Source organism: Helianthus annuus, chromosome 8, assembly GCF_002127325.2.
Source record: "Helianthus annuus cultivar XRQ/B chromosome 8, HanXRQr2.0-SUNRISE, whole genome shotgun sequence".
Lineage (NCBI taxonomy): Eukaryota > Viridiplantae > Streptophyta > Magnoliopsida > Asterales > Asteraceae > Helianthus > Helianthus annuus.
In genome coordinates this window covers 2375137-2445964 of record NC_035440.2, presented here as the reverse complement: position 1 = coordinate 2445964, position 70828 = coordinate 2375137, and the positions used below count along the sequence as shown (strand labels likewise).

The 70828-nt window shown below is 35.4% G+C and overlaps 5 protein-coding genes and 1 long non-coding RNA gene across 27 annotated transcripts in view; 4 read left to right on the top strand and 2 right to left on the bottom strand.

The window, feature by feature from the left end:
* LOC110871609 (endoplasmic reticulum metallopeptidase 1) overlaps positions 1-14020 on the top strand; it is a 14847-nt gene extending 827 nt beyond the window's left edge. The window contains exons 2-21 of one of the 3 annotated variants that reach the window (XM_022120308.2): positions 891-976; positions 1065-1166; positions 1250-1356; positions 1454-1554; positions 1660-1747; positions 2372-2460; positions 3157-3296; positions 3402-3555; positions 4623-4758; positions 4861-4957; positions 5912-6041; positions 6131-6190; positions 6275-6393; positions 7309-7433; positions 8521-8745; positions 10732-10892; positions 11658-11821; positions 12614-12696; positions 12870-12955; positions 13755-14020. In XM_022120308.2, the coding sequence (XP_021976000.1) occupies positions 891-976; positions 1065-1166; positions 1250-1356; positions 1454-1554; positions 1660-1747; positions 2372-2460; positions 3157-3296; positions 3402-3555; positions 4623-4758; positions 4861-4957; positions 5912-6041; positions 6131-6190; positions 6275-6393; positions 7309-7433; positions 8521-8745; positions 10732-10892; positions 11658-11821; positions 12614-12696; positions 12870-12955; positions 13755-13898 (2397 nt within the window). In that variant the 3' untranslated portion in view covers positions 13899-14020. Of the gene's footprint in view, positions 1-890; positions 977-1064; positions 1167-1249; positions 1357-1453; positions 1555-1659; positions 1748-2371; positions 2461-3156; positions 3297-3401; positions 3556-4622; positions 4759-4860; positions 4958-5911; positions 6042-6130; positions 6191-6274; positions 6394-7308; positions 7434-8520; positions 8746-10731; positions 10893-11657; positions 11822-12613; positions 12697-12869; positions 12956-13754 lie in introns of those variants that run through there. The other 2 variants (XM_022120309.2, XM_022120310.2) reach the window with 2 other exon arrangements.
* Positions 14021-17258: 3238 nt separating this feature from the next.
* LOC110871608 (60S ribosomal protein L17-2) lies at positions 17259-22994 on the top strand. Its single transcript, XM_022120307.2, has 7 exons — positions 17259-17367; positions 17443-17479; positions 18859-18899; positions 20316-20546; positions 21535-21637; positions 21713-21780; positions 22779-22994. Exons 1-7 carry the CDS (start codon positions 17365-17367, stop codon positions 22827-22829), a joined length of 534 nt encoding a protein of 177 aa, XP_021975999.1. The 5' UTR covers positions 17259-17364; the 3' UTR covers positions 22830-22994.
* A 2910-nt stretch (positions 22995-25904) lies between these two features.
* LOC110871607 (probable signal peptidase complex subunit 1) lies at positions 25905-32102 on the top strand. Of its 2 annotated transcripts, none has more exons than XM_022120306.2 (2): positions 25905-26043; positions 31692-32102. In XM_022120306.2, the coding sequence occupies exon 2, from the start codon at positions 31692-31694 to the stop codon at positions 31968-31970; it is 279 nt and encodes a 92-aa protein (XP_021975998.1). In that variant the 5' UTR covers positions 25905-26043; the 3' UTR covers positions 31971-32102. The 2 variants fall into 2 exon arrangements, with proteins under 2 accessions (XP_021975998.1, XP_035832237.1); XM_035976344.1 differs by lacking the exon at positions 25905-26043 and adding an exon at positions 29864-29939.
* A 1543-nt stretch (positions 32103-33645) lies between these two features.
* LOC110871606 (small ribosomal subunit biogenesis GTPase RsgA 1, mitochondrial) lies at positions 33646-39318 on the bottom strand. Its single transcript, XM_022120305.2, has 5 exons — positions 38494-39318; positions 36687-36908; positions 36415-36609; positions 35087-35280; positions 33646-34125 (listed from the first exon to the last, which is right to left on the bottom strand). Exons 1-5 carry the CDS (start codon positions 39160-39162, stop codon positions 33933-33935), a joined length of 1473 nt encoding a protein of 490 aa, XP_021975997.1. The 5' UTR covers positions 39163-39318; the 3' UTR covers positions 33646-33932.
* Positions 39319-51546: 12228 nt separating this feature from the next.
* Positions 51547-56619, bottom strand: LOC110871605 (myosin-9). 11 transcript variants are annotated; one of them, XM_035976335.1, is made up of 12 exons: positions 56478-56619; positions 55718-55942; positions 55505-55636; positions 55303-55412; positions 55176-55236; positions 54911-55088; positions 54572-54825; positions 53878-54373; positions 53597-53669; positions 53002-53421; positions 52822-52916; positions 51731-52696 (listed from the first exon to the last, which is right to left on the bottom strand). In XM_035976335.1, exons 1-7 carry the CDS (start codon positions 56487-56489, stop codon positions 54695-54697), a joined length of 849 nt encoding a protein of 282 aa, XP_035832228.1. In that variant the 5' UTR covers positions 56490-56619; the 3' UTR covers positions 51731-52696; positions 52822-52916; positions 53002-53421; positions 53597-53669; positions 53878-54373; positions 54572-54694. The 11 variants fall into 11 exon arrangements, with proteins under 11 accessions (XP_035832229.1, XP_035832228.1, XP_035832231.1 ...); XM_035976338.1 differs by having other exon boundaries at positions 53597-53664; XM_035976339.1 differs by having other exon boundaries at positions 51731-52508; positions 52578-52696; positions 53002-54373.
* A 1026-nt stretch (positions 56620-57645) lies between these two features.
* On the top strand, positions 57646-61481 carry LOC110871604. Of its 9 annotated transcripts, none has more exons than XR_004864567.1 (10): positions 57646-57999; positions 58135-58164; positions 58369-58491; positions 58582-58678; positions 58769-58855; positions 58942-58972; positions 59080-59663; positions 59858-60288; positions 60380-60495; positions 61309-61481. It is a non-coding gene; the product is annotated as an uncharacterized LOC110871604 (long non-coding RNA). The 9 variants fall into 9 exon arrangements; XR_004864569.1 differs by lacking the exon at positions 58369-58491 and adding an exon at positions 58255-58324; XR_004864566.1 differs by lacking the exons at positions 57646-57999; positions 58135-58164; positions 58369-58491 and having other exon boundaries at positions 58499-58678; positions 59080-59171; positions 59501-59663.
* Positions 61482-70828: the final 9347 nt, after the last annotated feature.

Sequence of the window (70828 nt, the reverse complement as noted above, 5' to 3'; positions counted from 1 at the left end):
TTGCTTACTTGAAGTTGTTGATCGTAAATTTGGAATTGTTTGATTTGAAAAGAGTTTTGGAATTTATATGAAATACGTACGCACGTTTGTTTTTTTAATATTTTGAAAGTGAATTGAATGTAGTTAGGCATAGAGCATTAGCCAAAGAGGCATGGTTACTGTATCCGGATGTAATTGATGGAGCTCTGAATTGACCTCCTATGGCGTTTAGGCGATTCACATGTGTTAACTTGCCATTCTTCATCCGGTTTTGGATCATTTTGTGTTTTTCAGTCCTTGAATTCGTGTTTTCCCTTCCTTTTCTTTGTTGATAATGGTTTTGATTTAGTCATAATTCATATACATATAATTTCACTTGTGAGTGAAATGTGATTGTCAGCAGCACATAGCCACATAGACAAAATTAATATTCACTATTTATGAGATTTATGTCACTGGCCCTATACATGGTCTAAGAATACTAGGTTGCATACTTAATGTGCAGCTGAACACTCACCAACCACTATGGTCGTCATTATGATGCTCATTTAGTATATCTGGTTGATGACCTCACTAACTCATTTCATTAAAAAAGAAAAATGAAATGCTGGTGTTAATGCTGAAAGTGAAGAAAATTTATGTTTTTGATATCCGTGTCGATTTTTTTTTTCTGGGATTCAAGCTTAATACGGAGAACTTATATTGTGAAATAACTTATAATAAACATTTAGTCACCACCGGTGCACGTTGTTCTTCTAGCTGTTATGAGTGATGGAACCAAATAACATTTCAAAATTCAAATCCTATGAATCTGAACCTTGGTGGGTGGCAACAACACCAACCGAAAATTATTATAATTGTACAAAAAATCACATGAGTTATTTTAGATCGTTTTATGTGATTGATGATAGGAAGGACGTCAAGGTTTACATGATGCTGCTAAATATATTAGGACACAATTGGAAATGTTGAAGGGTCGTGCTGGATCTAATGTAAGGTTGGTATACAGATACATGTTTCTGTTTATTTTTTAGAAGAAAACATACAAACTAACAAAGCATTCTGTTTTGTTTTTATTGTTCCAGGATTGAAATTGAGGAAAATATTGTTAATGGCTCTTTCAATATGATGTTTTTAGGTCACAGCTTATCTCTTGGATACAGGAATCACACAAACATAGTAATGAGGTACTTTAATGTAATGTATTTCACTCATTGCATTAAGTAATCTGATTAAAAAATTCATGGGTTTAACCTTAGCTAATTTGCAGGATTTCATCGATAGATTCAAAAGACACAGACCCTGCCGTTTTATTGAATGCACATTTTGATAGTCCAGTTGGTTCACCCGGCGCTAGTGACTGTGGTTCATGTGTTGGTACTTTTTAGTTTTTTCACTTTTCCTCATTTTATTTTATTTTATTTTCATCTTAAATATCTTTATTTGATTTCATCATTATTTTAATTTCTTGCAGCATCTATATTGGAGGTAGCGAGGATAACAATTGATTCAGGGTGGGAACCTCCTAAACCACTTATATTTCTGTTCAATGGCGCGGAAGAACTTTTTATGCTTGTAAGTAAATTATTATTTTACACGTTACTCACATCTGTCTTCTGTATTATTTTAATTATCATTTTTCTTTTTTTTTTTGTATCCATTAATTTGCTAATTTCTCAGGGTTCACATGGCTTTATAACAACACATAAATGGCGTAATACAATCGGTGCTTTCATAAATTTGGAAGCTTCTGGAGCAGGAGGGCTTGGTAAGTAGTTGAAGCCTGTTTAGCGTCTAATATGAATATATATACGTGGCTTATGTGTCTTCTACTAATGCCAAACGTTAAAACTAGTATTACTTTCTTTATATTTTCATGAGAAGTTTTCCCTGTTTTCAGTACATCTTGTACCAAGCAAAAGCTATCTGTTTCTTCTAAACTAAATAACTTCATATCTGAAAATTTAAAGTTAGAAAACATAGGGATCATAGTTATCAATAGCGAGCGTGGCGATCACTATAGCGTGCTACGTAGCGATAGATAGCGACAGTTTATTTGTTTTTTAAAGATAAATAGCAATTAAAAATAGCTATACAATAGCTGGATTTTAGGTTTTTGTTAAATATACATGTAAAATAGCATATATGCCAGGTATCTTGATATAATACATATACTTTTTTTTTAAAAAATATTTTTTCTAGTGTATCGCTATTTATCGCTATTCAGTATTCGCTATGTAGCACATAGGTACCTTATCGCTATCTGTCGCTATTCGCCATTAACAACCATGATAGGGATTAAATAGCTTTTTGGTGTTTATTAATATTTATCTAAAAATTGATTGATTAATTATATTAAGTGAGAAATTATAATTATTCTGTGGAATTACAGATTATGTCTGCCAATCTGGACCTGGGTCTTGGCCGTCACAAGTCTATGCTCAATCGGCTGTACGTCCTATGGGCAATAGTGCAGCACAGGTTTTTTCAGTTCTCTATTGCTTCAATAAGAGTTTAATATGTTTACGTAGATCAAATATTTGTTTTGGTTTATTATATATATTATTTTCTATAGTTTTGGCATATCAAAAAGACATGCTGAAGATCATTGTATTAGAATATCAACTATTATGTGTGTTTTGAACTGGTTATGTGAATCATTTTAATAAAATGTGTTACAAGAGATGGTATTTGGATGTGCTTCTTCTGCTTGAAGTTGTAATAGTTAGATTAAACTGTACGAGTGTTTGACAAATTCTGACAAAAAGGACATTCTTATATATCGTTAAATTTTCTAAATCTTGTAATACAACCTCTATTGTCTATGATGATAATAATAATAGTAATGATAACTAAATTGTCATATATGATTCCAGCAATTAATTGGTTTTCCTGATGTTATTCTTAAAAATGTGAAAGGTAGGTAAAAAAAAGTCTCTAAAATAAATTAAAAGTTAAGGGTACGTAAGTCATTCTACATTTCGCTTATATTATACGTTTTGTTGCAACCAGTTATCCTAAACTGATTATACAACTCATAAATAATCAGGTTAGAATCACTTTATCAAAACACACAAAAAATAAACGACTAATGCCGCTTTCAGTATCTATGAAGTATGAAGTTGTTTTTATTTATTAAGTAAACATATGTTTTACCATTTTTTGTCTTACATGCAGGATATTTTTGGCATTGTTCCTGGGGATACTGATTACAGAATGTTTGCAACTGATTTTGGGAGCATTCCTGGACTAGACATCATCTTTGTCCACGGGGGTTATTTTTACCATACGTCTACTGATTCGGTAGAAAGATTATTGTATGAATTACCACTGCTACTTTGGTACAGTTCACTAATTTACAATTTTATGACTACTTTATTCATGTAATTTTTCTAATTCATGCACTTTTCTATATTAACTAGACCCGGAAGCATTCAAGGCCGTGGGGATAACTTATTTAATGTAGTTAAAGCCTTCACTAATTCATCCAAGCTTCAAAATGCTTACGATCGTGGACTTACTAAAGAACGTGATGATGGACATCCTATGTTTTTTGATTATTTGTCATGGTTCTTGGTACGTTACGACTACGTTTTTCACCAATAATCTTTAGCCCACATGTAATGGGGCGCGACCAACAACATAGCGCCGGTATGGAGCCCCTACACCGCCCCCCCCAGCGCCATGAGCAAAAAAAAAAGAACCGGCGTGAAAAATTTCGCGGCGCGAGGAAGAAGGGATTTGTTCTCCATTTTCCACTTTGGTCCCTGCATTTTACAATTTGGTCCCTGCATTAAAACACTTTGGTCCCTGCATTTTACACTTTGGTCCCTGCATTTTACACTTTGGTTATGATGAGGTAGGGCTTTATGACTACGGCCTCAAGCCCCATAAAGCCCCGGGGTGACGTGGCATGCCACATGGCGCATAACGCCCCTTTGGGGGCTTTATGACTACACATGGCCTTATAGTTGGTACTTTGAGCTGTGTTTTATCTCTAAAATGTCAAATACTTTTTTTTTATTGCTTTAAGGAAACGTGTCATACGGGTTAAAAGTCGCATACAGTCTATTTCAGGGCATACATTTTTATATAGTTATCTTCAAAGATCTAGATTATTATTGTAACAAATGATTTTTTTTCTTTAAACAATTAATCATAATTAACACACTTGTTGAAATGTTAGTCATGATGCCCATCTTGCCACCTCTGCTTGTTACATTTTTTTTTTGCATCATATAGACCAAAGTTAGTAGTTGAATGAAAGATGGATGAATATGGTTTGTATATCAAACGAGTCAAATATTTTTTTTATACTTAGTCAAACGAGTCAAATATTTTTTTTTCTACTTGAAGCGTAATTGGTCCAACAGGTTTTAAAATCACCAAAGTCTGTTTTTATTGTGTGCCTATTAAATTATCAAAGTTGTATATTATTATTGTAAAAGTAGTGTTTGTCTAATCATAACCAGTACAATAATTATTTATTAAAAATGTAGAGAAAGCGGCCCTTCTGTTTCAATTTGTTACCCAACCTACAAATTTTGCCACCTGTACTTTGTAGTCTCTCATGCATTAATTAGACCGTAGATTGTAGTTGAAAAAATATTGTCTGTTTTCTAAAGCTTGTAATTGAAAATCAGGTTTACTATTCTAGAAGGCAAGGGATGATATTTCATAGTATACCAGTAGCCATGTATATACTTATTCCATTTTTTCTGCGGTTTTCAAAGTATGGTTTGCGATGCTCGTTTGCTGCTTTATTCGACTTCATGAAAGGTAGTTACTTCTGCCGAAGTTTAATCAGTTATTATTTTCATATTAACCCAAGCTTATAAGATTATCATTTGATCAGCTATTTTTGCGATTTTGGCGTTGCAGGAACTTTGTTTCATGTTATCGGCGTCATTCTTGCAGTTATATTCCCGGTTGTTTTTTCTGTCTTGAGACTGTTATTCGCTGGACAGTCAATGAACTGGTGAGACAGATAATTTCTTGAAGTTGCTATTTGGCACATGTTTTTTTTTTTTTTTTTTTTTTTTTTGCTAATTAGTAGTGGTGGCATATGAGGGGGTTCTTTTAATGGGTGAAAACAAGATTGTCTTGGGTACTCGGGATATATTGTTCTTTTTTGTCAAGATTTTTTAACTTAATAAATAATTAGTGTGTCAAACATGATTACAAAAATTAATTTTGTTAATAATAAAATAACGGGTAAAATGCCATTTTCATCCCTGAGGTTTGATCAATTTTAAATCTTGCCATTTTCATCTGGCTCGTTAACTCCATCCATTTTTCTTCGTTAACTCAGGGGTATTTCCATCTTTTTTGTTAACTTGAAGGGCAATTTGGTCTAATGGATTCGGTCAGGGGTATTTTAAATGCTTGTACATAAAGTGAAAAAGACCGAATTGCCCTTGAAGTTAACAAAAAAGACGAATATACCCCTGACTTAACGGAGAAAAACGGATGGAATTAACGAGCCGGATGAAAATGGCAAGATGTTAAACCTTTTAGACCGAGATGCAGAAAAACAAACCTTTGGACGAAAGTCGCAAAGCTGGTCAAACCTCAGGGACGAAAATGGCGTTTTACTCTAAAATAACTTTCTAATAAAATGATTTCGGAAAGTCTATGCACTGAAAATTAACTTTGGCCGGCCATTGACCCGTTTCATCCACTTGGCCCATTTCGTTGGAAGCTATTTTTGAGTTGGCCCTTTCAAAACCTGACCTGGATCAGCCTACTTTTAAGTAACTTGTTTGAAATTGCCACCTCTACTAATGGGATTTGAATTCAGAAGTTGCAAATTCTCATAAACTCTATCTACTTCGGTTTTCATATCTGATTTATTTTAGTAATTGTGTTATTGATCCATTATTTCAGTGGGGATTCATAACAAGTCATTGCAATAATTTGTTCTCAAATGTAGGTTTGCTCATCCTTATTTGGCGTATATGATGTTTATTCCATGCTCACTTGCTGGGATGTTATTTCCAAGATTTTGTTGGAATTTTTTTCCTCTCTCTCAAAGTGGTTACATTCTCAAATCATCAAAAGAGGTTTGTTTTTTTTTTTTTTTTTTTTTTTTTTGCAATTTGTTTACATATATGTCCTATCACTGGTTTACTGATTTGACATTGTTTCACAGGAATTTGCCGAGGAAGCTCGGTATTGGGGTGCATTTGGCTTATATGCGTGCATCAGTATGGTATGTATTATTACAGTTCCTTTTGTTCTATGGCATAATTGTCTTTTTCAACTTGATGAAGCTAATGCAGCCTTATGAAATCAGGCTTATTTCTCTTTTGGATTAAGTGGAGGTTTCTTGAGCTTGTCATTAGCTGCTTTTATGGTTCCTGCATGGATTTTATACCGTTTATCTGTCAAGTATTATGGTATTGAATCACTAAGGTAAGACATGTGGCCTTTGAGTTGCAATTCTGTTCTTGTTTTCCAAAGGTTGCAATTTCGACGCATTTACTTACGCATGGTTCAATTTGGGTTATGCTTTCTGTATAACAGGTAAAATGGAAACAACTTTTATTGAAAGAAGAACGGGTCAAACCTGTCACCCAATGTGTATTTTTAAGACAATTGTCAAAAAAAAGTTTCACTAAATTTTAGCATAAGTCCGTGAACCTTATTTTTGTATGGTTAATTCTATAGACTTTAAAACTCAAAATGGCCCCTTTAATAAAGTTAAGTGACTTGGTCATATGCAAAAATGGAGCCTTTTTATTGAACTTTGATACGTGTAAGGACTTAACCATGCAAAAAAGGACTTTCATGCTAATAATAATTTTCCGGGACCCTGATCATTAAGTTTTAAGAGTTAGTAGGGACGTAATCATGCGAAAGTAAAGTCTTAAGGACTTATATGTGAGTCAAGTGTAAATACATATGGTTTTTTCAACAATTGTTCTATTTTAAAGCGTTAAAGATTTTATATTTAGACAAAAAATTATAACTGCAAAGCATAAAAATCTCTTAGGAACTTTTTGCAATTTTCCATTTGTGGTGTCATAAAAGGAATCATTTTTTTTGACACACTGGTTATTTATCACCAAGTTAAGTTTTTTGAGAAAAAGCATGTCCGGTAAACCCAACTGGGCTTGTGCCAAATTTTACCTGTTTTGACCCGCTACCCAATTTGCCTTCTTAAGTTCTTTTTCTTTTTTTTTTTAATTCAACCATCTTTTATCAACTTGAATAAATTTAAAGGACTGTTGATTATGATATTTTCCTTTTCTATAGTTTAGTAATATCTAATGCTGGTGTTATGTGTGTTTTATGACCTTGATGTCTAACTTGAATTTGTCTAGACAGGTCTGCAGCATTTTTAGTTGTACCTTCAATACCTTGCCTTCTGCATTCTGTCTATTTTTCTGGGTTCTTAGCGCAGTTTTTAATTGAGAAAATGGGTATGATGGGCTCACTTCCACCTCCTCATGGTTAGTACCAAAAAGCCGGTACCTTGTTTCTTCTATATTTGACTCCACTATCAATCTGTCATCCCTTAAAACTAAATTTCATAAATTTTGGATAATTAAATGGCCCAAAATTTATCTTGTTTATCTTAGTCATCAGTGTTTCAACTGTTCCCACACTATATTTGGGGAAATGCTAAAATTTGTAATAAAAATCCTTTATTTAACCAACTTTTTGCCATAGTTACAAATCAACTTATAGAAATAAACACAACTTGTTTAAATTAAAAGTTTTTTTCTTACAAAAACAACCTTCTGTTGTTTACCGTTGCCTAAGGGCTGTGGTTTCGATTACCCATCTATATATCATCACAATTAATTAGATTTTTTATTAAAATTATTCAAGAGGTTGTACACATTAAAAATCGTATGTTGGTGGCTTTCATCCCACTTGACCCGTTCAACCAGTTTTTCTTTTAGCTATTTTTTCTAACACAAACCGTTTTGAGAGACTACAACCAAATCTACCCATTTATAAGTAAATGGGCTGAAATCGCCACCTAATACCTATAACCATATTCACCTAGTATTAAGGTAGTGTGTGGTTTAATATAGGTATGAGCTCGGTTTAAAAAAAACAGGTGGCGATCCAATCCGATGCGATTTGAATCTTTGATCCCAAAAGCTGATGCGTGCTGTGCGAAGCGCGCGCATCCGGCATCACGTGGCGAAGCGTTCGTTATTAAAAAATATTCTAAAAATTTATCTGTAGATAATATTTTTAACTTGTTAACTTTTAAACACTAAAATATAAGGTAATTCTCATCATCTCTAGTCAGATTGTTCAAATACTCAAACCCATTGCTCAATCAATGGTCAGATTTGTTCACCACCGCATCATGTGATGCACACAATATGAGCACATTTTAAAACCAAGAGTATGACTTAAGGGATGACTTTCATTCCTAATAGATATGTTTTTATTTAATGGGTTTCGGTTTCAAACTTATACTCATAATGATTCCTAGTTACAAACCAAACACCCCTTTAACATGTTAAGCACTTATCCAAAGATTACTAAGATATTTTCTTGTTTTGACATTGCTTACAGGGTATTTCATTCCCGATGTTATAGTGGCAACAACTATTGGAGCAGTGACTGGTGTGTGTGTGGGACCCATTTTACCAGTTATTGGTCATTGGTTAGCCAGATCATCTGTTGTGCAGTTCTTGCTGCATATCAGTGTGATTGCCTTGGCCCTCACATCACAATTTTTTCCATACAGCATTGATGCACCAAAACGGGTCATTTTACAGCATACTGTTGTTACAGCAGGTATTATAATTTATAAGCCAGGGTGGGTTCATTTGAGAGCCAGCTTGGACTCCTATAACAAGAAAATTGAAGGGTCAAGATTTCATTGATCACATGTGAATATACCCCATTCAGTCACATGATTACTCAATCTTGACCCATCATTTTTCAATCTAAGAGTCCAGATTGGTTTCTTGGTTCTCTATTTTTTTCTTCTTAAATGAGATAATATGTAAATGCCTTTACTATGCTTTCTTTGCTTATCATATATTTAAGGCAAATTGGATTTAAATAATCCCAACTCACTGTTATTGGCCAATAATAATCCCAACTCATTTAATCACCAATAATAATCCGAACTATTCACTTTTGTTTGTAAAATACTCCCAGTTAAAAAAACACTAACTAGGTTAAAAAAACTGCTGATGTGGCTTGCCACGTGGCATATTCTGATGACGTGGCAGCTGATGTGGCAGTCTACGTGGCATATTTTGATGACGTGGCAGCTGATGTGGCAGGTGACGTGGCAAGCCACATCAGCAATTTTTTAACCTAGTTAGTGTTTTTTTAACGTGGGAGTATTTTACAAACAAAAGTGAATAGTTCGGATTATTATTGGTGATTAAATGAGTTGGGATTATTATTGGCCAATAACAGTGAGTTAGGATTATTTTAATCCAATTTGCCTATATTTAATAAGTATATGTTGTGATGTTTAGTAGGGAAAACGACACTAATTGACCCGTATTTACACTACTTATCCTGATTCTAGCATCCGACTTAAAATTAGGTGCAAAGTAGAAGCCAACCTGTACTTTATTACCGGTTCTACAAACCGAGTTACTTTCTATTACTGATTGTACAACAAAAGACATGTTCAATTGGCGGCGGATCATTTTTTACAGATTTTTCAAAGTTTGTTGATTTGATGTTTTATTTTTAACTATAGTATATATAGTATGTATGTATATGTCACATGACATCTGCTTTGACATTTAATAGCTAATTTAAAATATAAAGTAAACATTATATTAGTTTTTAAAATATTAAATAAAAAATATGTATATAAGTCACTTTTGCATATGTGGCTAGCATTACATCAACCAGTGCCACAGCAGCAATATACATTTAAGTTCAGTTAAAATGAGGTTAGTTGTTAATATCACTAATAGTTTGCAAGTTGGTTTTTAGTTTCTGCCTTGTTCAAAGTTGGGGAAAAGTGTAATATTTGTCTCTATTTATGCAATATACCTATTTAATATTATTATGCCCTTGGAAGTGGTTAAAATGATCCAATATATTTTGTTGATAACCATCTCAACAAATCTCTTTTGACTCGTTTACTTATTAATAATGGGTTAATTGGGGCCGTGATTTATCCCTAACAGGTAAAATAAAAAGAAGAGTAAACTGCCATTTTGGTCCCTGTGGTTTGGTCACTTTTGCCACTTTAGTCCAAAACTCAAACCTTTTGCATCTGGGTCCTGTGGTTTCAGTTTTATTGCCATTTTGGTCCAAAAATGAAATCAGGTCATATTTGTCTTATAAAATCCTGCAATTTTGTCCTTTTCCGCAGGGGCAAAATGGTCATTTCTTTTTTATAAATAAATACCAGATTTTATAAGACAAATATGACCTGATTTGCCCCTGAGGAAAAGGACAAAATTGCAGGATTTTATAAGATAAATATGACCTGATTTTATTTTTGGACCAAAATGGCAATAAAACTGAAACCACAGGGACCCAGATGCAAAAAGTTTGAGTTTTGGACTAAAGTGGCAAAAATGACCAAACCTCAGGGACCAAAATGGCAGTTTACTCTAAAAAGAAATTAAGTTAAGAGTGAACACGTCAAATGAGTTGAACCTCTTGAATCGTTTTATTCTAAAAAATAGCTTTTCTTTTGTTATAATATACTATATTTGTAATGGTGTTTGACCCTTGTTTGCTATTGTAAGACAGGATTAGTATCTTGTTATAACAATTTTTAGTTTCTCTGATTAACAGATTCAGGAAAAATTAAAGATACCAGCTATGATTTGTCTGTAGTGGACTCCAATGCATTACCTTACCTTTTCAAACATGCTCCAGAAGTAGCAAAGGAGCTGCATGTTGATTCAGATTTTTCATTTGAAACCGCTAATCTGTCTTATCGAGAAGCATGGATGGTAAACGTCTTAAAACACATTTTTTACCTTTTTGAATTAGATGATTAGACGGTATTTTGGAATGGTTTAGGGTGTCAAATAGGGTAATTTCGTAAAGGTTTACTTATCAAGGTAGCAAATTTGACCCGTTAGAGATCAAACAGAACATGGACTGATATTAGTTGACCTGAAACACTTTTTAACCCTTGTAATCCGTTATCATACATAATGCACTTTTAGCTACTTTATCTTTAATTTACCCGTTTTGACCCTTGAAGATAAAAACTAACCCGGAAATGTTTTTTTTATGTCAAAATGGGCCTGAAGCACTCAAATGGATCACTTAATATAATTTAGTTCCTTCTAGCTGCTTTTCTTTAATCTTACAAAAACATGACTCGAAAACACTTTAATCAAAATCACCTGAAGCACTCAAGGTTGATTAATATAATCTAGTTCTTTTTGTATTTTTTTTTTATTTTACGCACTTGACTGTTGGAGACATAAACATAACCTAAAACGCTTTTTTCTTGAAGTGGCCTAAAACTTTTTTCTAACCTAATTCCTTTTAGCTAGTTTTTTTTTTTCTTTTTTTTAAATTTTATCTCACCCATTAGAGATAAAAACATAACCTGTCAATTATTGCAATCTAGTTTTTTTAGTCTTTTTACCGCCTTTGACCCGTTAGGACATATAAAATAGCCTGAACCAGCCCATTCATAACCAATTTAAACCATTTATGTTCTTGGGTACTTATCATGGTTGATTGGTTGTTCGTTCTGTCAGGGAATCTATCCATTGTCTTCCTTGTTTTCAAGAAGCTTAAAGTTCCCTGCAAGTAAAGACGAAATCACGAGACATTATAGATATTTTCCTCATATATCAACTACTAAGCAGGAGACTATCTCAGCTGATGGGTCCCGCAGAGTATACTTGGAATTTTCCTTGGGGTAAGTGAAAGTAACAAATGGGTGGGGTCCGGCGGGTCCAAGAACTGGTCAAAATTGTTATTGGCAGAACCTATATTTATAAATTAATTTGTTAGAGTAAAATGCCATTTTCGTCCATGATGTTTGGCCAGTTTTGTGACTTTTGTCCAAAGGTTTGTTTTTCAGCATCGGGATCCAAAAGGTTTGAAATCTTGCCATTTTCATCCGGCTTGTTAACTCCATCCAATTTTCTCTGTTAAATTAGGGGTATTTCCGTCCTTTTGTTAACTTAAAGGCAATTCGGTCTTTTCACTTGATGTACAAGCATTTAGCATAATGTACAAGTATTCAAAAGACCGAATTGCCCTTTTAAGTTAACAAGAAAGACGGAAATACGCCCTTTAAGTTAACAAGAAAGACGGAAATACCCGACTTAACAGAGAAAAATGGATGGAGTTAACAAGCCAGATGAAAATGAAATGGCAGAATTTCAAACCTTTTGGATTCAGATGCCGAAAAACAAACCTTTGGATGAAAGTCGCAAAATTGGTCAAACCTTATGGACGAAAACGACATTTTACTCCTGTTTTTCTATAGTAAAGACGTAGTTTGTAGATTTCAATAACAATCCTTTTCTTCTCAATTAAAGTATTTCAGAGATATACACATTACAAGTACACTTGTGGGCGAGTTTCGACCCATGTATATTTTTTAGCTAATCTACATGGCTTGGCCCATTTGACCTGTTATAGAGAACCCAAATAAAGTAATAGACTGATTAATGATTGTTATCTTTTATTTGTTCTTTTTCAGTTCCTTGAAGGAGGTATGGGTTTCAGTCCTCAACATAACGGGCCCGATTTCTGGTTGGTCATTTGCTAACAGTACCCTTCCAGGTGAATAAATAACTGTCATTATATTCAAAACTTAGTTTAATATGGAATTGTTTGACTATTAGTCACATTATTATATTCCGCTTCAATAATCTGTAATTAACGTTTAAAATAGATGATAATAATAATAAGTAGTTCTCAGATTCTAATTTACTTATTTTTGTCATTTTTTGCAGCCCCTGAAATTATTAAAGGTGCTCCTCCATCATATATATGTAGACTAAGTGGTGTAGCTAACGAAAATTGGACCTTTTGGTTGGAGGTAAAAAATTATTATACTGTGTTGTTTAAGCTTTAAACTGTAAAAACGACAAAAAAAAAAAACCCATCTAAAATCTTATTCACATGAATAAGATGGGAAAAGAACCTGAACCCGACGTAAAAACTCGACACATTCAATGCCGGTATTCGGGTATGGGATTATTCTTAACAAAACTCGCGGGTTTGGGATGGGTGCATCATAAACCGAATATATTAATATGTTGAGTAAATTACTTTTTAAGTCCCTGTGTTTAACCACTTGAGTCCAAAATCAAAAAGTTTAACGCCCTGAGTCCCTAACTGCTCATTTTATAACGCTTTGAGTCCCCGTGTTTTAGTGGTTTTAACCATTTGAGTCCAAAATCAAAAGTACTAGTGTTAAAAATTGGACTCGAAACGTTATAAAATATGTGGTTAGGGACTCGGGACGTTAAACTTTTAGATTTTGGACTCAATAGTTAAAACCACTAAAACACAGGACTCAAAAAGTAATTTACTCTAATATGTTATATAATCTTAATGTGCAACCCCATTTACTCATGAATGATACGCGTTGGTTTTTTATTACCTCTAGACTAGTAGGTCATATGGTCAAAATAAAAAAAAAATGGTTAAATTATTAGAGTATTCCTTAAATAATATAGTTTTTTTTTTTTTTTTTTTTGTAATTCTATTCTACTTGTAAAAAGGTGGAAAAAAATGACAAGAAGCAACCTTCTTTTGACTTTTACCCATGGCAGTTTATGATAATTATGAGTTTCTTTAACGAAATTATTTAAAGTTCATCTCTTAATTTGCAGACAAATAGTTCAGGAGATATACGTATTGAGGTCGGTGTTGTAGAACAATACTTAATGGACTCGATGAAGATATTAAAAAGTCGGTTTCCCGAGTGGGTGGATATCATTGCGCTTTCAAGTTTTTTGTCGACTTATATCTTCTAGTCTAAATACACTACTTTGATTTATTCACATTACAGACATTGTATTGATGCAGTCTATAACTGTTTTCAAGATTAGTGTTCTTTTTATGTACAAGCAAATGAACCATTTTGATTGCTTAAAAATATGTTGCTAAACACAAATGTGAGGAAAAAAATACAAAATCATAGATTTTTGAGAAAATGGCAATTTACGTCCCTGTGGTTTACACCAAAACGCATGAACAACCCTCATTTGAAAAAAACGCAACAATCAAGTTATTGTGGTTGTCGATTGCGTTCAATAACGTTCCTGTGGCCAGGTTCTTGGATTTGTGAAACAAGGATTTGAGGTTGATGGTCGGCTGTCGGTAGTGGCGTGTAGGTGGTGGTGATGGATGTGTTTGTGAGAGAGAGAGAAAGAGGGAGGGGATATATCTGAAGATAGAGAGAGAGAAGAGTTAAAAGAGAGAGGATCTATTACTCTTTTTACTTTTTAATTTTTGTATTAGTTAAAATGGTAAAATGTCTAATTTACCCGTAAATAGGGTCTACTTAATCAGTTTTAACCATGAAAATAAACTTAGTTTAGGAGAAAAAACAAACCATGCAAAGGTGTGCAAACAGTACATGTTTTATACTTTTTGAAGACAAATGACATACTTTGTAATCTAATGTTAACATAAAAGACGATTTTTTTTATAATTTATTCTTGAAATTAACCGGTCTGTGCACCTCTAATGGCAGGGGTGTGAGTTGGGGTAACCTCCTCTCTTGGGATAAAGGATAGTTAACATGTGTATATAAGATGAAGTATCTTAGTAACTCTCTTAGCCTTTATTTTTTTGAAAAATACCATTTTTCCCTTGTTAAAAAAATTAAATAAAAACCTATGTTCGTTTCTTTGTTTTCATCTCTCCGCACGCCCCTCACTTTGTTCCTTGCTTCTTATTTGTTGGCATACCCATGCATGATGACGAGCGTTAAACACCTTATGTGAATCTCACATCATTTTGTTCTGAACTTGAGAGATAGCCATCATTGGCGAAAGCTTGACCCCCCGTTTTTTCCGAAACCGGGGGGGGGGGGGATGTATATACCTAAAAAATTCTATACGAACTTACTGTCCATAACACCACGCATCGAAAAGTTCGGGGGGGGGGGCTCCCGCCCCAAGTAAGCTGCGCCCTGATAGCCATAGATGTCGCATCAAATATCACCAACGTGTATTTATTTATGCTCGACTTGTAGATGAGAGAATAAGTCTACAAATAAGCGTGTTTGAGTGAGAGCAATGCAAAAGAATGGTCTCGTGGGAAGCCTTAAGTTGGAGAACAAAATTTAAGTGAGACCCTTACAAAACGAGGGATACAACTACCAACAACGTTTGATGTCTCGCAAAACGAGGGATACAACTACCAACAACGTTTTGAAGAGACAGATTGATACGCAAAAGGGTAGTTCAGGTCCAGACATGACTGAATATCAAATGAGGAGACTTGAGATGCATGAATGTGATGTGTATGGGTGAGTTTACAGGGTTGAACGATACTTAGGAGTCAAAAGGGTTCGTCTCGAGGAACAAATAAAGGCAACCACATTTGAAAGCTCTTACCATTTTCCATCAGGCTTTCTACCATCATAATATGGCCATTTAGTCCCATAACTCCGTCAGGCTTTCTACCATTATAATATGAGCATTTAGTCCCACAACTTCATGAAGTCACTATCGAAAAAAAAAAAGCCACACAAAATCCATAAATAAAAATCAGTGTTAGTCAACTCACACGAATGGCAACAACCAACTCTCTTGGCCTTTAACACTAATAAACATTAAAATATTTGTTTACCCCTTGACAAAAAACAAAAATAGTAATAATATAAACCAATGTTCACTCCTTTTTCATTGCCCCTACACCCATCACTTGTTCATTGTGTTTTATTTGTTGACATGGTCATGTATGATGACGATCAAACATCTTATGTGAATCTCACAACGTTTTTTCTACATATAAGAGATATTGGTCCATAAATTGCCACACATGGCCGATTATTGAATGATGAAACTCAAGATGTATGTATGTGACATGTATGCGTGAGTTATCAAGGTTGAACCGTACTTAGGAATCCAAGGGTTCGCCTCGAGGAACACCCAAGGGCGACAATATCTCTAAGTTCTTACTACGGTTAGAGCGGATAGAGCAGTGTGGAAAGAGAGGAGGAGTAAATGTAAGGCCCAAAATGACGTGGGATGCGTAGATTAGACAAGATTTGCTAGAGTTGCACCTCTATGGGGATATGGTACAGGGCTGGCTCCTGCGCTGGCTAACCCGTGCCGTCCCACAAGGCTCAAATTTTCAAAGGGTCCGAAAGGTTTTTTAAGCTTTTATATATATATTTTATTAAATTATATACTTAGTATATGTATCCATTTGTTATGCAAAAAAATGTTGGTGGTGGAGTGAAAAAACCATCTTAAGATAATGTAGATGTATCAAGTTAAAGTCTTGGCTCCACCACTAAGATTTTATTTATTTTTTTTAATTCATTTTCACTTAACCACAATTTTGGGCTCAATTCTTTTTGTCGCCCAAGGTCCAATTTTTTTGTGAGTTATCGGGGACAACTCTAACATGGTATAGGATAGAGGTTTCTAGAGGTGTATCATTTAGGTTAATGGCTTTTAAGAGAGGGTACATTGGGGTCTTAGGTATGTGGTAGAGGCTTAGTTTTCCTTTAAACTTTAGGTGGACTTTGCTTGTGAATGTATATAGATGTATGGTTTGCCTACATTTCACCATCCTCAGACCCTACCAATGCTATTTGTAGGAAATTTAAGGTATGATTGTTGTTTGTAATTTATAACTCTTCATTACTAACAATTTAATATTTCATTTACTTGTAAGTTCAGATGTATCTGATATGTAATATAGTTTATAGTAATAATGACCAACTCATTACATTTTTTTTAAACACCTGTCATATCTATATTTTAGTATCATGCTTATGGTGTACGGGGTGTTCTTCGGGGAAGGCTGGCGGTGACCGCTCATCGCGTGGTTACACCGCCACCAACCCCAATTGTCTTGCGGTAAACCAAAATAGTCGGGAGTAGTCACTGAACGAGGGAATGCATTTTTCAACCGTTAGAATGATATTCAACGACTATATACCGGAGAACCCCGTTTGAGTGCAAAATAAGAAGTGGAGAAGCGAATTGACGTGGCAAAATATGATTGGCAAATTATCATATCATATCCGTATTTTAAAGTATCTTACTTTATTAGTTATCACTTATCACTCTAAAAATAAATATAAAGTAAAAAAGAAATAGAAAAGCCCACAAATAACAATGACCCAATAAAAAAAAACAGGCCCAACACAACGATCCACCATCATTATATTAGAAAACCTAGGGTTCGCTTCAAAGCTTTCAGAGTTCAGACACCATATCCTGCAGTAACTCCATTGAAGCATAAGCAGCCGCAGCAATGGTACGTTTTATCTCTTTCTGTGCTAATCCGATAATCGGCAATAATATCTAACTGATTCTGTTGTGAATATTTCAGGTGAAATACTCGAAGGAGCCTGATAATCCTACAAAATGTAAGTATATGTCTCTCGATCTTTGTTTCTTACAGTATTTATTTCGATTTAGGGTTTTATTACATATTCGATTCGTGTTTGATAAGTTGTTAGGGTGTTTTTTGAAGGTTCCTGTTGCTGTTAATCGTTTTTTTTTTCTATGTAGAAAACGTAGATTAGACCTTACAATTGTAGTCTAATAACCGTCTTACTGATGCTGAGGCACATCACTATTTTATTTGAAATACTTTCTAAAATATTAATTTTAAATGATTATTTATTTTGGTTATTTTTAAGTTTTAAATGGTTGAATTTGGAGGTATTCAGTCAGATTCAAATCTATGTAGTTAATATCCCGATATTTCCTTGGTTTAAAAAAGCGCGCCTTAAGCGCGATTAAGCGCGAAGCGCACCTAGGCGCAAAGTAGATCGCCTTGTGTGACATAAGGCGCTGGGTGTACAAGAAGCGCAGCTGAGGCGCGCTTTTTAGGGGGAAAATCGACATAAGGCGCAGCTGAGGGCCGAGCTTTTTGTACATGTGATGTTTCTATGCTTCTGAGTGTTGTACAGCAGGCTTTTTATGCTGTACATTTATGTTTTTTTTTTCATTTTAAAACATATATAAAGCTTAATTATAGCTATATCATAGGTATTGGATGCTAAACACTTATGGGATATATAAAATAAATTATATAATCACTTTGCGCTTCGCGTACGAATAGCTCACCGCTTTTGCGCTTCGCTTTTTAAAAATCGGTTTTAGGCCTCATCGCTTTTGTGCGCTTCCCACTTTTTTAAACCAATGATATTTCAGTGATATATCAGCTATCGGTCCCCTGCTGAGATATAAGTGCAAGATATTGGTCAGAGTATCGGTACCAATAATATCAGCGATATCGACTGATATTTGACCGATATTTGGACTGATATTTGACTGATATATTACCGATTTTCCCGATATCGGTATCTTTCTATTTAGTTCTACCATTGTGTTTTTCTTCTTATTGTTGCTATTAGTGTTAAATGTTAGTGTTTTAAGTCTTCATCCGTTCCTACTTAGTACAATAGTTAATTTGTTAATGGTAGGAAAGCATACTGAATTGTTAGTTTGTAGTGTTAAATTGCCAAATATAAAAATTCAGTATGATGTTGAAATCACGGATATTCCACCGCGATATCTGATATCTCAAATATCATATCCGATAATTTACCGTATTAACTATTTAGCTTCAAATGATTAAAGTTTACAAAGAGAAGTTTAGTTGTGTAACACTTGTTTTTTCTGGTAATAAGTACACATTGTTTTTAAATATACTTTCTCAAGATATATATGAAATATATTTATTTTTGACTGTGATCTATTTGGACGTTCTCTTCAATATTGGGTCTCTTTTTTACAGCCTGCAAAGCTAGGGGTTCCGATCTCAGATGTCACTTTAAAGTACGTTTTCCTTGTCTTTCAAGTTTCCAAATGTATTTAGTTGTATGGGCCATGGTTGTAAAACAAGGTCTCCAAGGCCGATTACTCCCCGAGTAGTCGCTACAAGGCAGGCTGCCGAGGCGACTTTCTTCAACTCCGCCTAATGACTCCGAGTTGATAAATCGCGGGCAAAATCGGACATAATCGGATCTATTAGGTTAACTTGGGCCGAGTTTGACTTAAAAAAAAATAAAACATAATTTCTACGCCTGTCATATTAAAGAATGAATATCATTTTCAAGTATTTTGTTATAAATATTAGTAAATCTATGTTATTTAAGATATATTTAATTTCCGAAAACTAGTTTCTTTATAATTTAAGATGTCCGAGTACTCCCCGGGTACTCTCCGCCTAGACCGAGTACTCTCAACTCCCATGTCAAAATCGGACATAATCGGATCTATTAGGTTAACTTGGGCCGAGTTTGACTTCAAAAAAAAATAAAACATAATTTCTACGCCTGTCATATTAAAGAATGAAGATCATTTTCACGTATTTTGTTATAAATATTAGTAAATCTATGTTATTTAAGATATATTTAATTTCCGAAAACTAATTTCTTTATAATTTAAGATGTCCGAGTACTCCCCGGGTACTCTCCGCTTAGACCGAGTACTCTCAACTCCCATGTCGACCGACTAGGGAGCGCCTAGCGACTAGGGGTGCAAACGAGCCGAGCCGAGCCGAGCCCGAGCTCAACCAGGCTCGAGCTCGAGCTCGATTAACTTATAAGAGCTCGGGCTCGAGCTCGGCTCGATTCGAGCTTCGTTTTCAAAGCTCGAGCTCGACTAGTTTGTATTTTCTCAAGCTCGAGCTCGGCTCGTTTATTATCTATTAATTAGTATCTTAAATAAAAATAATATAAATAATAGACTTTTTAGGCTCGCAAGCTCGATAAGTGAAGCTCGGGCTCGGGCTCGTTTACTAAATAAGCTTATTTTTAGGTTCGAGGTCGGCTTGTAAACAAGTTTAAATAAGCTCAGCTCGACTCGTTTACACTAAGGCTCGACGAGCCTAACGAGCTTCACATGCAAAGCTCGAGCTCGGGCTCGACAACCAAACGAGCTTTGTTTTGAGGCTCAAGCTCGGCTCGGGCTCGATAAGGCTCGGCTCGTTTCGAGCTTTTTCTCGAGCCGAGCTCAAGTAGCTCGCGAGCCGCTTGGCTCGTTTGCACCCCTACTAGCGACTTTTACAACCACCAGTATGGCTACACTTACATATATCTTTTCCGCAGCTTTTAAGATGCAATGAACTCGTAAAAAGCAAGTGCTTGTTGTTTTGTGCCTATGAGCTCTCCTTCTATCAACTACCCGATAAAAGTTTGATACCGTTATTAATTTAAATTAAGTTGTAAAAAATTGTTTACGTTGTTGTAGAATACAAGAGAAACCGCACATGCCATAAGGAAGTTGCCGTTGATCAAGGCAAAAAGATATCTGGAGGATGTTTTGGCCCACAAGCAGGCCATTCCGTTTACCCGTTTTTGTAGGGGTGTTGGGCGTACAGCTCAGGCCAAAAATAGGCACTCTAATGGTCAAGGTCGGTGGCCTGCCAAGTCAGCTAAATTCATTTTGGATTTACTCAAAAATGCTGAAAGCAATGCTGAGGTATGTTAATTTTTAAAGTCATTTTGCTTTTTTCTAATCGAAATAAATGTATGCATTTGTAAAGTCCTTTTACTAGTTTGTTCATTTTATTCTTATTTTTTTTTTCAAATTACTTGGTATCTTAAATGCGCTATGGTTTTATGATCTCTAGGGCTGCAAATGAACCGAACGAACACGAACAAGACCTTGTTCGTGTTCGTTTGTTAAGAAATATATGTGTTCGCGGACCGTTCACGAACACTTATTGAACGAGATTTTATGTTCGTGTTCGTTTGTTAAAGAAATGAACTTGTTCATGTTCGTTTGTGTTTGTTTGTTAATTTTAGGCAACGAATGTTGACGAACACAAATGTGCACAAGCTAATGTTCATGAACACAAATGGAAACAAACGAACACAAACAATCGTTCATGAACAGAATATATAATACACCGACACTTATTAGACCTTTAATTTGTCGGAATTTTGAAGTATTTAATAAATATAAAAACTAAAACACTAATGAAGTATCAAACACAAACGAACACGTTACCGAACGTTCACGAACATAAACGAACGAACACGACCTTTGTTCATGTTTGTTCATTTAACTAAACGAACCAAATTTCTTGTTCGTGTTCGTTTGTTTAGTAAACGAACGAACACAAACGAACTTCCCGCCAAACGGTTCACACGAACTGTTCGGCGAAAGTTTGGTTCGTTTGCAGCCCTAGTTTTATATGTAATTTTTTAAATCAAGAACTGCATTTGATTAAATGCATCTTAATATATGTATTTTAATGCTTGGTCATTTATTTTGTGACGTGAGGAATTTTAGTCGATTTAGTAGGTGATTTTTATTGGCTGCGGCTAAACTTTTTGATTTTACTCATGTGAAACCATTTGGGATAAAATATAACTTAAATTTACAAATTTATTAATTATCCGAATTTCCACATTAAATTCTAAACATAAGAATTATTATTTAAGATTTTTGGTTTTGAATGAAGGTTAAAGGCTTGGATGTTGATGCACTTTTCATTTCTCATATTCAAGTAAACCAAGCTCAGAAACAAAGGCGTAGAACATACCGAGCTCACGGAAGAATCAACCGTAAGTCTTTGTGAGGAATTTAGGTTGCATTATTACTAAAGATACATTTTAACTGGTTGAATATTTATTTTACAGCCTACATGTCATCTCCTTGCCACATTGAGTTGACTTTGTCTGAAAAGGAAGAGCCTGTGAAAAAAGAGGTAATCCGATAACCTTCTTCGTCTGATTTTCACATTTTCAGAGTGCTTTAATTGCTTGTTTTTGTTATTAAAGTAATAATATAGTCTTTTTTTATATATTACGAATAATAATGTTATTAACAATAGTGTTATAGTTATGTGGGCCCATATACGAAACACCAAATGAAACGTATTGATTGATGTTTCGTTTATGGGCCCACATAGCTAGTTAATAACAAAAATCCTACTTCACACCATTTTTTCATTTCTTCGTTTAAAACGGAACACCAGGCAATTTATATTAGGCAAATTGGAAAATAATAATCCTATCTTTCTGAAATAATAATCCCAAGCCAGTTGTTAGCCAATAATAATCCGACCTCGTCCAATTTTTTTTGTAAAATAGTCTGCCGTTAAAATAAGCTTAACGGAGTTAAGTGTTTTTTCGAATTACAAACCGATGTTTTAGGGCTTTTGATCAGAACGAGGATACGAGTCGATTGATGTAAAACTTACCTTGAAATTGTGTTTGAAATGGCTTGAATTTTGTTAATTGGAAGTTAAACACCCGAATTGAAGCACCGTTTTCGTGGGTTCGGGGCAGTATTTCGAGATAAGTTTTACATCAATCGAATCGTATCCTCGTTCTGATCAAAAGCCCTAAAACATCGGTTTTTAATTCCAAAAAACACTTAACTTTGTTAAGTTATTTTAACGGCGGACGATTTTACAAAAAAAATGGACGAGGTCGGATTATTATTGGCTAATAACTGACTTGAGATTATTATCGGCCAATTTCAGAAAGATGGGATTATTATTTTCCAATTTGCCTTTATATTATGTTGTGTATTTAGGGAATAATAATACCACCGAATGTTATTAATAAAAAAGTGATTACTCGAATCCAGTTTTGATTACCTTTGTCTCATCTTTACCCTTTTCATAATATTAATTTTGTTCGGGTTTGTTTAAGATGGCCTGTAAGAATATAAAACGGTTCTTTGTTAATTTTGTTGCAGGCGGAATCTCAACTGGCAACCAGTGGAAAGTCAAAGAAGTCCCAGGCTTAGTTCATGCCATAGAAACGTTTAGGTTTGACCAGAAACAGTTTTGAACTACTATTGTCATTCGTGTTTTGAAGACGCTCTTTGTTTAGCGCTCGTGTTTTTGTGGCAAGTGTACTTTGTTTTTGGATGTTCTATTAATTTCAAAAGAAAGATGGTTCTTATGATTCTTGACTGCTGTGTTTACCATATCAAAGTGTTTGATCCTTATGGTTCTTGACTGTCGGCATTGAGCTGTTCGTTTTGCCTGTTTACGGCTCAGCCTGTTTGAACCGCCTTAAAAACCATTTCAAGTGGTCCTGACAGTTATCTGGCACCACAGCTACTAGTTGGCACCACTCTTAACCAATTTGAAGGGACCATTTCCTGATCTAACTTGTTTGAATGTTTGGTTTCAAACCATGGTTAAAGTTTAAAAAAGATTATGTGGTTGGTAAACTTAATTATCTAATTCACTGACACAACTTTTATAAAAATGGAGAGTTAATTGCTCGGATGGTCCCTGTGGTTTCAAGTTTTTTCACGTTTAGTCCCCACCTTTTGAAAATAGCAGGTATGCTCCCTATGGTTTGTCATTTTGTTACTCGGATAGTCCCTGAGTAGATGTCAGTTAGTTTGAAAATAGCAGGTATGCTCCCTATGGTTTGTCATTTTGTTACTCGGATAGTCCCCAGAGTAAATGTTGGGGGACTATCCGAGTAACAAAATGACAAACCATAGGGAGCATACATACTATTTTCAAAAGTTGGGGACTAAACGTGAAAACCACAGGGACCATCCGAGCAATTAACTCCACTCTAAAAATGGATATGGGAATAGTAATTGTTTTTTTCGTTCAGGTTGAAAGATTGTTTAAAAATTTACCTGCGATATTGATGTAACTCGGCCAGTTGTTTATCTTAAATTAGTACCAAAAAAAAAAAAAAAAAATTTAGGGGATGTTTTTTTGTAAAAAGCACTTCGTGACCTTTTATATCTGTCTCACGCAGATCATGCCACGCAGATCACGCGCATATGTTATACTATGTTTCAAAATGTATACATGATAAAGTTTGAGTTCGTCTCACCTCGTTAAGTTTTTCAATTTTTGAATATAAAGTATCATTTTTTACATGCATGTACAATCTATTAATAGATACACCACAAGTCAACATGTAGGCTTATAAAGATTTAGATTTGATTACTGTTTTGTTTGGGTTATAACTAATAGCCATTAAAAATTGGTCTTTAAAGCAATTAGTGAGATTATCTTTAAACTCGAGCAAGCCAGCTTTACACCCCGCTTGCGACGTGTGCATATTATATATATATATATGTGTGTGGGCCCTCGAGGGTGCAAAAGTGAAATTGCACTAATTTTAACGTTATTTTACTAACTTTTGAAAATAACGTTAAAAGCGGCGGACTGTTAATCATCCACCATGTGGTGGTGTTGATAGCCGAAAGACAAAAGGGTACATGCACCAATCGGCCTTTGTTCCGATTGCTAAGTGTGCCTTATGTTCAAGGCTTGATGAAAAACTACTATCGAGCCGGGGGTCTCAGTAGAAGCAGTCTCTCTATTCCTACAGGGTAGATGTAAAGTTATCTACATCTTACCATCATCAAACCCTACTTTAGCTTTGCTATTGATGGAAATTACTGAGTATGATGATGATGAGCTAAAATTTGAACTCGCTCAAACTCGCTACTTTTTCAAATTTGATATATGACTTGCTTTTTACATACACGCATAATATATAAATAGATTCGATACGAACAAACATATAAGCTTATAAAAATTAAGATAGGACTGCTAATTAATTTGTCACTTATGAAACTAGAGATGGGCATAATAACCAGTTCCATACCTCACCTGGTGGAACCGGTCCCGGTTCCTACCTGGCTAATAGTAGAACCGGTTCCGGGTTCAAAAACCCGTAGGTTCCGACCCAGTTCCACATTTTATAAATAAAATAGGTTTGTACCCGGTTCCTACCCGGACCCGGTGCGTACCCGGTTCCTACCCGGACCCGGTGCGTACCCGGAACCGGTTCCAGATATTACAAAAAAAAACCCGATATGCCCATCTCTACCGTTAACTTTACCATTGAATTACTATTAGGAAACGGTTCCTGATAGTATTTGCAGCTTTTTCATAGTAACCTTAGGAACCAGTCTTCTGAAGAACTGGAACCGGGTATTAAAAGAAACTGGAACCGGTTCCACCCCGACCCGAACCGGTTACACTCGGTTCTATTTTTATTGGTTAAAACCCGGGTAGGAACCGACACCGGTTACAACAAGAACCGGTTCCATTGACACACATTCAGGAACCGGTTTCGGGTATAAAAAGGAACCGATTATGCCCATCTCTATATGAAACATTAAAAGCTAAAAATGGATAAGCCCATTTCGAGTAGAGATGCGCAAAAAAACCATACCTGGAATCGGACCCGGTAAAAAGCCCATAACCAGTTTTTTAATACCCGCGCATTCTATACCCGAAACCAAAACCTACCCAACCGTTAGGGTATGCTCTTGTATGGTTTTTATATACCCAACCCATAGGGTATATATAAGATATGCATTTTGATCTCAATGTCTAAAACCGGAATCAATCATACCCCATTAATACCCGAAACCGGACATGAACCGAAACCTATTATAACCGGCTATACCCAATACATGATTCTAATATCTATCTTTTAAACAATGAATATTTAATATTTAATAATAACAATAACAATAATAAACAAAAAACAAGAAAATATGGTAATAAAAACACAATAGAGTATTGAAAACCCTGAAAGTAGGGTACTAAAAAACTTGAAAATAGGGTATAAAAAACCTCGAAAATAGGGTATTTTAATACCCAATTTCTTAAGAACCGAAACCGATCCCTACTCGAAACCGAGCATATCGGGTATGGTTTTCAACCCTTAAAACGAGAAACCAAAACTGATTCCATAACGAGAACCGGTTATTAAAAATACCAGGTTTGTGCACCTCTAATTTTGAGCGAGTTTCGAAACCCAAATTTTTTACCAACCCAAGAACAAAAAGCATACAAAACTTACAAATGTTTAGGGATCGTTTTTCAATTTAGCTAAAGTCCAGGGGTACATTATGTAATTCGTTTCACACATTACTCAAAAGAATGCATATATCCACCATGTTAAACCCAATTCAGTTGTAACAAACAAACGCCTGCCTACATCTCTCGCCGTCAGTTATCACAGTGAGTCTTCAATCTCTCATCTCCAGATCTCTTTTTCTTTGATTTCAATCTTGTTCGTATAGGATCATCACTTATTATTCGATGTAGATCTCAGTTTGTTAACAATTTTGTCACTCCTTTGTTATAGTTTAACCTAAAACTGCCAGATTTGCTTATAAGAGTATGTAATTGTGTGATTAATCTCTTAATCGGATCCTAATTGTAGAAATCGGATCCGAAAACTGACAGATTGTGTTCATTGTGTTTGATTTGACGCTAAACGTTGACCTAATTGTAGTTTGACCTAAAACTGACTGAATTTCTGATAAATTGTGTATTTGTGTGATTTAATCGGTTCCTTTTTGTAATTGTGTAATTAATCTCTAATCGGATGCTAATTGTAGAAATCGGATCGTAAAACTGACAGATTGCGTTTATTGTGTTTGATTTGACGTTAAACGTTGACCTAATTGTAGTTTGACCCATAGTTGTTAAAAGCCATCGCCTCTTGCGCCTAGGCCCATTTTTCAGACGAGGCGAGGTAGTTGCGCTTTAAGTCGAGGAAATTGCGCTTTAACTCTCCAGGTGATGGTTCAGGCGCACATTCTGGCAAGATTCCTAGATTCCGGAGAGTTTCCGGCTAAATTTCGACAAGAATCTAGCCAAATTTCTACTTTTAATCAAGGAAAACTACTTTTCTACACTAATACACTAATATTTTGGTACTAATTAGATGATATAAAGTGTTACATAATAGACTTTCTTTATTTTATTTGAAGAATAGTATTCTTTTTCTAATACATAATATATTTTTTAAATTTTTTCATTATGCGCTTTATTTTTCTTAGGCCCTCGCTTTTTTTGCGCTTTGCGCCTAGGCCCCAGGCAAGGCCTATGCGCCTTGAGTGCGCCTAGTGCCTTTAATAACTATGGTTTGACCTAAAACTGACTGAATTTCTGATAATTTGTGTATTTGTGTGATTTAATCGGTTCCTTTTTGTAATTGTGTAATTAATCTCTAATCGGATGCTAATTATAGAAATCGGATCGTAAAACTGACAGGATTGCGTTTATTGTGTTTGATTTGACGCTAAACGTTGACCTAATTGTAGTTTGACCTAAAACTGACTGAATTTCTGATAATTTGTGTATTTGTGTGATTTAATCGGTTCCTTTTTGTAATTGTGTAATTAATCTCTAATCGGATGCTAATTGTAGAAATCGGATCGGAAAACTGACAGGATTGCGTTTATTGTGTTTGATTTGACGTTAAACGTTGACCTAATCGTAGTTTGACCTAAAACTGACATAATTTCTGATAAATTGTGTATTTGTGTGATTTAATCGGTTCCTTTTTGTAATTGTGTAATTAATCTCTAATCGGATGCTAATTATAGAAATCGGATCGTAAAACTGACAGGATTGCGTTTATTGTATTTGATTTGACGTTAAACGTTGACCTAATTGTAGTTTGACCTAAAACTGACTGAATTTCTGATAATTTGTGTATTTGTGTGATTTAATCGGTTCCTTTTTGTAATTGTGTAATTAATCTCTAATCGGATGCTAATTGTAGAAATCGGATCGTAAAACTGACAGGATTGCGTTTATTGTGTTTGATTTGACGTTAAACGTTGACCTAATTGTAGTTTGACCTAAAACTGACTGAATTTCTGATAATTTGTGTATTTGTGTGATTTAATCGGTTCCTTTTTGTAATTGTGTAATTAATCTCTAATCGGATGCTAATTGTAGAAATCGGATCGTAAAACTGACAGGATTGCGTTTATTGTGTTTGATTTGACGTTAAACGTTGACCTAATTGTAGTTTGACCTAAAACTGACTGAATTTATGGTAAATTGTGTGTTTGTGTGATTTAATCGGTTCCTTTTTGTAGTTTGTTGTTACCGATCTTGTTATGGATATATAGTTGGAGAAGTTGAAACCTGTGTTGAAGATTGAAAATTTGAACATTTTGTAACAAAAATAAATCAAGTGTTTTGTGGTGTTAAATTGAAAATTATTATGGTTTTTTTCAGTTGTTATGCTTTAGTTTTATGATTAACATGGGTTTATATCACTTGATTGGTTTTAAGTGTCCAGAAATTATGATTTGATGTTTTGAATTAAATTTGTTTTGAGAGTTAACTGCCATTTTTCGTCCCTGTGGTTTGTTTAATTATGCCGGTTCAGGTCAGATTTCATGTTTGTATCATTTCCGTCCAGGGGCGGATTTACAGCCAAGGAAGGGGTTCCCGGGAACCCGTTTGGTTCACAATTTATAGTGTTAAGTTAAATAGAAAAGACTGAAGGAACCTGTTAATAATTTTTAGAGGAGTAAATTGCCATTTTAGTCCCTGTGGTTTGAGCCATTTTGCCAGTTTAGTCCAAAGGTTTCATTTTTAACATCTGGATCCAAAAAGGTTTAATCGTTGCCATTTTGGTCCAACTGACTTAACTCCATCCATATCTGTTAAAGCTGCCAAGGGCATTTTTGTCATTTCATTTTGATCAAACTGACTTAACTCCATCCATATCTAACAAAAATGCCCTTGACAGCTTTAACAGATATGGATGGAGTTAAGTCAGTTGGACCAAAATGGCAACGACGAAACCTTTTTGGATCCAGATGTTAAAAATGAAACCTTTGGACTAAACTGGCAAAATGGCCCAAACCACAGGGACTAAAATGGCAATTAACTCTTTTTAGAGGAACCCTGTATATGAAGTAGAGAAGTGGTTTGCTGGTAAAGCTCATGGTATAAGAAATTGATGTCTCGAGTTCGAGTCCCCTTAGGCGTTTTTATCCTTTTTTTCTCTCTCAAAACGAATCAGTGGTTTCTGTCAGGCAAGTGTTAACATTCGTTTTTTATAGTGATTCTCTGGTTGGGGTTCTGTTTAAATCTGCCATCTAGCTAAAGAAATTAGCCTTTAGCGAAATCCAGTTTATCCAATAGTGCTTGTAACTCCCTATACTGAACTGTGCTTTCTCAATCAAAAGCCTGCTGAAGCTCCTTGTTTTCCATTCCATATCACCATTTAGGCAAGGTTTAAAAAAACGGAAATGAGTTTCGAGGCGTTTTCCCTTCGCCTCACAAGGCGTAAGCCTCGAGGCGAACCGAGGCGTAAGCCAGAGGCGGAGTTAAAAAATAAATATAAATATTATATATCTTATAAAAATAGTAATACTAACAGTCATCATCAAATTCATCAAAAATTCAAAATAATAAAAAACACGCACAAAAAAGACATAAATTACTTGAAATTGACAAAAAAAACTCAAAAAACATCAAAAACAAATATCAAAAACCCCTGAGGCGCACCTGAGTCGCAGCCTTTTTAGCGCCTCAGCCCCTCAGAGGCGCACATACAGTATAAAGCCCCTGAGGCGCGCCTCAGAATCGTTTTTTGGCCGTTTCGCCTTGAGGCGCGCCTCGAGGCGCACGCCTCAACCGGTTTTTAAAACAATGCATTTAGGTCCCTCTTCCATCTCCAATTCCTAGATAAACCATTGTCTTTTGCTTGCAACTGAGCAGCCACCTTACATGCTTTTTGAGTCTCTAAAATGAAGGATTTTAGGAAAGAGGTCCACTAACATGTCCATTTGTCTAACTAGCAAAGTGTCTTCTTCTTCTTCATTGACCTTCTTTCTTTTCAGAAAGTCAAGAACGTCAATGTTTAAATCTTTAAAATAATCCACGACTATTGGATGTTTTTCCCAGTCCCTCTAATTGATTTTTTTTTTCACTGGTATAGTTTCCCAGGATCTCCTGTTGTGGTAATTACTGTTAATAATAGATTCTCATGAATGATTCTTGTATTTGCTACATTGAAAGGGAATTCTTACAACAAGTTTCGTTTCGATCGAGAATGTCATGTAACGTTTTCAAAAGATGAAACCTCGTAGGGAACAAGTGTACGTATTTTTTTTTATTCGTAAAGACCATTTTGTAAATTTATCATGATGATGTTTTTTCATTATTGTATCATATTGTTACTATGTGATGAACTTTACCCGACCCGAACCGTCGAACCGGACCTTATTTTTTATGTTCGGAAATATGTTATTGGAACATTTAAATAAGTGAACCCCATGGAAAAAAATTCCTGAATCCGCCACTGTTTCCGTCCCTGACATTCTTGAAACATGCAAGTTTCGTCCAAAAACTTAACGTCTGTTAAATCTGCCGTTTTTTAATGAAGGGTAAAAGCATCGTTTTCCTGTTTCTGTTTCCCTTTTTTACACCATTTTCCTTTTTATTTATTTTCTGCTTAGTAGAATTTAAAAAAGACGACGCTTTTACTCTTAATAAAAACGGCAGGTTTTAACAGACATTAAGTTTTTGGGTGGAACTGGCATGTTTCAAGAATGTCAAGGACATAAATGGTACAAATTTGAAATTTGACCGATTGACATAATCAGAGAAACCACAGGGACGAAAGTGGCAGTTAACTCTTGTTTTGATTTCTTTACTATGAAAAATTCAGTATTTGATTGATGGCGCTATATAGCGGGTATTTTAATGCATAACGAGTTTTAAGTAGAGAACTGCAAGATTTGTATAACCACTTGTACGTTTTGCTTTAAATATGATACACAAGTGGTTATATAACCGCTTACCCCGCTCTCTGTCTCTTCCATTTTCACTTTTCGGCGTTATGTACTACTGAATTATGTGGTTCTTATGATTTTTTGCTTAAAGCTGGTTTTATCAATACGTGTCCCTAGCTACTTATTTGTGATTTTTAATCCTGTTGATCCTAAAAGTTATTTTTTTCTGAAATCTCTGCCGTGAATCCGTGATTTGCATCTATCTGCGATTGTCGTGTACCTAGAGTTGATAATTGGATCCATTTAGCTAAAGTAGGTCGGTTTGAATGGTATTATATCTCTTAACGGGTCACAATGGTGAAATTTAAAACTCTTAGCTATTAATGAAACGGGTCAAAAGTCAAAACCTCCTAAATGCTTTGTTTGTAAATTACAAGTTAAGGCGGGTCAAAATTCCCTGATGCTTAGTTGTATAGCTTGTGATCATATTTAGTAAATTAATTGTTTTATAAGGTGGGATAATTACACCAAAATATAACTTAATTTCACAGTTGTTTTTATTAGGGGTGTAAACGAGCCGAGCCGAGCCCGATTAGGCTCTAGCTCGGCTCGTTATGTTTTTATGAAGCTCGAGCAAGGCGCGGTTCGAGCCTACTTCTCTGAGCTCGAGCTCGGCTTGCGAGTAAAACCCAAAGCTCGAGCTCGGCTTGGCTCGGCTCGAGCTATTTCGAGAACAACCTCAAATGAGCTAGAAGCTCGGCTCTAGCTCGTTTTAACAACGATTAAGCGAGCCAAAGCTCGGCTCGAGGTCGGCTCACCAATGTTATCTTCATCATTATTATTATTATATATATATATATATATATATATATATATATATATAAACTAAATTTTGTTTAGGCTCGTTTGGGCTCGCGAGCCTAAACGAGCTTTGTATTTCAGGCTCGAGCTCGGGCTCGATAACTAAACGAGCTCTATTTCAGGCTCGAGCTCGGGCTCGTTAAGGCTCGACTAGGGGTGTTAACGTCATGTTTTTATATATGAATTACACTATAAAATCCTTAAAAGGTGCTAAAGTCATGTTACTTATTACGATTCTGCCTTCTTGACTAACAGATGGATTGGCAAGGACAAAAGGTAGCAGAGCAACTGATGCAAATAATGCTGGTCGTATTTGCAATTGCAGCATTCGTCACGGGGTATATTGCTGGTTCGTTTGAATTAATGATGTACGTTTATGCCGGTGGAGTTGTGTTGACTATTTTGACTACCATTCCTAACTGGCCGTTCTTCAACCGCCATCCGCTCAAATGGTTGGATCCAAGTGAGGTTGAAAAGCATCCGAAACCACAGGTTACAACTTCAGTTTCAAAGAAGAAACCTGCCAAGAAGTAGGTTGGTGGGTTGCTTATATTAGAACTGGTGTTTCTTCGATTTTTAAAAACGTCTAGCTGGATAAACCATATGTAACCAGGATTAGAGATTTATGGTGGTGAGCAAAGAAATGTCTTGTGCCATTAGCTGATTTTTTGGTTGGTTCATGGTCCTAGGAAACACAAAAGGGTGCAAACGTGCCGAGCCGAGCCCGAGCTCGATTAACTTATGAGAGCTCGAGATCGAGCTTGGCTTGGTTCGAGCTTTGTTTTCAAAGCTTGAGCTCGGCTCATTCGTAGTTTCTCAGGCTCGAGCTCCGCTCGTTTATTATCTATAGACTCGTTTAGGCTCGCGAGCTTGATAAGTGAAGCTCGGGCTTGTTTATTAAATAAGCTTATTTTTAGATTTGGGCTCGGGTATAAAATTAAAAAGTTGATATAAGCTCGGCTTGTTTACTTGACAACTTTAAATAAGAGGTAAATGTTATTAAACCTTAATAAAAGCTAATATAAGCTCAGGCTCGATATTTAAACGCGCTTTATTTTAGGCTCAAGCTCGATAAGGCTTGAATCGTTTCGAGCTTTTTCTCGAGCAGCTCGGCTCGTTTGCACCCCTAGAGACACATTGGTAGAATGAGACCAGTTAATCTTGGTTTGTGAAGTTCATTATTCGGTTTAAATTCAATTAAACTGAACTGAACCCAAACCGAGTTACAGATTCACTTTTCGATTTAAACCGTAACCCTATGGGTAATTCTGTTTTAACCGAAACTATACTGAAGCAAATACATATTTGAATTTGCCCTTGATTTTGAAAATATAAACATAAAACGAGTCGAGTGCCTGTTATAAATAGGACTAGACTGGACTGAGAACCAAACTGGATAGTAAGCCATGGTTCTACTTCGTGTAGTTAAGTTGATTTTGTTCTAAGTTGACCTAAATTAGAGAAGGATTGTTACGAACAAAAATGGTAATCAAGCTTAATGATCGATAAAGAGAAGAACATTTAAGAGAGGAAGAAGGGTGAAACCCAACTCAATTCATCGATTCCCATTCAACTTTCATCAGTTGGTTTAAGTACATTGAGCGACTATATGACCCTTTAAACTGTTACACGATTACATTCTTGGCTCTTGTACTTGTACTGTAACAAGTACAAATATTTAATCGTAAAAAAGGGTAAGAGGAACTTAAATCGTATTTTTGATTAAGGTGTTTATGTTTTATCCTTTCTAAAGAGCTATAGATAAAAAATGTCGCAAGAGTCTTGAAGAGAAACTGTAAGTTTGGGTGAAAATTGGTAGATCACCATGAGTTTACAAGCGAGACGATCGGAAAAATCTGAGTCTTGATGAGGAAGTTCATGTATATGTCGGTCAAAATTGGTCAAGTAAAATATTTGAAAAGGGTAAGGGTTTTAATACACCTGGGACACACGAGATGATTGGAAAAACGCCTCAGCGTCTTTTAAGAGGCTCTTCATGCATACAAAAGAATGATCATAAGAATATAGAGATTATAAACGGTTTACTTGATAAGGATATTATCCAAAAAGGTTGGATGCATCTTTTTGCTACACATATTAGCTTATTCGGTTGTATAAGTGAAGCTCTTGCCTCAAGCCTCGGAACCTCAACGTCTTGAAGCGTTTACACTTTTTAAAACCAACGTTTTACCTTTTACAACAAAAAAAAAAGTTTCAAGATAATCCCAAAAAGAGGATTGATATTTGACTTTCAGATTCAAGAACTAGTCTCTTTTCTGCAGAAGATCTAGTTTCTACATTAACCTTTACAAAAAAAGCATGACATAGGCATTGAGTTGGTTCACATCTACTAGTAGTAGTCTATGATACGATTTTGCTTAATTGCTTCTCACACCAATCAATTACTTAAGCCACGTCATCCTCAGCGACGACACCAAAAGCAAACTAATTACCTCCTAGTATTTACGAATTACTATGTTCAGCAAGTGGCATGTTTTACTGTTTTTCATTCTCCATTGCTCGTATGATTGGATCATCATCTAAATAGCTTTCATCATCTTCTTCTTCAAGTTCATTCTCCAAGTCATTTAGGAAAGACTGTTTTGTCGTCTTACGCGATTGCCTTCTATGTTTCTTCGGCTCCAGCCGCGGTTCAGCTTGCTTGATTCCCATATCTCCCATTTTGAATCTGCATATAAAAAAGAAGATAGTTTAATAAACAAGCCCGAGCCTAAGCTTCATATGCCGAGCTCGGATAAATATGTATATGAAAAAAATAATTAAACAAATAAGGTAAACTTTCGTCCAAAGATTTGTTTTTTTTGCATCTCGATCCAAAAGGTTTGAAATCTTGTCATTTTCATCTAGCTCATATTTTTGACTATTTTGTTAACTTTAAGGGCAATTTGGTCTTTTGAATACTTGTACATTATGCTAAACCCTTGTACATAAAGTAAAAAAAACCGAATTGCCCCAAGTTAACAAAAAGATGGAAATACCCCCGACCTTGGTTTCAAAATGCGCGCATAATGCGTGATGCGCCCGATGCTCTAATGAGAGCGCATCGCAACAGCTGATGCGATGCGTTTACGTGATGCGAGAATATTGCGCGCATTTCGCATAATGCGCTCATCGCATAATGCGCTCTGATGCACGCAACATTGTTTCTTATGCTTTTTTCCAGATTTTATGAACTGTGTTCGGTTTTTTCCATAATTAACATCTTAGTATGCTTGATTTGAACCAAAAAACACAACTCTTACCTTCTAAATTCTAATTACGTCAGTTGTTTTACTTTAAGTATGTTTTTATAAGTTTTTATGTATAAATAATTTTTAACTATTTTTTTATAAAGAACGCATCACGCATCGCGCATCAGATTTTCGGACTAAACGCATCGGAGCGCATCACGCAATTTAAAACCAAGCCCCCGACTTAACGGAGAAAAACGGATGGAGTTAACGAGCCGGATGCATATGGCAAGATTTCAAACCTTTTGGATCCAGATGCAAAAAACAAACCTTTGGACGAAAGTCACAAAACTGGCCAAATCTCTTGGACGAAAATGACATTTTACTCGCAAAACTGGCTACAATTTTCATACTTATAGTTTAAAAACAAATGTTTATTCAAGAAGATTATGGGCACACCTGACGTCACCCTCACGTTTGGTTCCTAGAGTTCGCAACTGAAATTCTTCTCTGATTTTGATCTCATCAAGCAACTGGAAATAGTATTGATATCTTTCCCAGTCGGGTTTCACAAGGCACCCTGGTTCCCCAAGATGCAAACAATTACTAAACGCACACTTCGACGGGTGACTCTCCGAAAGAATTTTTCGAACCTGATAATAACAGATCAACAAGTCAACAAAGAATAAATAATCATTATAATAATCAAAGCCACGTAGATATAGGTTATAGTGAAAGAAGAAAGTTCTAGGTAGTTTTGAGCTATGCAGTTAATGCAGTAAAAAATCGGGTATCGGTCATTATATCGGTTACCGAGGTGGGTTATTGGTAATTTTAATATCATGCATAATTTATATATAGGCAAAAGATCAAATACAAATAATCTTAACATACTAAACATACAAATTGAAGGAAAACCCAAAAAGACAAGGTGGCATTTTTGTAATTACCACCAACTATCAAAGTTACAACCAAATATATCTAAAAAAACACAAATTTTTTTTTTAACATTTTTTATTAAAAAATCGCTACATTTCGTTAGCAAAAAAAAAAAAAAAAAAAAAAATTTTTTTTTTTTTTTTTTTGCTGCTACTAAAAGGTACTGATATATCGGTCAATATCGCCGATAATTCCGGAAAAAAAACTAAGGTACTGATATCAGGAAAATCGGTGATATATCGGTCAATATCGCCGATAATTCCGGTACCCATATTATGACCGATATTTTGCACCGAATTCTCACTAGGGGACCGATAACCTTGGTTTTAAATTGCGTGATGCGCTCCGATGCGTTTAGTCCAAAAATCTGATGCGCGATGCGAGCGCATCACGTATGTGATGCGTTCTTTATAAAAAAATAGTTAAAAATTATTTATACATAAAAACTTATAAAAACATACTTAAAGTAAAACAACTGACGTAATTAGAAGGTAAGAGTTGTGTTTTTTGGTTCGAATCAAGCATACTAAGATGTTAATTATGGAAAAAAACTGAACACAGTTCATAAAATCTGGAAAAAAGCACAAGAAACAATGTTGCGTGCATCAGAGCGCATTATGCGAAATGCGCGCAATATTCTCGCATCACGTAAACGCCTCGCATCAGCTGTTGTGATGCGCTCTCATTAGCGCATCGGGCGCATCACGCATTATGCGCGCATTTTAAAACCAAGCCGATAACCGATATATCGGTAATGTATCGGCGATATTAACTCCATAGACCTTTACCAACAGGCTTAATATGAGAACTCAGACGAACAGATGGCTAGCAAGTTTTACAAGACTGACCTCTGGGAAGCATAGTGCAAGAGACTGTTTTGTAACCTTCAGTAGACTCGGTTGATTAAAACCAGGAGTATCTGCGATATATCCTCCACCAGATAATGGAAGCAAAGAAACATGGCGAGTTGTGTGCTTTCCTCTGCCACTTCTTGCCGACACTTCTCCAACTCGTTGATCTTCAAGCCATTTGCTTCCTGAAATCTGTAACATTATGAAACAGATTTAAGTACGGCTTGAAAATTCAAATGAATTAACTACAAGTAGAGTTTAGATCTTACAGAGTTAGGCCAATCATCCACTTCTGCAGGCCCAAAACGAAAGTGTTCGCTTCTTAAAGCGTTAATCAAACTGGACTTTCCTACACCACTCGGACCCACAATTACAGAGGTCTGGTCTCTTAAGCTGAATCGCAGAGAATCAAGTCCCGTTTTGGTCTCGACACTGCAAATGATTGGCTCATAACCCCAGCTGCGAAGCTTGGATTTCCATAAACTCACAGTCTGCATTAAAGAATTAAAGAATCTTACCACAGTCCCTAACAATAAAGCTAACAAGTTCTAGCAAGATAAGGGAAACTTTGATTCATGTTCACAGTAACATACACCTCGCTAGCAGGTAATGAACCTAATCGCATGTCTGGTGACTCTTGCTGGCCAATAAGTATTGTGAAATCTTTACAGAAAACTAAACTAATAAAAAAGCTGACCTTATTATATGTGATACACTAATACTCAGATAATGTGGAGTTACAGATGCTCTTGGTTTTAAAATGAGCGATGCGCTCCGATGCGTTTCGATTCCAAAAGCCGATGCGCAATGCGTGATGCGCGCGCATCACGTATGCGAGGTGTTTGTTATTTAAAAAAAATATTTACAGATAATATGTTAACTTGTTAACTTTAAACACTAAAATTTAGAGAGTAAAATAAATAAATACAACAAAATAGCTCTAGTACCATCAAAAAAGTTCAATATAACCAAAATAAGCCTTAAACTCTCAAGTGTACAAGTAGTCTATGCAAAAGGTACAAGTAATCTATGTAGAAACTCATTAAACAATTTCATCAGCTCAATGTACAAGCTTGTTAAGCACACATTCTACAAGCTCATTGTACAATTTTACTCTATAGTGGCCGATTTCAGAAAAATGTGTGTATCAAGGTGCATCATGCGAGCGCATCAGGAATGCATTATGTGATTTAGGGCGAATCATCCTGGCATCATGTAATCGCAGCGCATCGCATTACCTGATGTGATCTCATCGGCGCATCATGCATTATGCGCGCATTTTAAAACAAAGCAGATGCTAATATGCTACAGGTAATCCATGAAACCGAAAATATTATGAAGGAACCAACAGAAATGGCAGATTATGGCATTATCTTCGATACTGTAGATACAGAATTTTACCTAATTATATGTGATAATCAGATAGTCTCCATTCTAGAAGCTAATATACCTAGAAACATCCATGAAACGGTATATTTTACAGGTAACTAAGAGATATCTTAATATAGTCCCAAATAAAAAAAATAAAATAAAAAAAAACAAAAAAACTAACAAGCTCTAGCAAGATAAGGGAAACTTTGTATCATTTTTACAGTAATTTACACCTAACATAACCATATACACCTCACTAGCAGATAATGAATCTAATCACATATCTGCTGACTCTTGCGATCCAAGAAGTAATGGAGCCTTCTTACAAGAAATCAAATGAATAAAAAAATTGACCTAATATACTACAGGTTTTTCATGAAACCAAAAGTACAATGAAGGAACTAATATAAATGGCAGATTGCTGCATTATCTAAAATGAATACACAATTTGACCTAATTATATATGATAATAAGATCAGATAGTCTAATTCTAGAAGCTAATACACCTATAAACATTCATAAAACAGAATATACTATAACTAACTAATACAAATGGCATATTATTGTATCATCATCATGTATAGCTCTTTATATTAGAAGTAACTAACAGAAATGACATACTATTTTATCATTATCATGTAGACCTCTTTATATAACAATTAACTAACAGAAATGACATTATTGTATTATCATTATCATGTATACCTCTTTATCTACCAATTCAGCCTTGTTCAAAGCAAGTGTAACCGGTATCCGAGTCGACTCAGCCTCAACCAAAAACCTAGTGACCGAAAACTCCTCCGGTTTCGGTTGATCTAACGAGAACAAAACCAGCAGATGATCCACATTCGCTACAGGCGGATCAATCACTTCAGTTTTCCTCTCGAACACATTCTCTATCACTCCTCTTCTATCATTCCAATCAATCGAACCTACTAACACCTTATCCCCTACCAAAACTCTCCTCTTAATCTTCTTTAACAAGTTCCTCACCACACACAGCAATTCAACTCCAGATCCGTTATGTCCTTCATGTTTTTCATGTTCTTCGTCCGATTTCTGTGATTCAACCACAACACGCATGAAATTCGCTTGAGCTGACGCGACTTTTCCGATCGCTTTATCCGGCGACAGGTGGAGCTTATCGGCGGCGTTAAGCGACGGCGAGAGCGACGAGAACTGTTTCACGGCGTCGCGAGCTTTGAGCAGGTGTTTGCTCGGTTGTTGTGACTTTCTGGACACGTTTTCGCGGTTTTGGCTACGGCAAACGGCGATTGAGAGGGAACGGAAAGTGGAGGAGTTTAGGCGGTGTACGGTGGTCCATATGAGCGGCGTGTGGTGGTGGCGGAGGAAGGATGATGAGAGTGATGACATCGGAAACCGTTAGGGTTTTTCCGTCATTGGAGGTTGTTGAAGAAGATGACGCTAGTGGTAGTGTTCACTGTTCCAAGTGTTATATGATTGATCGGGCAATTTGCAACGGCGTCGTTTTGGTTACGTTCTTTTTGTTTCTACGTTCTACCTTCATTTGATACGGATAGGAATATGTATCACAAAAAAACTAAAAATACACGTGTAATGAATTTTTAATTTTTATGTATTCGATATATGTTTTTTAACGGCTTAAATTACATTTAGGGTGTTTAAAAAACTCGTAACTCCCAGTTTACTCGAAACTCGTTTGAAAAAAACTCGAATAAAGCTCGGCTCGAAATTGGGTTGGTTGTAAACGAGCCAGCTTGTTCTTTGTTAGATCGAGCCGAGCTAGCTCGAATTCTAATCGAGTCGAGTTCGAGTCTCAAATCTCAGCTCGATTTTAAATTCGAGCTCGAGCCGAGCCGAGCTCAAGCTGGGTCTATAGCTCGGCTTGACTCGGCTCGTTTACAGCCCTAATTACATAAAATTTGTTTTTAACGGGTGACTAATTGGACCTAATCCCACCCCTGAATATGGATATATGGAGTCACTAGAATTCTCTCGTGCGTTCGGCGATAATTCCATTAGTATAAGTATTTTTCTTTTATTATGATATTGGTATAGTATCAAATATTCAGTATAGCAAGTGAAATAGAATAAAAATAAAGTTGTAGCACGCACAAAGGATATCGACTTGTATTTTGCATCGATTATAAAACAACAAAAACCTACATGTGTTTTGCATCGATCAAAACCCAAAAGAACGGGTATCAGTAACGGTTCCAATAGTACCGAAATTTGTATCGGTGTTGTTCGGTAGGAATCGGTTTGATTCACCAAGTAACTGATATAGTGTTTTTTTACGATACAAGTTCGTTTTCAATATTTTTTTTTACCAAAATTATCTACTACTTTGTCTTTCTGTCTTAAATATGTAAATCTGAAACCATCCAACCAAAATAACTAAAGAGTGAAGATGCTACTGGATTTAACAAATAAATTTTACTTTTGTTGTCACGTAGAAGTGTGTGATTGGTCAAAGACTCAAGAGTTATGAAGAATGGGCTTTCGTAATTTACAATATTCTTCGCCTAGAATTATTACTTTACTAACATATAACGAAAAAAAATACTTAGTGTTACAATAAAATCATATATTTATTGAAAGAGTAAAAGTAAACTGCCATTTTGGTCCCTGTGGTTTGGCCAGTTTTGCCACTTTAGTCCAAATCTCAAACTTATTACATCCTGGGGCCCTGTGGTTTGCATTTTGTTGTCATTTTAGTCCAAAACTCAAAATGTCTGATTTTTTACTGATTTACTGACCCTTTTTTGTCCTATTGTGGAGGGGTATTTTGGTCATTTTGGAATTATTATTAACATTTTTAATTAAACAATAAACATTAATCAATAAACCCAATAAACCCATTTTGACTTCCTACATTAATCAATAAACCCAATAAACTCAGATCCATTTCCCCCAAATTCATCCACCAACAACCACCGTCAACACCGTCAACCAACAACCACCGTCAACACCGTCGCAACCAGCACCACCACCGCCTCCTCCCCCTTCGCAACACCGTCGCAACACCACCCTCTCTCTCTCTCTCTCTCTTTCTCAGTCTCTCTCTCCTGAACTCTTCTTATTCCAGCGATGGCGGATAACAACCACCGTCAACACCGTCGCAACCACCACCACCACACATCCACCCCCGGCCCGAGCCATTCGACCATCACCAGCGCCACCTCCTCCCCCTTCTCACCACCACCGCCACCATAACCGTTCCCCAAAATCAACCAAACATCATCATCAAAACCCAGATCAAGAACAAGAACGAATTCAACCCAGAAAAACAAGAACGAATTCAACCCAAAATCATCAAATATCAAATATCATATTTGCAATAAAACCCAGAAAAACAAGAACGAATTCAACACTGTATACAAACAAAACCTAGAAAATCAAGAACATCATCAAAACCGGCAGATCTGAACCACCATCTCTCACGGCGCACCACCATCATCTCCGATCACCTTCTCCAACATCATCTCCGATCACTACCTCCATCAACACACCTTCACCACAACCTTTATTATTCACCATCCATCGCCGTAAATCCACCGTCAGTACAACCTCCATCAACACACTCACCACAAAATCTGACTCTCTCTCATTCAGTTCCGGCGAAGACAAAGGCAGCGACGGTTGTTCCTCAGCGGCGACGGATGTTTTGTTGTTGTTCATCCTGGATCTGGATCGAGTTATTGAGAGAGAGAAGAGAGAGAGTCAGATTTTGTTTAGAGAGAGAGATTCATCCTGGATCTGGATCGAGTTATTGAGAGAGAGAAGAGAGAGAGTCAGATTTTGTTTAGAGAGAGAGAGAATGCAGATACTTTATAGAGAGATGTGTTTTTTAGGTTATTTTTTTATTTCTTATAATAACTTATAAATAGATAAAGATTTAATTAATATTTAGTTAGAAAAAGACCAAAATGCCCCTGAGGAAAAGGACAAAAACCAGGTTTTTTTTTTTGAAATCTGACCTGATTTGAGTTTTGGACTAAAATGGCAACAAAATGCAAACCACAGGACCTCAGATGTAATAAGTTTGAGATTTGGACTAAAGTGGCAAAACTGGCCAAAGCACAGGGACCAAAATGGCAGTTTACTCTTATTGAAAACTTCCTTAACATACCGAGGTTTACGTATAAAGAAAATCCCTTACGCTCTCTCTATATGCTTGTAATATTCCGCTCCTTGCCTTTGATTTTAGAGAAGGTGTCCCTCGGAGGCTTGGAAATACAACGTAAGTTGTATCTTCATATAATAACCACTAGTATTGCAGCCCGTGCTTCGCGACGAGTCGTAAGAGGGTGCTGACGAGGATGTATTTGTTACATGATATATCGATGGGTTATTATAGACTATGCAAGCTTTAATCTAAATGACGGTAAAAATAAACAACATGGTTAAGTAAACATGTCTAGATTTAAAATTGTGGTTTGACTATAATAAGGTAAAAAAAATTTATTAAATTTGTTACCTTGTATAATGAAGGGTTAATATACACCATGTAGGCTTAAAGTTAAAAGTTAGCTTAAACTATAATAAGTAAACTAAAAAAGAACTAAACTTACAAAAAAAGATAAAAGAACAAATATTGTTGTAAATATAATTTTTTTTAACTTTATTAAACTTAAAAGCCCGTATGATAACTCTATTAAAGTTGAGGGGGGAGGGGGTCAAAACGTAAATCGTTGATAGAAAAAAAACTTATTATTAAGCTTCCGTATGATAAATATATTAAAGTTAAGAGGTATAAACGTAAATCGTCTATAAAACAAAAAAAAAAAGAATTATTAGAGTTTAGGGGTCATGTAATAACTCTATCAAAGTCCAATATTATAAATGTAAACTAATAAAAAAACGATAATATTTAGGGTTGTAAATGAACCAAAAGTTCAACGAATAGTTCATGAACCGTTTGGCGGGAAGTTTGTTTACGTTCGTTTGTTTAGTTAATGAACGAACACGACCAAAAAATTCTCTTAGATTAGTTAAATGAACAAACATGAACAGCTGTCTCGTTCGTTCAATTGCGTTCGTGAACGTTCGGTAATGTGTTCATGAACATTCGTACATTTTCGTTTGTTTATGTTGTTCTTTTAAATATTTTTAGCATTTATTTATTTTATTTAAACTTTTTATATTCATTCATTCTTATTTATAACATTACCCAGACAAATAAAATAGGAAACCCTATCTCCACCTTGTTTATGCATCGTTCCCTTTAATTTCTTCTTATTAACAACAAGAATACTATCAAACTTCGGCGATTTTTATTTGTGTTCGTGAACTGTTCATGAATGTTACACCCTGGCTTTGCGGAAGCGTGGGTTAATTTGGTGTGACTTCTTAATACCATAGTTTAATCACAACAAAGCTATATGAAAGTAAAACCATGCAGAATCATCCATTAAAGTCTTAAAAACAAAAGTATCAACATTGTCTCAAAGTGTTGACACATGCAACGGAAATTACAATACCACAAAATAAAAACGTTGTTCTTAAGACGCAACCACAAACTTTAAAATAAACACCGTTTAAGACTTGCGACTCGTCCAGGTAAAAGTCGCAATCCCTAAACGTGGATGATCCTGTAACTCTATTGCAGCGTGAAAACGAAGCATACCGTGCCAGAATCCTTAGTTCCCTGAAATACATGTAAGTTGGAAAAATCAACAAAAATTGTTGAGCGAGTTCATGTGTAGTGAGTAAGTAAAACCTTTGTATGTATAAAAATCCCTGGTATGTAGCAAGTAAGGAAATAAAGAGATCACCAATTGTTTGCAAGGCCATTGATATGTGTGATGTGCAGTAGGAAGACTCAAACCTAGCAGATTTTGCGTTGGATACAAAGTCACCCCGAGGTCCGTTCTGATGGGCCTGGGGCTGAGCTCGCTACACCCAAATAGATCTACCGCTACTGTCCCTCGGTCCTACAATGAGGACTAATGGCCTTCAGTTCCCGCCTACCCACTCACATGATCTAAGTAGTAACCCTCCTTACGCTAAATCATACCATGTGTAAAAGTACTCATAATCATAGTGACATGTATTTCAACCCCCGCAGTTTAGAAAACTGAAAACAGTTAAGAGAAAAGGGGGACATGAACTCACCGAAGTGCGTCTCTAAAAAGTATCTCCCAGACAATCTGCTGTGCGACGACCTACACGTACTAACTTCTATTAGACGGACGGCCGTGCCTTAGTTTAAGGTTTAATGTCTTTGGGAAATAGTTAGGCAACTATTTCGTGTCTACACTTCGTAGTTATTTGGTAAATATATTCCTTCCCAAGGATGGGGGTTTTAATACATGTGCGTTCGTAAAATTTTCGAAATATATTATTAAGTCTCACTTACAATATATTTTTAATTCTAACTCCAAAATATAAATATTTTTCCCAAAAATATTATATTTTATTCCAGATAGTTTTACCCAAAATAATACTTCTAACAAAATACGCATTTAAGAGCATTTTCTGAAAATACATAAGTTACGTTGTAAGGTTCGGGTGGTATTAATAATACCGGTGTAACTTAAATATTATTGTGAAGGCGTTCGTATTATTTTGGAGTCGTTAGCATTTAGTAATATTATTTTTACCCTAAAAATAATATTTAGATAGTTCACAAAATAATCATAAAAATCTCACAAGTGTTATTCCGGAAAATATATACTAAATATATATTTATCAAGTTTTATTTCGTGAAAATCCCACCTCCGACACTTGCTTATTTTGTAATAAAAATCGTGGCGAAAGTTATTTGGGAAAACAAGTTAAAAATTATATTCATAACACTTGTGATAAAAATATTTACAAGTGTTAGATTTTGGAAAAATTTCTCCAGAGTTTCCTCTGTAACTGGAGGTGGCCACGTTTTCTAGCGTATCATTTTCTTTTAAAAATTCAATTCAACAATGTTCCCAACATTAACCATCAATGTTTCATCATCAAAATAGTCAAAATAGATATAAATTGCAAAACACATGAACTTGTGGTTTGTGTAAGATATGTAGTAACTTTCCCCATATTTTTAGTAGACCTTTTTATAAATAAACTCGGTTTCTTGTGAATCTTGTTTTTTAAGAAGATACATCTTTACAACTTCTTGTCAAAAATTACAAAAATAATTCTTCATTAAAACTTTTTGTTACACAAGTATCTAAACACTTGTGTGTTCACAAAAATCACCTTTGTTTAGGAAAGATCCGGCTTTAAAAATGTGATTTCACCTTACACTTGGTTCTTCGAAAATACCACTTGTAGATCCTTAGATCTACTAGTTTAGGACTCCATTTTACAAGAAAAATTGTTTTTACACAAGTTCATGTTTACATGTAGTAGTGTTCATCATCTAGTCCTTTCCATACTTTAACATACACTAGTTCATGTTCTATGAACATGACTTAGCCAGGTTAGATGACGATCCGAACCACTACTAGCAACTAACAACACAAAATAATCATAACAAAACAAGTTTAACAAGTTTTACACTCATATTCATCCATTATCCACTTTGTTCATCATTTTAGTAGACTTTTAGACTTTGATCTTGTATGTTCATGATTTTCAACCGACAAAATTCTTATTAACCACTTTAGAATAGATCAAGAAGGTGTTTAGAACTACTTACTACTAGCTCAAGGCTAGGGAAGAAACTAGTCGAAAAACGATTGGTTAAAAGCGTCGTAGAGAGGTCCTTGGCAATCCGTAAGCACCGGGCTTCCTCGTACGAGATCTTTCACACTTGTATGCAAGTAGAATGCCTTGATCAAAGTCGAAAAGTGGGTGTGCTTGGCTTGTGGTTCTCGGCCGAAAGGATCAAGGAGGGAGAGAGATGTGTTGGTTTGTTAAGTGTGGTTATGAAGTGATAAGGTGATCCAAGAGGTTTATTTATAACCCATATTACATGATTAACCATTGGTTCAAGTGTCTTCAAGATATGGGACCAACAATATTATAATAATCAAATTGGTAAGAGTGTGTCCCACATGGGACGATTTCGGCTCAGGGGGGGGGGTTCATGGTTCATTTTGAACTAAATAGTTGGTGTTAAGTTAGTTTAGTTTGTTAAGTTAGGAGGTTAAACCTTTTACTCGTGTGTGGTGCTTTGTAATGGGTGTTAGGGTATTCGGGGACCCTAACTAGCTCAAAAACAATGTCAATGACAATATTTTTGTGTTCCGGTTAAAGTCCGGTTGTTCGGTTGGATACTGTTCCGTTAAAGTGCTTAATAAAGCTTTAAAGTGTCTTTATTATTATTTTTAGTGACACAAAGAATTCCCGACACTTTGGAAAGTGTCTAGTATTATTTTCCCATGTTTTTGCACTTTACTAGTTTGCTAAAATGCTGAATTTTTATATTAAAGTGCATAATTTGTGTTTAGAATATGTTTTAGGCACATCCGGTCACTATAACTATCACCTAGTGACGCAGTTCTACCACCCTCATTTCCCTACACTCTCTGCTAGTGTAGTAAACTATTTCTGGCTCATACTGGCCTTAGAGACAGTGTCTGCCTGGTGCTGGCTATATCAGCATGTTTAATGGGTTATCCGTTCATTGTGCTACTGTGCTTCTGTGCATCAAGGTTGTCACTAAAGTTTTGTATGTAAATAATAGAGTGACAGTTAATAAAGTATGATGCAAGTATGTGTATGTATCAGTATTCAAGTAGCAGTTTATCCACAATTTTAAGCAAGCACAGTAATTAAGCAGTAATTAAATATTAATTATTTCGTACGGATACCTGATTTGGTGAGGGTTGTCACAATAAACACGTTACTTTCCTTAATGAACGGACACGAACAAAAAATCACGTTCGATAAGTAAGCCTTACTTGTTCTCTCCTATATTTTGAAAGTTGGGCCTTGGCTCTTTTAAAATTTTTTTAAGAGAGTTACATCTGGGCTACGGCCCAGCATAAATCATTAAATCTGTAGCTTAGCTTGGCTCGTTTACTTTATCGAGCTGAAAAGTTAAACTCGAGCTCAACTCGTAAAATATTCTAGCCAGCTCGAGCTGGCTTGATATTTTTTTAAATTTATTTTACAAATATTGACAACATAAAAAAGAAAAAATAATACACACATATCTATATCTATATGTATTCTTTTTATTTTTTTTTTAATATTTTAAAGACCGAAAGGCATGTTAAAAGTATTACATGTACAATTTGTTTTTATTTTACATGTTATTGATCAATTGAACTTAAAATATTAACATTGTAATCCTCTCGCATATTTTTTATATCTTTTTTCCCCTGTTATAAATGTTTCATTCCAATCACCAGTGCAAATTACAAAAGGATAGCAGGTAGACGAACAACGCGAGCCGACACATTTACAAACAAGGTTTTTTTGATCTATAAAAAATAAAATAATTCGAGCCTACTCGTTTACAAACACGCTTTTTTTGAGCTGGGCTTTTTCTGAGCGAACCACACGAAAAAAGAACTTTAAAACTTCTCATTTTCTAGATTTTTATCTAAAATAACTAACTACTTATATGTATAACCACAACCTTTATATTTAGCAACTATATAACCGAAACTTTTGATATCAATATACAATTGAACTAAAGAAGTCACCATCTTCTGTATTTTAAACATATAAATGGTATAGACCTTCGCGGCTAGGCTCGAGTTGTACCTTAGACGAAATGAAATTCTAACTAACTACTCGAGCCTCGATGCCCCTTGCTCTCGTCGCACATAACTACTTCTTTCTCTAAACTTTGAAATTTCCGTGTTCATTAACAAAATCCAAGGGTATGAAAGATCAAGTTGTCAAACTATCCATCTCCAAATTCAAATTAAAAAATATCATTAGTTTGCATTCTATACGTTATCTTAATTCAAATCTCAACTTTCTACGAAGATGTTACAATATATCATAGCCGGTAGCTTTCTTAAAACTTTATATTAATAATATATAACTCGTCCTCCCTTGCCCTTTGTTAATTAATAATGTTGTTGATATATTATTTGAACAAAAACTCCATTGGATTTATCAACTAAAACTAGGTTAGAACCCCGTGTATTACACGGGTTGAATAAATGTAATTTTATATACCGAATAATATATATATATATATATATATATATATATATATATATATATATAGAGTAGGGTTCATGCGGAAAGTGTGTTTTTCCTAGAAAGTCTAGGAAGCAATAAGAACGCGACATGTGACATTGAAGGATTTTAACTAAAAGGGCAATTGTGTAATTTGAATATTATTTTAATTATGGATTATTTTATTAGGATAACTAACTAACCAGAAAATTATGGAAACTAAATATTCCATTTAAATCAAATTGACAGTTTCAATTTAAATCGTACAAGACGCTGTGTTTCTTGACGCTGTGTTTTAACAGCAAGCAGATTTCGTGACGCTGTGTTTTAACAGCAAGCAGATTTCTTGACGTTGTGTTTTAACAGCTAACAGATTGCTGGAGGATTCTTGACACTGTGTTTTACCAGCAAGCAGATTGCTGGAGGATTCTTGACACTGTGTTTTAACAGCAAGCAGATTTATTGACAATGTGTTTTAACAGCAAACAGATTTCTTGACGCTGTGTTTTAACATCAAGCAGATTTCTTGACGCTGTGTTTTAACAGCAAGCAGATTGCTGGAGGATTCTTGACACTGTGTTTTAATAGCAACCAGATTGCTGGAGGATTCTTGACACTGTGTTTTAACAGCAAGCAGATTTCCTTGACACTGTGTTTTAACAGCAAGCAGAAATTTTGACATTGTGTTTTAACAACAAATAGATTTCCTTGACACTGTGTTTTAACAACAAGCATATTTCTTGACGTTGTGTTTTAACAGCAAGGCCCTGTCACATGATCCTTGGAAAACACATGTACTACATACCTACACTCAGAAATGTAGATAAACCAAAATCAAATACATGTTTTTTTAATGTGTAAACTAATTTAATACGAAAAAAAGTGGTGTATGAAAATAACTTACGTCTCCTTCATCTAGCTGTAAATGTGCTCTCAAATATGTTTTCCTGAATTAACAGTCTTTCAATTAATATTAGGGCAGCCAGTTTGAATATCTTGCGTAGATAGTGTTCTTCTTTGGTTCGGTTAGGGAGAGAGAGAGAGAGAGAGAAAAAGAGGGGAAATCCCATGATTTTAGGGATTGGTTATTCATATAGCAGTTTCTTGATTGATTTAAAACACTTCCAATTACCAAAATACCCTCACTATATTAAAAGTCTCTAATTATATAACTCAGATATTACGAAAATGCCATCCATTTGATCTAAGCCATTAAAAACACCAATCGGAGGGCCCAGATCGCTTCCTAGACTTTCTAGGAAAAACACACTTTCCGCAGAACTCATACTCTATATATATAAATCTCGTTTATTACACGGGTTGAATAAATGTAATTTTATATATCAAATAATAAAACAATATATGTTTAACAATCTCGTTTATTACATGGGTTGAATAAATGTAATTTTATATATTAAATAATAAAAAATGTTGTATTTTTAAGAATCCCGTGTATTGTACGGGTTGAGTAAATTTAATTTTATATATTAAATAATGAAAAAAGTTACATTTTTAAGAACCTCATGTGTTATACGGGTTGAACAGATGTAATTTTATATATCAAACAACTAGGTTATCACCCGTGAATACTCACGGGTTGGATATTTAAATTTTATTAAACTCAACTGTATATGTACATACATATATATAGGGTAGGGTTCATGTGAGAACCACCTTTATTGCAAGAACCGCGAGAATTAATGTGAACAGAACAAAATAAACCCACTACACCACCAAAAACCTAAAAAAACCTAACCACCCCCCCCCCCTAAGCTAAATGCTAAAAACTAAACCCCAAAAAAACCTAAAAAACACACAAAAATAAAATTTAATATTTTTTTATTCTAATCGCTAATCGCTACTTTTAGTATCCAAAAAAAATATTTTTTGTTAACGAAAAATAGCGATTTTAATAGAAAATATTAACAAAAAATGTGTGTGTTTTTTAGACTTTTTTTTAGGTATTTTTGGTTGTGTTCACATTGGTTCTCGCGATTCTCGCAACAAAGGGTGGTTCCTAACGGATCTTTTACCTATATATATATAGGAAAAAAATACTAACCAATGCCGGCGATTTTGCCGCATGAAGTTTACCGAAAAAGAGGAAGAGAGCGGAGCGGTGAGGGAATAACGGATCTTTTTTCAACATATCAAGTGTGGCGATGCGCTACGATTCTCTAATGCAAGATTGATGCGGCGAAAAACGCATGATGCGCCCTGTTGCGTGCACGATATAAGTTCAATTGTGGCGAGCCTTATGAGTTTAGACGCTAATCAAATAAGAAATAGTTAAGCACCATAGCAGGATATAAGGTATGAATGGAACAACCTCAGTTCTTTGGTGATAAAACACACATAATCAACTAACAATGAGCTATAAATTTATTCACGGTTATAAAGCATGTAACCTACAAAAAATGGAAACACCATAACACACCTGCATATAGAAAAAACCTCAACAATAACGGCAAAGGGAAAAGTGTTGTTATTTTTCTAAGTAGCCCTTCTCGAAGGGCGAGCCTTGTCACCACCGGAACCATCCCCAACAACGTACCCAGCACCAACCATCGCCTCTGCGACAACCACTATCACCCGAAGCCACCACCTTAGCTACCGTCAACCAACGCCACCACCATAGCACACCGTCAACCAACGCAGCCACCGTCAACCGCATTGCCACCACCACAGCCATCGCCACCACCAACAAACCATTGCTAATCCGCCACCACCGTAGCCACCATCAACCATCTCCGCCAAAACCACACAAACCATCTCTACCGCCGCAATCACCAACAATCAACGCCACCAAAACCACCATAAGTTATGGACACAAAACAATACACATATCCACATCTGCGGTCGTCTTTAGTGCGGTTCATATTCTGTGCACTCTCCATGGATCACCACGATTAAGTTGTGAACTTGTGAAAGAAACTAATACAAATCGATGTGAGAGTATTATGCAGTAAAAGTAAAAGTATATATATGTTTCCAAGAGTATATATATGTTGCCAAAAAACCCTTAAAGCTCATTTTAGTGATCAAATAGTTCACAGACCTGCAGAACACTATAGTGTGCAGTTGAACCGTACAGTGAAGTATATGATCGGGTATATAGTTCGGGTAAACGGGTATGTGGTTTCGGGTAATCGGGTCGGGTATCATCTAATCCCATACCCGACCCATACCCGCGAAAATTTTTTAAAACTAAACCCATATCCAGCCCATTACCTGTCGGGTATCGGGTTTACCCGTCCCATTTGTGTCGGGTTTCGGGTATACCCGTCGGACTCGGATATTTGAGACAACTTCCGATTAGTGCATGTACCCCCTGTCTTTCGGCTATCAACGCCACCACATGATGCATGATTAACCTAATGCAGACATTAGTATATCCTTTAACGTTATTTTTACAAAATTAGTAAAATAACGTTAAAATTAGTGCACTTTCACTTTTGCCCCTCTAGCGCCCACATATATATACATCATATGCGCATATCGCAAGCGGGGCGTGTTGAGCATGTGGTTTGACCAACCATATACCCACACTAAGGATGGTCTTACTAATATATATATAACAATATTAATTTTTATCAACATTTCCATTCCTACAGTTCATTATTAGACACAAATCACAAATTGTCAGTTTAGATAAAGAAAATATTAACCCAATGCAGAGATTAATAAATCCTTGTGTATCAGCAGTTAAAAGAGCACCACCACATAGCATAAAACGAATTTATACCCTAAGCCTTTTCTTAAAAACAATGACATCTCACAACAGCTTTTCTAACCCCATGCTCCTAACCAACTTCCATCTACTGCTAACAACCGTATTTTTTTTTTTTTTTGGATAAAGGGCATCGCCCGGTAAACTATATAAAACCCAACGAAAAAATTACATGATCAAGGGGATTCCCCCGTAGCGTCCCCAAAACATACTTTGGGGACCAAAAATACGAAACCACACAACCAACTCTAGGAAACACAAAAAATCTAGCCCTACCCGGGAGATCTTTCCCACAACTACAACTAATCGCCTTCCAAATATTACACGTCATACCGAGCCTATAAAGAACTTTAGTGTCACGGGTGCTCCAATTACACTTGAGTTTCAGCCACTCCCATCCCGATAAATTATACCACATTTTGTATGTAGAGTCATAATTCTTCACCGGAGTAGGTTTGTACGTGTTACCCTTTTGAGCATTGAAATGGCGAGCCCACTTACTACCAACCCACCTTGAGTTAATGATTGTTGCCATATTGCACGGCTTCTCAACACCATCATGCATCTGAGTCTTGAACACCATTTTGCAAACCCAGCGGTGGGTGTTCATCTTGACAATCATCAGCCCGGCCATAGCCAGACAGCCCCTGATGGCACAACAAAACGGGCCTCGTGCATCAAAATTTTGTAATTCATCTGGGCCATAAAGCTTAAAGTGGGCTCCATCTCAATAGCACAAAACAAACATAACTTCGACCAAGCCCGGGCCTTCAACAAATAATTAAAATCCCAGCCCAGCCGCCCAATATAGGTCTCCTCACAGCCCCGTATGTCCCAGCAGTAAACCCGAAATCCACCCAGCAACCCCGGATGACCAAACAGAACGCCTATATGAATAATGAGCAGGGCGAGAATCTTGCAGCAACCACTGTGGATGTAACAAAGGCTGAGAAACCCCAAACATCTCGCTGCACACACATATAACTCATTACCTAACCTGAAATGACGAAGATACCCCTGGAGCACAACAGCAAGATTTCCAGCTGAAGTTACTTAAATGAGCCAGTCAATCAGTACGGCTCGCATATTCTCGTCGATATCCATTGATGCAAATAACTTCAAAAAACATAAAACAAAACAATATACATCTTCATCAGTGATCTATTTTTGAGAAACAATTTGAATCAATCATTACACTGAAATTCATCACTCTGCACATGAACTACATATTGACGACATACCAGATTCATCTGTATCAAATACCTCAAAAGCTTCTTTGGTCTATCCTGCCTTTTCTGCCCAGTTAATCCATGATTGCGACCTCTGGGCTTTAATACTATATTAACATTATTATTTAATCAGAAAGTTATATTGATGTAGCAACTATATAGAATGATGTGATTGCATACTATTGTTACCACCTGCTTTCGGTGCATCTAATTGTGATTCTTCCATCACAGTCTCATTCTTGCACTTGTTATTTTCTTGCTGAATGTCAATATCGTCAATTCGAGTATCCTTTGTTAAACTTTCTTGCACTTGTTATCTTCTTTGACCGCCACTTCTGTATTTGAAACTTCTACTGTATCTAAGTCTTTGTTCGATTCAGAAGTTTCGTCATCATTTTCCAGCGATATATGTCTCCTTTTAGCAGGAGGAGAGTCATGCTCTATACTTTCTTTCCCCTCATTAACCGCACAACCCTGTTTGACCACCACTTATGTATTCAGAACTTTTTCTGTAATCTTGTCATCGTTGGATTCAGAACGGTCCGTATTATTTTCGTGCGATATATGTCTCCTTTTAGCAGGAGGACAGTCATGCTCCATACTTGTTTATTCCTGCAAATACATCGGTAGAAAGAGCAGGTTTTAATTATTATAAACTGATGTATCGTATAACATCAACAACTTAATTAAATGAGAAACCAATTATAAAAAATGAAGAAAATTTCCCAAGAAATATATAAGACTATATGTGTGTTAAGTAACACTTTGAATGATGCAGCAACCATACAGGATGACGCCCATACGGAGGAAGCAAACTGTTGTCGTAAGTGCCGAAATTCATCCAGTATGATCCATCTAAACTATCAAATATCAACAGCCAGTAAAGAGACATGGTTTAGCCCAGGTATATACATTAAAAATATGAAAAACAATATGTAACATGTTCTTCAATTTTCTATAGCATCAAAGTTGTTGCAATTAGTCTATTACTTTCAAGAATGCAATCCAACTTCAACAGTTCAATTCGCGTATAACAAATCAAAATTCATAAATCATTGCAAAACTTACCGATACGAAGAATGCTTGCCCTTTATCTCACCATCGTCACTGTCCTCGAGTTGAACATCGTCAACTTCATTTTGACGGGTGGTGATGACCAACATATTAAATAAAATACAACACATGACCAACATATAATCACCACAACTCCTCTGTTAGAAAATGTCGTTGACCCAATTTACAGATTTGAAGCCAAGAACTGTTATAACCAACAAATCAATTTTGAATTTTATTCATTCAACATAGTAATCATCACGAATACCCGACCCCTCAATTTTGTCATTTGTATATGGATTCACAGATGTAATTGTTAAAACTTTATTTGACCCATTACCTGACCGAACTCGCCCACCCTCTTTGCTGACACCCTTTTGGGAAGCCGAGCTCTCTTGCTTGCATATTGCTTGACTATGGAATGAGAGAGTTCATTTGTTCCACTCACACACCTTAATCTTCTCAACTTCTCTTTTTAGTGGTTTATCCAACAAAGCATCACGATTCCCACCTAATTTCAAGACACCACAAGAATCTTAAAAATGAAAACAAAAAAAAGGAAAAGAAAATACTCCAATAATAGAAAAATATTAAGACAAATCATAGAAAAAGTTAGATTAATAGTTCACCAAAGAAAAATATAATTAGAAGTTAGATTAATTGTTCACGAAAGAAAAATATCAGGAAAGAAAAGTATCGAAAAGCTGACCCGAAACAGGATTCGAGTTTTGCTGCATACGGCAGCATACGATAAACGCTGCGGCAGCGCATACCGCAGCGCCACCGATCACTGCGGCTCCTACAGACACCTTCTTCCCCATCACAAACCTGCCTATATGAGCACAACCGCATGCTGGAGTCTGATGTAGGATGACCTCAATGTGTATCGCCGAAAATTAGTTTGGATCTTAAGTGAGACGCTTCTCTTTTTCATATCATCGTACATCTTAGAAGCAAGCTTTCCTAGTAGTAATAATCCAAAAAGAGTGTATTGAAGGGTATTGAGCTTAAAAACAATACCCATTAAGAAAGAAAAATGCAGACAAACCTCTGCATAAAGTTTGCAGGGCAACCGCAAGATTCGCCATAGCAAGAAAACGCTTTCTAATGAGGTAACTTCTTGTTGTTCTTTGAATATAAACGATTGCAATGTCAAGCCTTTCTGCTCTACGTGTATCTAATGCAGCCATGTGACCAGCTCTAAGAAAAACTTTTGCTTTTCCAATCTGCATACTCAATAACACACCTTTTGAGTATGAGTTAATTCCAATGAACAGATGCTAAAAAATCAGAGCGATTAACAATATTATTACCTGATATCCTGGGATTCCAACATTGTTCAGAATCTTTTGACATGCATCCTTTTTATCATGACTGTTGAAACACGTGATATGTAATCAAATCCATTTTTAAATAGGTATTAAAATATACTTTACTTACTTGGTACGCAAAACCTCTGGAACCAGAAGACCAAATCGATTAACAAAATCAGTGAAACTCTTGTTCGTAGGGTATCCAGCACAGCTGATACGAATAGCTTCTAGAACCCCCTTAATGAAAAGTAAAAATCACTTCGGATGAGTTCAATAAGCAAAACCAAGGATCAAAGATAAAAAAAAAATTGTTACTTTCAAGTACTCACCCCACAACGTAGTTGATGAATGACATTAACATTCTCAAAAATGGCAGGTTTAAGAAGATTATTTGGCTTCACACATCTAATATAGTGAGGTTGTTTGGAATTCAGAGTCTCCATCAATTGTTGAAGTTGTAGCTCCATTGTTTATTGATTAATAAAGAGCTTATTACCTTATGGTTTATTACTTTTTCCCGAAATATCTAATGGAAAACTTACTTTAAAGCGAGTACCGATTGATGAGAACTTTGATGACTTGGTTCCATCCTCACGTGGTGGATGAAAAAGCCCTGCTACACAAAAGCACTTGGAAGCACTCAACAAATCTTGATGTTCAGGAACAATATAATCTTTGTTTTTGTCCAAGAATTGATCAGATTTAAAGGATAAAATATCAAAATACCTTGAAATGGAACCTGGGATCAGATCCTCTGGCTTTGCAAGCTGATAAAATACAGTAAAATAAAAAAAATTCAATTAGCATATATACATATAGAGTCCTAAAATGATCAAACAAAGATATACAATATCACTGCAATATATTTATTCAACTCCTAATTTTCAATTATTTTGCCCTGAATTTACATTCCTAAAATCAACATTCGAAGCTATACAATCTCATTCCAAACCAAAATTACTCATTCAACTCCTAGTTTTCAATCGTTTTACTCTAAATCTGCATTCCTAAAATCAGCAAACAAAGCCATACAATATCATTCCAAATTACTTATTCAACTCCTAATTTTCAATTATTTTGACCTAAATCTACAATCCTGAAATCATAAAACAAAACTAAACAATCTGATTATAAAACACTCATTCAACTCCTAATTTTCAATCAATCTGCTAGCAGTAGTTTCTGATCTTAGATGTGTTGAAGATAAAACGCCCTAAAACCCTAAAACAAAAGAATAAGGAAACGAAAATAAAAGCCCTAAATATGAAGCATAGTTGTGTAGATCTGAAAGCAGAGATTTACCCTAAATACCATGCTTGATGATTGCGGATGCGATTAGGGTTTTCGAGGATGAACGATCGTTATCTTCTTTGCGAAACTAAGTGAAACGGCCAGAATGATAGGATATCAAAATTAGGGTTTAATGTGTAGGAAGAGAAGAAGCATATTTATATCATGGGTATGGTATGACCCGAAATAAAACGGATCCCGCGTCCAAGAATAAAATGTGTTTATTAGAATGGATTCCCTCCCAAAATCAAAGTCCACTAAACAAATGGATGCCACATCATCAATTTGGCTTCACCATTCAAGGACAAATAGCCCAAATCATCTCCTTTATTAATATATATAGATAAAAAGTTGTATCTTTATAAACCCTATGTATTATATGGATTAAATAAATCTAATTTTATATACTACATAATAAAAAAAAGTTATATTTTTAAAACCTCTGTATATTACACGAGTTGCATAAATGTAATTTTGTATAATAAAAAATAAAAATGTTATATCTTTAAAAAGCCCGTTTATCACACGGGTTGAATGAATCTACTAAAAAATTATATCTTAAAAAAACTAACGGATATACTCGATATACGTTGGATGGAGTGATTGCGGTGATGGTATTTATAAATGTCACGTAAACATATTGATTACCGTATTTGAGTTGAGAGTTGAACACAAAAATAAAAGTATAGAACCAATTAACATTGATTAATATTTTATTAAATTTAATTTTATAATTATCGTTTAATTGATATTAATTATCTATAAAAAATAGATGGAAGAATTCAAATGCAATTATTATATGATAATCTAACATTTTAATTAATTCATTGTAATCTACTCATTTGATTTCATGATTAAATTTTTTATACAAATATGAGATTTCCTAATTAAATGCAGGAATATTGTTGTTAACCAGCTTCGCTTGAGATTGTTAATTATTAAGATTTAATATTAATTTATTATTTATTTATCTATTATATATAATAAATGTGTTAATTTTTGTTGATGTGTCAAGCTAGGAGGCCTCTAAATTTTGCTTTTTGGCGGGAAAATCCCGTCCACTTTTCTTTGGACGCGGGATCCGGATTAATTCGGGTCGGAATATGGGTCAAGCATGATGGATAATGGATCCTTTATATTTTCTTTTTCCTCATTCTTCTTTCACAACCCTAAAAAAACATAGTTGAAGAAACCCTAGATCGGCCGCACAAGTTGTTCCTCTCCTAATCAAGGCGATTATCCATCTTCACTTCGTCATCCCTTCATCATATTCAATTTATGACTTCTGTGTTGAACTCACGCTCAATGGCGGCCAGAAACACACTCCTCATGTACCGGCGTGACACCAGTTCTTCGATCTTTATGCGCTCAAAACCCTAGCATAATCGTTCTTCAATCTTCCCTGCTCAAAACCCCAGCATAATCGGAGGACTGCTATTTCGGTGCCTTTTCTTTGTGATACCTCATATTGGAGAATTTCAATTGAAATTAATCTGGTGCTTTTGAATCCTCTGTACGTTTCCTATTTCCGTTGGTAAGAATTTCTGTTTTGATCTTCGAATTCAGTTATCACGATATTGATAAGAACTGTGTTTATTACAATATTCTTATTGTTTGACTTTTTTCTCAAAACTAATATTTTGAATTATTCTTGAAACCATTTTTATAGCCATTGAGAAACAGCTTCAAAATCCCATAGGTAATGGTTCGCATTTGTAAAGATCTCATCTATATCTTCAGTTACAGAAGCCATTAAATATTACTGATTTTTATATAACTTTTGATACAGGTGAATGCAATGTTGTTGATGCTAAACATAGTTTTTGGAAGTGGAAGTCCTTTCCATAATGTTGAACTTGGTATAAATTATTCAGCTAATTGATATATTTTTTTTCATGTTTAGAGTTTTGCTATTTACATGGGTGTGTGCGGGAGTTTTGACATGGATTGGCATGTATGTCAAATCGAGAAAAACTTTAGACACTTGTCGTATTGATAGTTCTGGACTTATACATGGAGCACCATGGTGAACCTTTTTTAAATTTTGATTTAGAACAATGCACCATGTTATATTGCATCTCTATGTGATATTGTGTCACTAAATCACTATGTACAGGATATATGTTCCTTATCCATTTCAGTGGGGCACCCCAACTTTTGATGTAACAGAAGTATTCATGATGGTAGTTGCTTCATTCATCTCTACCATTTAGGTTAATTTCTTTTCTTATCTTTACTCAATAGCATGTAATTAAAGCATTACTATTAAACAGACTTTTACCGACGAATTATTTTATGCGCAGTCCACTGGTTCGTTTCTCGCAACAGCAAGATATGGGAGCGCGACTCCTGTGTCGCCTTCTGTTTTAAGTCGCGGTATCGGGTGGCTGGTATGTTGTAACTGAAACTATATGTTTGCATATGTTCTATTAGTTTTTTATACATTTTTATTCAAGAAAACATATTATTTATGTAGGGATTTGGGACTTTCATTGGTAGCATGTGAGGTACGGTAACCGGATTTGCTGCATCAGTGTAACGACCTTTATTTAACGTTGTTTTTAACGATTATATGACATCGAATACGTATTTTTACGAATATGGTGATTTGTAGGGAAAACTCCGGTGCATTGGCATTAACTAAAGTTGGAAGTCAACGCGTGATTCAAATATCAGCTGCTTTCATGCTCTTCTTTTCAGTCTTTGGTAAAAAGTCTCGCCTTGTCTTGTATCTTCTTTCGAGAGGGAGTTCATTTATGTTCAATTAAATTGAAAAGGTGGAAGCTGGTAATAACTTTTGTTACTTTCAGTTGTTACAATCACACTTCTTTTATGCTATTGCTTATAGAAATTGGCTTTTTTATTACTAAGTCAATTTTTGGTGGTAGAATGCATTTAACGGCTTCAAACAACTTGTATGTTGATCGGTTAATAACACCATCTTTTTTTACGTATTAGGGGAAACCTAGCTTATAGTAATGGTGATTTGGCTAAAGAAGAAGATTGTTATATACAAGGGTTAAACTTTGTTTCAGAATATGAGAACTCTACAAGCTGCATTAGAGCTTTGATGTTGTGCTATAGTAATGATGCAGCAGCGAAGACGTCTCTTGAAAGGATAAAAGAAGCATTAGAAGATTGTCTCGTGGCTGCCACTATAGATCCCAACTTTCTTAAGGTTCAAGTTCGGGTTGCACAGTAAGTCTAACTTTCTTTATAGATAACTAAACTTTCTTTATAGATAACTAAACACACGCACGCATGCACATGCTGCATTCCATTTTACTAGAAAGTGTTGGACTGTATTTGTAAAATAAGTTTCAGTTCTGTTTTTAGCTTGACTTATTAGTTCGTTTTTTGTTTGGTATGTTACTATTAGTTTCTTTTTGCAGGATGTCTAGAAGACGTTTCCTGGTGCATTGTGCTTAGGAGGTTCAATGGAAGCAATTAGGCGTTTTGTATGTGGGCATGGTGTGACTTTAATCATGTGAATAAGCTTATGTTATTCTGAAACATTGTAATGTGAATAAGCTTATGTGATGACATCCAAAAAGCTAAGCATCTGATGTTTTAGGTGGTCTAGAAACACTAACTATGACGGATTCATCATATGACATGGTGAAATTGTGTAAAGCTACTGAAAAGGATTTTTCTGGTGATACATTCATCGATGTTTAACCTAATTCTCCATATGTCCCCTCTTCAATTTAATTATATTGTCATTATTGTTCAGAATCAAAGGCCCCTGTTATTTATTGCCGAGGATGTGGAAAGTGATGCATTGGCTACCTTAAATTTTAACAAGCTTCATGTTGGAGATATGGTATTTATTCTTTTTATAAGTTTCAAATTATTTATCTCTAGATTTTAATATAACTATTGTTTTTAATTTATGTAACTAACTGTTTTTATAGGTTTATGATACAAAAGCACTTTGTTTTGGTGGTGAACATAGAGGCTAAATGATTGGATTCTATTCTTCAAACGGGTCAATATGGTGAACAGAGTGTTTGAGTGTCTATATTAACAGGTAATTTTCTCTATAACTGAAATGAGATATTATTGAATATTGACGATGGAATAATTAAAGCATTTATAACTTTATATACAAACGGGTCAATATGGGCAGTATTAGTTTGATAAATATGTAAGATATAACCGTTTTTTTACCAGTAAAAAACAACCAGAAACCTGCAGAAACGCTGCAGAACGCTTTGTGAATTTTATTAGTATATTAGATGTATTAGGTAATTCTTTGTGAATTTGCAAAAAGTATATTAGATTAGATAATTCTGTGTGAATTTCTAAATCATATTAATGCAAATTTATACCAAGTTCCCATTTTAGGTTGTATTTTATTTTTGGTTTTTGTTTATGTTAATAATCGATGTTTTATAATAATATTATACTGGAGCTTAATAGGTTATAAGCACCGAAAAGATATTACTTCGTACAACTTCTGTCATGGTTAACTCATTTCCATGTTAGAGACGAATGTGGTAAGTCTTACAGGGTTTGGATTTTTTTTACTTATGAAATGATTATTTTAAAAAAAAGTACGTGTACGTGTAATATTATATCATTTGTTTTTAAAGTTTAAAGTCAATGATTGGAGTTATTTTTAGATTTTGGTTATATTATTTAATTCTTTGGATCGTGAGAATTTCATCTTCATGTTTTTTATTTATTTAAAGGTTATTGTCTTGCTCTATGGATTATCAACACCATACATAACTAAATCTATTCCTACTTCAGTGGGTTCAACATTGGTACCATATAGTATCGACACCAATGTTTATTTTATATTTTTAAACACTTATAATTTGATTGGTTCATTTTGTAGAGGGGACTCGATTTACTAAGGGAAATGTTTTGGCAATTCGAGGGATATGCATCTTCAAATGGACTCGACTATCTTTAAAATGTGTTCTTTTACTATGTAATATATTGTATTAGATGAACTTCATGTTATTTTGTTGGATTAGATATGAAAAAACTTCTTTACTTGCAAAAAAAACCCACTTTAATAATCACCAGTTATCGCCTCATTCCTCTCAACATGAACCCTAATTTCACACATCATTCACCCCTCTTTACATCTTCAAAAGATATTAAATTTGTGTTTTCCATGAAATATAATATACCACTTCGATAGATTCAACTTCTGTAATCAATAGGTAAATTGGTTTTAAGAGGATTTGCCATATATTTCATGTGTTTATTTGAGTCTTTATGGCCGATTTGTATTAATTTGGGAAAAGTCTCTTAAGTTCTAAATTTATTAATTCTTATCCTCGAACAAATACCCTTTTTGTCATTGCTAAACTGACATGTACCTTAAACATCATTTGCTCATGTCATTGAACAGGCAATATGCATCCTTAAGTAAATTCGGGGCAAGTATCATGTGTTTTTAATTATCACGGCACGAGTCCGAGACACTTCTATGCTTATAGAATGCTCGAAAACAAAGTATGCACTTTGTCATTAACTTATCTAATACGTCACGTTATTTAAGTTTATTTTAATTATACAGTTGTGAGTATATAGGATTAACATTGAATTATTGAATATATATCCTCACAAATTTTATAAAAACACCCTTTTAATAAAATTTATAAAATATTAATATTCTTAAAATAGAGCGACCCGTAGGTACCACGGGGTATAACCTAGTTTAATTAATATATGATAAGTAATAATATGAAGATACCTTCAATGAATGACATGTGTCCAAAACTTGGTTTCTTTTATTATATAGTATAGATGAGTTTGGACAACGGTATCATCATACTCAGTAAATCTCACTAATAGCAAAGTTAAGGTAGAGTCTAAAGAAGGTAAAATGTAAACAACCTTACCTCTACCCTATAGGAATAGAAAAACTGCTTACAGTGAGACACTCGACTTGATAGTAGCTTTGCAAAGCTAAGGTAGAGTTTGAGGATGATAAGATGTAAACAACCTTACCTCTACCCCGTAGGAATAGAAATGCTGCTTCTAGTGAGACCTCCAGCTCGATAGTAGTTTCGCATCAAACCTTGGACAAAACACACATAACACTCAATAATCGGGACAAAGACCGATTAGTGCATGTACTCCTTTTATTTCAGTTATCAACACCACTACATGGTGCATGATTAATCATCTGACACTTTTAACGTTATTTTCACAAAATTAGTAAAATAACGTTTAAATTAGTGCAATTTCACTTTTGCCCCCAAGGGCCCACACATATATACATTATATGCACACACACAAAAAAAGGATTTATGAGCGGGTCCAGTTTTGATTCATAACCAGACCCAACGTGTAGGGTTGTAAACGAACCAAACGTTCAGCGAACAGTTCATGAATCGTTCGGCGGAAAGTTCGTTTATGTTCGTTCGTTTAATAAACAAACGAACATGAATAAGAATTTTGGTTCGATAAGGTAAATGAACGAACATGAACAGAGGTCTCGTTCGTTCAATTGTGTTCATGAACGTTCGGTAAGGTGTTCGTGAACATTCATTCATTTGCGTTCGTTTATGTTCGTTTGTTTGTGTTTTAATTAAAGATTTTTGTACTTTCATATATTTTATCTATACTTTTTATATTGTTAATTTTTTTTATTTATTACCCTAACAATTAAACTAGGAAACCCTATGCCACCTTGTTTATGCACCATTCTCCTTTTCTTTCTCATTATTTACATCGACGAATACGATCGACCTCTGTTCCACATTAAGGGATTCAAGTTCCAATGCTACTCTTTGGGCCGTCCACCATTATACTTCGTCGCGTCCGCCAAATTTATTTATGTTCATTTGTGTTCGTGAACCGTTCGTGAACACGCTCATTTCCTTAATGAACGAACATGAACATAAAATCTCGTTCGATAAGTGTTCATAAACCGTTCGTGAACACATTTATTTCCTTAACGAACGAACACGAACAAGGCCTTGTTTATGTTCGTTCGGTTCGTTTACAGCCCTACCAATGTGCTCATGCGTACCACTCTGGGTTTTCTTTAAACATATTATTAAATATGTATATAATTATAATCATATCCATTACGTTGCTCCCTTTTACTTTAATTTTTATAAATGTATAAAAAATCAGGGGTTGAACAAGTAAAGACAATGGATTTAAGAAGTTCATATATTAGCAACTCCATTGACGAAATCTAAGAAACATATGACCTTTGTATCAAATGAAGAGACACGTTATTTTATTGTTTGTTGATAAAATATATGGTACATAGTATCAAATGGTGGGGTTGTAGAGTGAATACTAGTGTATTTGTGAACTGAGTGAACAAATCATGACTATTAATTTACATAATCAAATCGTAAAATATACTGGTGTATTTTCATCATCAAATTCTGGTCATTGATTTACACTTGTGTATTGATAATCAAAGGCTAAGATTAGTTCACCAGTGTTCAGTATCAAGGAGGTTCACTAATAAACCTAACTTTAGTATCAAAGACCTTATCCAAATGTGCATGAAAGAGTTAGATATAACCCATATGTATCAATGGACATCGGTTATGAATTATGTATGCCTAAGGTTTTAACCATGGTTAATGTATGTTTGTGATGGGTACCATGGTAAAGTAACTCTATGACTTTTTTAGTGTTGTCTAGTATTCGATGGTTGTTTTTACTTTTTACATGTAATATAAGAAGAGATTTCTCGATTCATCACATATATTCAGACACAGTTTACCAGGGGCTATAATCAAGTACGCTTGAGAGTTGATTTAAATACGTGTTGATGTTGGTATATATGTGTTACGTATAGCAAAATATAGGGACTTAATTGTAACATGTTGTAAGTGAAGGGTCAGTCTGTAAAGTGTAACAATAGTCCAACGACTGGTAGTTAAATAACGGAATAAACCGTTCAAGCTGTTATGCTTGGTTGATTGAATCTCTCTCTCTCTTCTCTTGTTCTTCTTCTTCAATTCTAAGCATAACAAGTGGTATCAGAGCCTCCGATTCTCGGAAGCTCGTTATCATACAATCGATTGTTTCAATTGGATTGTGTCTTCGTTCGAGCAATCCTGTCCGTTTTTTTTTGAAATCAGGAATTGATCATTTGTTCGATCAATTCCATTCATTCGTAATTCATCAATGACGACTCGTAATCAGGAATTCGAAAGATTAGCAAAAGATGTATCGAGATTGGAAACAAGTTCAGAGCATCAGATTAATGAATTGGTGAGTTTGAAAGCAACAACAGAGGAAATTAGATCTCAAATGGAATCGATATTAAAGAAATTGGACACAAGGAAGGGTGGAAGTTCAGATGGTCAATTCACAGACTCGGATGGAGAAATCGAGAAAAGATTCAGTAACAACAGATTGACTAAGGTGGAGTTTCCAAAATTTAATGGTGAAGATGTTGAAGGCTGGTTATACAAATGTGAACATTTCTTTTCGATTGATGACACCCCTGATCGATTCAAGGTTCGATATGCGGCTGTTCATTTAGAGGGCAGGGCATTGCAGTGGCATCAAGCATTTATGAAGTCTAGTGGAAGAAACATATTACAGATGCCTTGGGATGAATATACCAGGTCTGTCTCTTCAAGATTTGCAGCCAATCTTATTGAAGATGCTATGGGGGCTCTTAAAGCATTGAATCAAACTGGCAGTTTAGAAGATTATTGCGATGAGTTCGATTTACTTCTTAATAAGGTAAATCTTTGTGATGAATATACTGTGAGCATTTTCATTGAGGGGTTGAAACCTGAAATCAAATACCATATGAAGCTCTTTAAACCTACCACATTAAGGGAAGCTTATTCTTTGGCTAGGTTGCAAAATAAAGCTAATGGGGCTCTAGGTTTGAATAAGAATAACACATTTCAAACAGGTTTTAAAAACACAGGCAGGTTTAATAATCTCACTAGTGGAGCCAAACAACCTATATTAGCCACACCAGTGAATGCTATACCTTCTACTTCTAATGCATTAGTACCAAGGAAGATTAATGATAAATTTTTAGAGGAAAAAAGGGCAAGGGGAGAATGCTTCTTTTGTAATGAAAAGTTTAGTGCAGGACATTCGAGGGTGTGTAAGGGAAAAAAACAGTTGTTTTTGGTTGAAGTAGAAGAAGATGAAGGGGATGTGAATGTGACTGAGGAGGTCAGGGAGGATGAAGTGTCAATTAATCCTGATCCACAAATTTCATTACATGCTATTAGGGGAATACCTTCCTATAATACTATGCAAGTGGTAGGAACTATTGGTACTAGAACCTTGCAAACTTTGATTGATAGTGGTTCTACACACAACTTTATAGACGAGTCATTAGCCTATAAGTTGAAATGTGTGTTAATTGATATTCCAAGTTTGAAAGTAACAATTGCTGATGGAAAGAAGTTGGAATGTGTTAAGCTTTGTAGAAATTTTCAGTGGATGATGCAGGGTACTTGGTTCATAACGGATATGTTAGTCATTCCTTTGAGCAATTATGACTTAGTGTTGGGAATCCAGTGGTTGGAAACTTTAAATGATATTGTATGGAACTTCAAAACGTTAACAATGAAGTTTACAATTCATGATCAAGTGTTGGAACTGAAAGGAATTAAAAGGCAAGGGGTTACTATGTGCTCCATGGAAAAGATGAATAATCTGTTACAAAAAGATAATAATGTGGTACAGGCTCAACTTTTTGCTTTATATGATGCTGCACAAGATCACTGTGCATATCAACCAAAGGTGGGTACTCAGGAAAAGAATGGGCTCGAGTTGGATAAACTGTTGGAAGAATTTGCAGACATTTTTGAAGCACCAACAGGATTACCTCCAGCAAGAGACTTTGATCATAAAATTACTCTTAAAGAGGGTACTGCTGATTTAAGTCTTAAACCATACAGATATCATAGTGTACAAAAAGATATTATAGAAAAGATGACACAAGAGTTACTGGATTCAGGAGTGATAAGACACAGTACTAGTTCTTTCGCAGCTCCGGTAGTGTTAGTCAAAAAAAAGGATGGGTCATGGAGAATGTGTGTGGACTATCGAAGATTGAACGAGGCTACAGTGAAAGATGTCTTCCCTATTCCTTTGATAGAGGAATTGTTAGATGAATTACATGGGGCTCAATATTTTTCAAAACTGGATTTACGGTCAGGTTATCATCAGGTTCGGATGGCTGCTGAGGATGTTTATAAAACTGCCTTTAAGACTCATCAAGGTCATTTTGAATTCCTAGTTTTACCCTTTGGGTTGACCAATGCCCCGGCAACATTTCAAGCACTCATGAATTACACTTTCAAAGAAGTTTTGAGGAAATGTACCTTAGTGTTTTTTGATGATATTTTGGTCTATAGTGCTACATGGCAGCAACATTTGCTAGATTTGAGGAAGGTCATGAGTTTGATGAGAAGTAATTCATTAAGGGCCAAGCGTTCAAAGTGTTCTTTTGCGGGTTCACAGGTGGAGTATTTAGGCCACATCATCACTAATAAAGGAGTGGCAACTGACCCAAGTAAACTGCAAGCTATAAAGGAATGGCCGACACCTAGCACAGTCAAGCAACTAAGAGGATTCTTAGGCTTGACAGGCTATTATAGGAGATTCATCAAAGGATTTGGAGTAATAGCCAAGCCTATGCATGAATTGTTGAAGAAAGATGGATTTTGTTGGTCAGCTGAGGCTCAACAAGCGTTTGAGGCTTTAAAACAGGCTCTTATTACACCACCAGTGTTATGTTTGCCTGATTTCTCAAAGCCTTTTGTGGTGGAAACTGATGCTTCTACCAATGGGCTGGGTGCAGTTTTAATGCAAGAGGGTCACCCACTAGCATTCATCAGCAAAGCATTGGCAAGTAGGCAGCAAAGTTTGTCAGTCTACGAGAAGGAGCTACTGGCAATCCTAATGGCGGTCAAACAATGGCATCACTATCTGATCACTAACAGGTTCATTATCAAAACAGACCATCAGAGCCTAAAACACCTATTGGAACAGAAAATTATTACTCCTTTACAACAAAAGTGGTTATCAAAACTCATGTGCTATGATTATGAGATTGTTTACAAGAAGGGAGCAGAAAATTTAGTGGCTGATGCTTTATCTAGAGTGCAAGGATCTGAGATTTTCCAAATGAGTTTAAGCTCATTAGATCCTATTCTATGGCAACGGATTCAGCAAGGATGGCAAACTGATCCAGACACTAAAGCTGTAATTGAGCAATTATCAAAAGGGGTAGCAGTTCCAAACAGGTCTTGGAATGGATTCATGCTTAAAAGGAAGAACAAATTATTAATTCCCAATGATGCACAACTCAGGAAGGATATACTCAGTCTTTGTCATGCTTCTAATATGGGGGGTCATTCAGGAGTTAAGGCTACCAATATGAGGCTGAAACAAATGTTTTATTGGAAGGGCAGCTCTAAACAGGTGCAACAATTTGTAAAGGAATGTGGAATTTGTCAAAGGGCAAAGTATGAAACTATAGCTACCCCAGGGTTCCTTCAACCTTTACCAGTGCCTCTGACTATTTTCAGTGACATTTCGATGGATTTTATTTCGGGACTTCCTAAAGTACAGGGTAAAGATACAATTTTTGTGATTGTGGATAGGCTGACCAAGTATGGTCACTTTATTGCACTACATCATCCATTCACAGCTATCTCAGTTGCACAGGTTTTCCTGGACAACATTTTTAAGCTGCATGGATGCCCAACCACAATTGTATCAGACAGAGATCCTGTGTTTATGAGTAATTTTTGGAAGGAATTCATGAGGTTGCAGGGTATTCAATTAGCCCTATCTACAGCCTATCATCCCCAGTCGGACGGTCAAACAGAAGTCTTGAATAGATGTTTGGAGTCTTATCTACGCAGTATGTGTATGGATTGTCCGAATAATTGGGTTAAATGGCTGCCTTTAGCTCAGTGGTGGTATAATACCACCTTCCACTCTGCTATTAAAATGTCCCCACATGAAGCATTGTATGGTATTAAGCCTAACATACACATTCCATATATACCTAATGACACAGACATTGAGGCAGCAGAGGTGTTTCATCGAGACAGAGAAGGTATGATTCAGAAATTGAAAGCGAATTTGCAAGTGGCAAGGAACAGAATGAAACAGCAGTATGATAATCGTAGAACTGAACGAGAATTTATACCTGGAGATTGGGTGTTTGTAAAACTGCAGCCTTTTACCCAGCAATCCCTCAAAAGCCATCATAATCGGAAATTAGCACCGAGATTTTACGGACCTTTCCTTGTTGTGCAACGCATTGGGCAAGTGGCGTATCGCCTGGATTTACCACCGGAAGCACAGATGCATCCGACCTTCCATGTTTCCTTATTGAAGAAAGCGATTGGACCAATTACAAAGCCCACACCCTTGCCGACAACTAGCAGATTTATTCTTCAACCAAGGGCAATTCTTGACAGGAAATTGGTTCGAAGAGGTTCCAAGGCTGCAATGAAGATTTTAGTACATTGGGAGGGATTATCGATTGAAGAAGCGAGCTGGGAATTTTTAGATGAATTCAAACTTAGGTTTCCCACATTTGTTTTTTGAGGACAAAAAAATGTTAAGGGGAGGGTATTGTTACGTATAGCAAAATATAGGGACTTAATTGTAACATGTTGTAAGTGAAGGGTCAGTCTGTAAAGTGTAACAATAGTCCAACGACTGGTAGTTAAATAACGGAATAAACCGTTCAAGCTGTTATGCTTGGTTGATTGAATCTCTCTCTCTCTTCTCTTGTTCTTCTTCTTCAATTCTAAGCATAACAATATGTTTTTGACTTAATTACATAATTGATTATAAAATATCTCTATGGGTTAAGAGGTACTATTGCATATAGGCAACGTTGGACTCATGGAGGGTGCCAAAGGTTCTAACCAAGTAACCATAGTTAATTGTCTTGTAATCGCCACGTCGGTATCCCTATCGCAATAATATAAACAAAAACTTAGTCACCAACTGAATAGGTCACTATCTAATATCTACCCTATTATAACGGTCAAAGAATATTTAAATTTAAATGTTATATACTTAAAATACAAGTAATAATTATGTATGAAAAATAGGTCCCATATCTAGAAGAAATAGTGTCTCCCGGATTAAGACACATGATAAAACAATACATCGATTAGCTTAGTTTCAGTAAATAAATGAATATGTTTAATAAACGAGTTATGTTCATGACTTTGTATAGATTGAATTTTAAGAAAGTTTAATAAGAGTATTCCGTTTTAAATCGTATAATTTGAGTAAACCAAAACTCATGTCTTTTCGTTAACCAAAAACAAGCTCTATAATATTATTTTTACTAAAATGAGCTCATTTACGAAAGGCTAGCAATATCAAAGTGTGTAGTAAATGTGTTTTTTTCTCCAACGATCGAGGACACTAGTCCCATGGTAGACATTGATATAGGTTGGGAAATTGAATTCTAATAATCCCAAGTAGACGTCATTGGCCATTACCGATATCATATTTGAATATCCCCATTAGCAGTCACACATTTTAATTGTTTTGCCTTTAACAGTTCTCAGTTAAAAAAACTTAACGAAGTTAAGTTTTTTCTCGAATTACAAACTAGTGTTTTAGGGCTTTTGATCAGAGCGGAGATACGAGTGGATTGATGTAAAACTTATCACGAAACGGTGCTCCAAACGACTTGATTTTTGTTAATTGGAAGTTTAAACATCCGAATTGATGCACCGTTTTCGTCGTTTGGAACACAATTTTAGGTAAGTTTCCATCAATCGACTCGCACCCTCGTTCTAATCAAAAGCCTTAAAACATCAATTTGTAAAAAACTTAACTCCGTTAAATTTTTTTAACCGAGGACCATTGAAGGAAAAATAGTTAAAAAATGGGACTGTCAGTGGAATATTCAAATGTGGAACTGTCAGTGACCAACCACCTCTAAATACGATTATTAAAATCCAATTTCTCATATAATGAGTATGTTTAAAGTGTGTGTTAGCCACTTGGCCGTCGTAAAAATGATAAACAAAAAGAGAAAGTTATTATCTAATTTCAATGGTATTATTCTTTTCTATCATCTCATCTCATGATGCCAGATGGCAGAATTTTGGCCATTGTGAGACTCAACATCGAACCCAAAACTTGTTAATTATTTATTAGACGAATAAGACATGAATCGCCCATGACTTTATAGCTTAATGGTATTTAGGGAGTAAAATTAGGCTTTAAGATCAATAGATCATTTATTTGATTTCTACAAGAGAGGTTTTCTCATATTTGTTGGGTTTCCTCCTAAATTGGTGTATATGCATTATGCCTAATGGAGATAGATATGACTGGGTGGTTGGATTTCTTCCTGGATTGATGTATAGGCATTATGCCTAGTGGAAATGGATATGATT

Bases quoted from the DNA above. Each gene is read 5' to 3' on its own strand.
- LOC110871608 (XM_022120307.2), top strand. The intron at 18,900-20,315 runs GTACGTTTTCCT...ACGTTGTTGTAG, and splicing joins ATCTCAGATGTCACTTTAAA to AATACAAGAGAAACCGCACA. The intron at 21,781-22,778 runs GTAATCCGATAA...ATTTTGTTGCAG, and splicing joins AAGAGCCTGTGAAAAAAGAG to GCGGAATCTCAACTGGCAAC.
- LOC110871607 (XM_022120306.2), top strand. From the start codon at position 31,692: ATGGATTGGCAAGGACAAAAGGTAGCAGAGCAACTGATGCAAATAATG.
- LOC110871606 (XM_022120305.2), bottom strand. From the start codon at position 39,162: ATGTCATCACTCTCATCATCCTTCCTCCGCCACCACCACACGCCGCTC. The intron at 36,909-38,493 runs GTATACATGATA...TCTTTAATGCAG, and splicing joins CTGAATTGGTAGATAAAGAG to ACTGTGAGTTTATGGAAATC. The intron at 34,126-35,086 runs GTGTGCCCATAA...TTTTATATGCAG, and splicing joins AAACGTGAGGGTGACGTCAG to ATTCAAAATGGGAGATATGG.
- LOC110871605 (XM_035976336.1), bottom strand. The intron at 55,413-55,504 runs GTGAGTACTTGA...CTTTTCATTAAG, and splicing joins TTCATCAACTACGTTGTGGG to GGGGTTCTAGAAGCTATTCG. The intron at 55,089-55,175 runs GTAATAATATTG...TTGAGTATGCAG, and splicing joins TTGGAATCCCAGGATATCAG to ATTGGAAAAGCAAAAGTTTT.